Source organism: Oncorhynchus nerka, linkage group LG17, assembly GCF_034236695.1.
Source record: "Oncorhynchus nerka isolate Pitt River linkage group LG17, Oner_Uvic_2.0, whole genome shotgun sequence".
Classification (NCBI taxonomy): Eukaryota; Metazoa; Chordata; class Actinopteri; order Salmoniformes; family Salmonidae; genus Oncorhynchus; species Oncorhynchus nerka.
In genome coordinates this window covers 41668117-41740205 of record NC_088412.1, presented here as the reverse complement: position 1 = coordinate 41740205, position 72089 = coordinate 41668117, and the positions used below count along the sequence as shown (strand labels likewise).

At 43.9% G+C, this 72089-nt stretch overlaps 1 protein-coding gene across 4 annotated transcripts; it reads left to right on the top strand.

Annotated features, from left to right (window-relative positions):
• Positions 1-22929: 22929 nt before the first annotated feature.
• Positions 22930-70312, top strand: LOC115145269 (serine/threonine-protein kinase TAO2-like). Of its 4 annotated transcripts, none has more exons than XM_029686705.2 (20): positions 22930-23082; positions 36834-36974; positions 37117-37188; positions 37622-37723; positions 37803-37848; positions 37976-38072; positions 42528-42641; positions 42811-42902; positions 43384-43477; positions 43654-43735; positions 43831-43998; positions 45617-45823; positions 46100-46228; positions 46595-46831; positions 48980-49108; positions 53433-53636; positions 67553-67792; positions 68298-68519; positions 68865-69047; positions 69245-70312. In XM_029686705.2, the coding sequence occupies exons 2-20, from the start codon at positions 36843-36845 to the stop codon at positions 70154-70156; spliced, it is 3462 nt and encodes a 1153-aa protein (XP_029542565.1). In that variant the 5' UTR covers positions 22930-23082; positions 36834-36842; the 3' UTR covers positions 70157-70312. The 4 variants fall into 4 exon arrangements, with proteins under 4 accessions (XP_029542565.1, XP_029542566.1, XP_029542564.1 ...); XM_029686706.2 differs by having other exon boundaries at positions 22930-23413; positions 68298-68510; XM_029686704.2 differs by having other exon boundaries at positions 22930-23413.
• Positions 70313-72089: the final 1777 nt, after the last annotated feature.

Here is a 72089-nt window from a genome sequence, read left to right as displayed (position 1 = left end):
ATTTAGTCTCACGGGTGGCCAAAAATATCTGAACGCCAGCATTTTTTTGAGTGCAGGGCAAATAACACTTGCATCAATAAATCAGTTGCCAGTTTCCCCACAGTCAAATTAAATCATCCCACTAACCTCTTCATTTTAAAATGTATTTGCCAATGATAGATGGAGGCCTGGTCTTATACATTGTAGAAGAAAATATAACGACTCTTCTTTCCTATGAAGAATTTAATGGGCATCTCCATGAGAAAATTCATTAATTAATTTGTCCATTCATTCATTATTTCCTCCATTGATTATTTATTCATCCATTCACTCATTCATTGCTTAACTAATAATTCACTAATCCGTTATTCATTCATATTTGACTATGTGTCCCCTCCCCCACAGATGTGGCAAACCTGGTCGATGATTCACCTGGTGTCTTCAGTTTGGAGTGGCAGAGCATCATTTCATCTTTAAATACAGTGACATGGATCATGCAGTCAGTGACTCTAAGGCAATCAAGGTTGTGGAACGGTTAAAGAACTCATTCTCATGCAGCTATTAAATCCCCCAAATGAGGATCGCTACATTGGTGTCAGAGCTACCCAGAGACCATTTGGATGTAAACAGTTATTGAAGAAAGGTAATAGTGTAGCATCCTTAGTGCAATATCGGATACTTTATAAGTCAATAAAAAATGTGGAGGGACTACTAGCATTCCATATGGGAAACCCCAAATTACTGAGGGGAACCATGATGGCACCTGTCGGAAAGACATTAGTCCGGAGTGGGAAAACGCAATAAAAGTTGAATAATTTATTGATGTTAATAAATAAATATGATACCAATTGGGAAATCATGGGAACATGATTGAATTATATTTTATAGAGCTGCCAAAAACCTTTAATTAATGCACAGCCTGATATTCAAATACACATTTCATATTCAAATAAATGATTGAATCTGGGCAAGTCACATGCAAAACAAATACAGGTAGTGTATATAGGTACTGTATACTAGTGTAACTATTAAATACGTTTTTATGTTTATTGTCTGTGTCTTGTTTGACACTTAGATAAATTATGTTCTGTCAGCTTAGCCTGTAAATCTCTGACTTGCTTATCTGAATGATCTCTCTCTTTCTTTCTCTCTGCTACCTCTCTCTCTGAATGTGATGCTGAGCGCACATCATTCCTAATATATTTCTTACTTCTATGTATTAACCTCCTCATTTGCTCCAACATGCCAGATGGAAGAGAGGAGAGAGAGAGGAGAGAGAGAGAGAGAGAGAGAGAGAGAGAGAGAGAGAGAGAGAGAGACGTATGTTCATCTAACCCTCTCTGCTCTGGTTTACCCTCCCATCTCTTCTCTTCTCTTCCCTCTCTGTCACTCTCTCTCTCTCCCTCCATCTCTCTCTCTGTCTCTCTTCTTCCGCCTGGCATGTTGCCGGAGGGAGGAATGAGGGGGAGGAGAGTGAAAGAGCGAGAGAGCAGGTGGGTGGAAGAGAAAAAGGCAGAAAGGAGGGAGGGACTCCAGTGGATTTTGAGGGTAATTTGTGAGATGATGCCAAAATAACCTCTAACCTACTCAGCATTTATCTCTCCCTGACACACACACATACATACAGTCAGTATTTACAGTATATTGTTTTTTTCCCCTCATAATTCACTCCCTGCCACTGTTCAGCTCTGATCTGTTTCTCTCTAGCTCCAGACTGAAGGTGCCCCGAAACACAAATATTGGACCAGCTTAGCCTGCTCCTATTATAATATTAACAATGAGAAACACGAATGCCCAAACTGATCTCAGCTCAGCCTTCACAGCCTTTTCCCTACAACACCCAGAAATATGTTGTGTCTCTTGGGACCCAGTGGTCATGCATAACTGGTGGAGATCGATAAATCAATCAGTCCACTACAGTCCTCTTCAAACCCTGCATGCCTGTTTATTGGGCCTTTGATAAATAGTTACAAAAACGCTGGGACGGATGACTCCAAAGTGGGGTCATGGTCCTTGTATAAATTAGATCGCACTTGGTGTCATCTGGCAAAAACACACATGTAGTTGTCTTTCTGAAACACACACCCACATACCAGCACGGTTAGACCAGCATGGTCCGGTTCCCCCAGTAGACCTGGTTCTCTGTCAGGTACATTTTGGAGACCTCCACGATATCTTTGAGTAGCCCTCTCTTAGCTCCTCCAGCCCCAGTCCATGCCCCAGCTTCAGTCCCGGCTTGTCCCCAGTCTGGGATGGCAGCAGGTGAGGGCCCAGAGGGAGCAGGGTGAGGGGCGGGCATACGGAAGCTGTCCCTGTACAAGCTGTTTCCCTCCATAGGGTAAGGGCACGGAGGGGCGGGGCAGCCAAGGGTGGCAGGGCATGGTGGGAGGGGCTTTGTGGCCTGGCAGGTGGTTGTGAGTGGAGCTCTTGTTCAGGCTAAGGTAGGAGGGAGAGGCTTCAAAACCAGAAGAAGGGGCAATCTCTGACCTGAGGAGAGAGAGGTGAGAGGTAGGGGAGAGAGGGATAGGACACACACACACTACCCTCTAGTGGTGAAATAAAGGAAACACACACGTAAACTGACCTTGTGGTGAAGCCACAAACACACACACACCCACTAAATAACTTTTTTGCTCGCTTTGAGGACAATATAGTGCCACTGACACGGCCACAATACAGTGCCACATGCGGACTCTCCTTCACTGCAGCCGAGGTGAGTAAAACATTTAAACGTGTTAACCCTCGCAAGGCTGCAGGCCCAGACGGCATCCCCAGCCGCGCCCTCAGAGCATGCGCAGACCAGCTGGCTGGTGTGTTTACGGCCATATTCAATCAATCCTTATCCCAGTCTGCTGTTCCCACATGCTTCAAGAGGGCCACCATTGTTCCTGTTCCCAAGAAAGCTAAGGTAACTGAGCTAAACGACTACCGCCCCATAGCACTCACTTCCATCATCATGAAGTGCTTTGAGAGACTAGTCAAGGACCATATCACCTCCACCCTACCTGACACCCTAGACCCACTCCAATTTGCTTACCGCCCAAATAGGTCCACAGACGATGCAATCTACACCACACTGCACACTGCCCTAACCCATCTGGACAAGAGGAATGCCTATGTGAGAATGCTGTTCATCGACTACAGCTCAGCATTTAACACCATAGTACCCTCCAAACTCGTCATCAAGCTCAAGACCCTGGGTCTCGACCCCACCCTGTGCAACTGGGTACTGGACTTCCTGACGGGCCGCCCCCAGGTGGTGAGGGTAGGTAACAACATCTCCACCCCGCTGATCCTCAACACTGGGGCCCCACAAGGGTGCGTTCTGAGCCCTCTCCTGTACTCCCTGTTCACCCACGACTGTGTGGCCACGCACGCCTCCAACTCAATCATCAAGTTTGCGGACGACACTACAGTGGTAGGCTTGATTACCAACAACGACGAGACGGCCTACAGGGAGGAGGTGAGGGCCCTCGGAGTGTGGTGTCAGGAAAATATCCTCACACTCAACGTCAACAAAACTAAGGAGATGATTGTGGACTTCAGGAAACAGCAGAGGGAGCACCCCCCTATCCACATCGATGGCACAGTAGTGGAGAGGGTAGTAAGTTTTAAGTTCCTCGGCGTACTGTGGCAAAGAAGGGGGTCGAGTGATAAGTGGCAGATATGTGAGAGCAGAACTAATAAACGGGCTCTGCCCGATCACTAAAATGGCCACCCCTGCCAGAACTACAGATCACAAAATGGCCGACCGCCAAAACTACAAGCCCCAGAAGCAAGGGGAACCCTCAGAAGGTGGAGCCGACCCACAGATAAAGGGTCAAGAAAAACCAGGAAGAAGAAGAGAGAGTGCTGGAAGGAGCAACAATAGAGAAAGAACAATAGAGAAAGAGACTATAGAGATTGGCTGGATTTACCGTGTATGAGCTGGATTGTTTTGGATTTACCTGTTGGCGTTTGGACCTGGACCTACCGAGAACCCGATTCGTGTACCGAACCCTGCTATCCTTGACCTCGCCTACGGCCTGGGTGGACCAGGACGGAGAAACAAACACACAGGTACTGTCCTGTTCGAAAGAACTCTCATTCTTCGGTGATTTGGTGACAGTTTACCACTTAGTTTGTGACAAACGCTCCTAACCTTGAAGAGGTTTGCCACAGTACACATCACAGACAAACTGAATTGGTCCACCCACACAGACAGCATCGTGAAGAAGGCGCAGCAGCGCCTCTTCAACCTCAGGAGGCTGAAGAAATTTGGCTTATCACCAAAAGCACTCACAACCTGATGCACAATCGAGAGCATCCTGTCAGGCTGTATCACCGCCTGGTACGGCGACTGCTCCGCCCACAACCGTAAGGCTCTCCAGAGGGTAGTGAGGTCTGCACAACGCATCACCGGGGGAAAACTACCTGCCCTCCAGGACACCTACACCACCCGATGTGACAGGAAGGCCATAAAGATCATCAAGGACAACAACCACCCGAGCCACTGCCTGTTCACCCCGCTATCATCCAGAAGGCGAGGTCAGTACAGGTGCATCAAAGCTGGGACCGAGAGACTGAAAAACAGCTTCTATCTCAAGGCCATCAGACTGTTAAACAGCCACCACTAACATTGAGTCGCTGCTGCCAACACACTGACTCAACTCCAGCCACTTTAATAATGGGAATTGATGGAAATTGATGTAAAATATATCACTAGCCGCTCTAAACAATGCTACTTAATATAATGTTTACATACCCTACATTATTCATCTCATATGTATATGTATATACTGTACTCTTATCATCTACTGCATCTTTATGTAATACATGTATCACTAGCCACTTTAAACTATGCCACTTTACTCATCTCATATGTATATACTGTACTCGATACCATCTACTGCATCTTGCCTATGCCGTTCTGTACCATCACTCATTCATATATCTTTATGTACATATTCTTTATCCCTTTACACTTGTGTGTATAAGGTAGTAGTTGTGGAATTGTTAGGTTAGATTACTCGTTGGTTATTACTGCATTGTCGGAACTAGAAGCACAAGCATTTCGCTATACTCGCATTAACATCTGCTAACCATGTGTATGTGACAAATACATTTGATTTGATTCACGCACTCACACACCAGAGGAGGCTGGTGGGAGGAGCCGTAGGAGGACGGGCTCATTGTGTAATGGCTGGAATGGAATCAATGGAACGGAGTCAACATGTGATTTATATATGTTTGATGTGTTTGATACCGATCCATGTATTCCATTCCAGCCATTACAATGAGGCTGTGCTCCTGTAGCTCCTCCCACCAGCCCCCACTGCCACACACACACACACACTCCTCTGGTGCAGGGGTACCTGCCAAAGCACCTGTAGTTTGCATGAGCTGTGCTGACATTTTGAAGCAAATATCTTCATACAAAATACCAAAATGGTATTCTAACACACCCCCAAAAAATTTAAAAAAATTTAAATGTATATAAATTTACAAAATATGCCATGTGCCATTACAGTCTCTTTCTGCTGTAAAGCAGAGGGTCACCAAGCATGTGGTGCAGGTGATGGGGGACTTAATTTTGCAAAGAACACAACGACGCCCCCATGCTGTGCCCTTTTGGCCCTGGGGCACATCCATGCCTGCAGAAATACATTTGGGCAGATGAACACCACTTGTGGCAGGAGGGGAAGGGACAGAGGTAGAAGGGCCAGAACGTGGTACAGTGGTGCTGTAGCCAGCAAGCTCCCTGATGAGCAGCTCTCTAAAGGCTAACTGTGAGATGGGGGCTTTCCACGGCTCTTAGCCATTTCCTTGTGTAGGATGAATGCATTCACCACAGCAATGTCGATGAAATGATAGAAGAATGTCTTGTACCATTTCATCGTCTTGTGGAGAACATTGTAATAGCCTATCAGCGCATCTGACAGATCCACACCTCCCATGCTCTTGTTGTAGTCCTTCACAGCAGTTGGAATGGGGACATTTTTGGTGGTCCATGCCCCAGTAGCGTTCTTCACACGCCTGACGACGTGATCGCCACTGAAGGATTTGTGGATTGTTGTGCACATCACCACCTCTCTGCTATCTAGCCACTTCACAAAGAGCAAACCATCTTCACGGATCCATCGTATGGTACCCCGATCAGCCCGCTTAGGCATGTCGTTCACCTTTGTCTTTGGAAAGCCCACCCTGTTGGTACGAATGGTGCCACAAGCCCACACATCCAGCTTCCTAAGGTCTGCAAACAGGGTAGGGTTTGTGTAGAAGTTATCCACAAACAGTTTGTAGCCCTTCCCCAGCAGTTGAAAATCCAATAACTCCATTACAGAGTCATAGCTAAGTCCCTTACCGGTAGCAAAACTGTTCCTCCCCTCATAGACCAAAAAAAATGCAAGTGTAGGCACACACAGAATCAGCCAAAACAAACAGCTTGTAACCCCACTTAGTTGGTTTGTTTCTCATGTATTGTTTGAGGCCAATTCTGGCCTTTGAGGCTACCATCCGCTCATCTATGGACAGGTTCTGGGCTGGCTGAAAATAGGTCTTGCAGGCCTCAACAATGTTGGGGTAGAGATGTTTGATTTTGCAGAGCCTATCAAACGTTGCTGTGCCTCTCTTCTTGTCATTGTCAACTTTTGGGTCACTGATATGAAGCGCCTGTGAGAGAACCAGAAACCTTTTGCATGACATGACAGTGAGGGGGAAAGGCGGTTGGTAGAGAGATGACTTTTTCCAGTAGTACCTCATGGTTTTCTGCTTCACCAGCCCCATGTAGATGACCAGTGAAAGGTAGCAGAAAAGGTCTGACATGGAAATGGGCTTCCATGATACTTTTTTGCCTGCTTGCTTCTTTGCCCCATACTTATTCAGGTTAGACACGAGCGAATCAACAACTGATGGGGTGAAAAACAGCTGAAAAATCTGAAGGGGGCTGTATGTTGCAGTCATGTTCAGCTGAGGTCCTGGCTTCCTTTTCGGCCTAAATGTTGGTTGAGGTGGCTCCTCATCATCTTCTAGGACAGTGTGCCAACGCCCGTCTGTCCCTTTGTTTGCAGGTTGCACACTTCCCCTCCTCCGCTACTTTGTCAGTGCCTTCAAACCTCTAGATGGCCCGGGAGGTGTGGAGCCGGAGACAACAGGGGTCCAGCTGGATGAACCAGCTTCAGTGGGGGATGGACACCTTGACATTGGGGGTATTCCATTCGGAGTCAGTGTCACTGTGAAAGAAAAAAGTTCAGTGAGAATAGTTTCACGTATGAGCCCTGTATCAACAGGTATAATAAACATATATACAGTATATAGAGTACAGGGAACATAATCACTAGGTTGAAGTGCTGTTCCATTTCACTCTGGCCATTGTTATGGACCTGCCCTCCCCTCAACAGCCTCAAATAGGCTATTTCATGTGGGGGTGGGGTGGAGCGGCAGACACACGCATCTCGGCCATGCTCCCTCTATTCCACAATATGTTGATTGAGTGGTGGAAGCATGGTTGCTGTGTTGAGATGTGTGGGTTTGCTGTTACATTCTACTCCATTCCATTTTTATATATATAAAATGTATATACATATACACACACAAACATAGGCTATGGGTCATACACATACAAACAAACATACCCCCACCCACAATGTATAGCCAATGTGTACTTTACACATTTAATTACTGATTACATTTTTATATATTGCAGCAAAAAAAAAATCACGAATAATATTTGATATTATTCATTTCAAACAACGGCATTAGCATGAGAAGAACTTACCAGTCCAAAACGATATCCTCTCCGTGCAAAAAAATAATCTTCCATCTGGGAGTCATAGCTATGCTCGCTAACTGAATCTTCGCCCAGGAGCAAATCTGTCTCACTTTCCCTATCAATTTCTTCTATGATTTTGTGTACTTCTATATATCTAGACTTGGATTTTCTTTCCCTGACTTAGTCGCCATAATGTTTGATATAAAAATAGCTGAAGATGCGCTTTACCGAAATACTGCTGTGCGTAACACGCGTGGCTACTTCCAGTATGAATCTTCAATGATGAATGACCCTCTTTACGCCCAAGTTTACTACGTGGGCTGGTCTTCCAACACATAAACATTACATATTGCCGTTTACCATAGCTCATTGGCTATCTACCAAGCTAGATTTTAAGACGATCAGTGGTCATTTGGTTAAAATACAGTCAATCAATGAAACTGCGGTCATATAATTGGTGCTAAATGAGGTCATTACTTGTTGTCTTCAAATCGTTTTTTTTCGGTCAATACGTCCCGCGAAAAGAACCATCATGTTTGGTCACAACCAGTTGATTGCAATGAAACCAAACATGACTGGATAAACGCACGTTTAGTGTGTGTATTTACATCGAATGTTTAGTCGAAAGTTGAATGAGACGGAATTCACGACACAAAATGTTTCGTGTTAGGCTATAAAAATGGATTTTATCAAACAAAAGACCATTCATTGTGTAACAGTGAGCCTTGGGATTGCAAACAGAGGAAGATCTTCAAAGATTGCTTGCTTTCGCCGTAAAGCCTTTTTGAAATCTGACAACGCAGTTGGATTAACAAGATTCTAGGCTTTTGAACCATGTGAGACACTTGTATTTTCATGAATATTTAATATGACTATTTATGTAGCGCTCTGCCATTTCACCAGATGTTGTCGAATTTAATCCCGCTAACGGGATCTGTGCACTAAAGAAGTTTTTTAAGAAGCATTTTTCATCTAGCTAACGTTAGTTGGTCGTCTACATGTCGCTGGCTATACATTTAGTTATACAGTTGAAGTCAGAAGTTTACATGCTTAGGTTGGAGTCATTAAAACTAGTTTTGAAACCACGCCACAAATTTCTTGTTAACAAACTATAGTTTTGGCAGGTCGGTTCGGACATCTACTGTGTGCATGACACAAGTCATTTTTCAAAAAATTGTTTACAGACATATTAATTCACTGTATCACAATTCCAGTGGGTCAGAAGTTTACATACACTAAGTTGACTGTGACTTTAAACAGCTTGGAAAATTCCCCAAAATGATGTCATGGCTTTAAAAGCTTCTGAAGCTTCTACTTGACATAATTTGAGTCAATTGGAGGTGTACCTGTGGTTGTATTTCAAGGCCTTACCTTCAAACTCAGTGCCTGGCATCATGAGAAAATCAAAAGAAATCAGCCAAGACCTCAGAAAAAGAATGAGACATCCACAAGTCTTGTTCATCCTTGGGAGCAATTTCCAAACGCCTGAAGGTACCACGTTCCTCTGTATAACCAACAGTATGCAAGTATAAACACCATGGGACCACGTAGCAGTCATACCGCCCAGGAAGGAGACGCGTTCTGTGGCCTAGAGATGAACGTACTCTGGTGCGAAAAGTGCAAATCAATCCCAGAACAACAGCAACGGACCATGTGAAGATGCTGGAGGAAACAGGTACAAAAGTCTCTAAATCCACAGTAAAGCGAGTCGTATACCGACATAACCTGAAAGGTCGCTGAGCAAGGAAGAAGCCACTGCTCCAAAACCGCAATAAAAAAAGCCAGACTACGGTGGGCAACTGCACATGAGGACAAAGATCGTACTTTTTGGAGAAATGTCCTCTGGTCTAATGAAACAAAAATAGAACTGTTTGACTATAATGAACATTGAGCCATCATCAACTCAGTGTGTTTTGTCCAACATGTCTCTGGACCTACTCACTGTCACAGTCATACTCTGGACCTAGTTTTGTCCCATGGAATAAATGTTGTGGATCTTAATGTTTTTCATCATAATCCTGGACTATCGGACCACCACGTCAGAGGACAAAAATCAGTTAACCACCTAACTGAGGAACTCAAATTAACCTTGCGCAATACCCTAGTTGCAGTTGCACCCCTAAAACTAAAAACATTTCTCATAATAAACTAGCTCCCTGGTATACAGAAAATACCCGAGCTCTGAAGCAAGCTTCCAGAAAATTGGAACGGAAATGGCGCCACACCAAACTGGAAGTTTCGAAAAGCCCTTACTGCTGCTCGATCATCCTATTTTTCCAAGTTAATTGAGGAAAATAAGAACAATCCGAAATGTCTTTTTGATACTGTCGCAAAGCTAACTAAAAAGCAGCATTCCCCAAGAGAGGGTGGCTTTCACTTCAGCAGTAACAAATTCATGAACTTCTTTGAGGAAAAGTTCATGATCATTAGAAAGCAAATTACGGACTCCTCTTTAAATCTGCGTATTCCTTCAAAGCTCAGTTGTCCTGAGTCTGCACAACTCTGCCAGGACCTAGGATCAAGAGAGACACTCAAGTGGTTTAGTACTATATCTCTTGATACAATGATGAAAATAATCATGGCCTCTAAACCTTCAAGCTGCATACTGGACCCTATTCCAACTAAACTACTGAAAGAGCTGCTTCCTGTGCTTGGCCCTCCTATGTTGAACATAATAAACGTCTCTCTATCCACCGGATGTGTACCAAACTCACTAAAAGTGGCAGTAATAAAGCCTCTCTTGAAAAGCCAAACCTTGACCCAGAAAATATAAAAAACTATTGGCCTATATCGAATCTTCCATTCCTCTCAAAATATTTAGAAAGGGCTGTTGCGCAGCAACTCACTGCCTTTCCTGAAGACAAACAATGTATACGAAATGCTTCAGTCTGGTTTTAGACCCCATCATAGCACTGAGACTGCACTTGTGAAGGTGGTAAATGACCTTTTAATGGCATCAGACCGAGGCTTTGCATCTGTCCTCGTGCTCCTAGACCTTAGTGCTGCTTTTGATACCATCGATCACTACATTCTTTTGGAGAGATTGGAAACCTAAATTGGTCTACACGGACAAGTTCTGGCCTGGTTTAGATCTTATCTGTCGGAAAGATATCAGTTTGTCTCTGTGAATGGTTTGCCCTCTGACAAATCAACTGTACATTTCGGTGTTCCTCAAGGTTCCATTTTAGGAACACTATTGTTTTCACTATATATTTTACCTCTTGGTGATGTCATTCGAAAACATAATGTTAACTTTCACTGCTATGCGGATGACACACAGCTGTACATTTCAATGAATCATGGTGAAGCCCCAAAACTGCCCTCGCTAGAAGCCTGTGTTTCAGACATAAGGAAGTGGATGGCTGCAAACGTTCTACTTTTAAACTCTGACAAAACAGAGATGCTTGTTCTAGGTCCTGAGAAACAAAGAGATCTTCTGTTGAATCTGACAATTAATCTTAATGGTTGTACAGTCGTCTCAAATAAAACTGTGAAGGACCTCTGCGTTACTCTGGACCCCGATCTCTCTTTTGACGAACATATCAAGACTGTTTCAAGGACAGCTTTTTTCCATCGACGTAACATTGCAAAAATCAGAAACTTTCTGTCCAAAAATGATGCAGAAAAATTCATCCATGCTTTTGATACTTCTAGGTTAGACTACTGCAATGCTCTACTTTCCGGCTACCCGGATAAAGTACTAAATAAACATCAGTTAGTGCTAAATACTGATGCTAGAATCCTGACTAGAACCCAAAAAATGTATCATATTACTCCAGTGCTAGCCTCCCTACACTGGCTTCCTGTCAAAGCAAGGGCTGATTTCAAGGTTTTTACTGCTAACCTACAAAGCATTATATGGGCTTGCTCCTACCTATCTCTCTGATTTGGTCCTGCCGTACATACCTACACGTACGCTACGGTCACAAGACGCAGGCCTCCTAATTGTCCCTAGAATTTCTAAGCAAACAGCTGGAGGCAGGGCTTTCTCCTATAGAGCTCCATTTTTATGGAATGGTCTGCCTACCCATGTGAGAGACGCAAACTCGGTCTCCACCTTTAAGTCTTTACTGAAGACTCATCTCTTCAGTGGGTCATGTGATTGAGTGTAGTCTGGCCCAGGAGTGTGAAGGTGAACGGAATGGCTCTGGTGCAACGAACCACCCTTGCTGTCTCTGCCTGGCCGGTTCCCCTCTTTCCACTGGGATTCTCTGCCTCTAACCCTATTACAGGGGCGGAGTCACTGCCTTACTGGTGCTGTTTCATGCCGTCCCTAGGAGGGGAGCGTCACTTGAGTGGGTTGAGTCACTGATGTGATCTTCCTTTCTGGGTTGGCGCCCCCCCTTGGGTTGTGCCGTGGCGGATATCTTTGTGGGCTATACTCGGCCTTGTCTCAGGATGGTAAGTTGGTGGTTGAAGATATCCCTCTAGTGGTGTGGGGGCTGTGCTTTGTCAAAGTGGGTGGGGTTATATCCTTCCTGTTTGGCCCTGTCCGGGGGTATTATCGGATGGGGCCACAGTGTCTCCTGACCCCTCCTGTCTCAGCCTCCAGTATTTATGCTGCAGTAGTTTATGTGTCGGGGGGCTAGGGTCAGTTTGTTATATCTGGAGTACTTCTCCTGTCTTATCCGGTGTCCTGTGTGAATTTAAGTATGCTCTTTCTAATTCTCTCTTTCTCTATTTATTTTCTCTCTCGGAAGACCTGAGCCCTAGGACAATGCCTCAGGACTACCTGCCATGATGACTCCTTGCTGTCCCCAGTCCACACGGCCATGCTGCTGCTCCAGTTTCAACTGTTCTGCTTGTGATTATTATTATTTGACCATACTGGTCATCTATGAACATTTGAATATCTTGGCCATGTTCTGTTATAATCCCCACCTGGCACATCCAGAAGAGGACTGGCCACGCCTCATAGCCTGTTTCCTCTCTAGGTTTCTTCCTAGGTTTTGGCCTTTCTATGGAATTGTTCATAGCCACCGTGCTTCTACACCTGCATTGCTTGCTGTTTGGGGTTTTAGGCAGGGTTTCTGTACAGCACTTTGAGATATCAACTGATGTACGAAGGGCTATATAAATACATTTGAACATTGTTGTGTTTGGAGGAAAAAGGGGAATGCTTGCAAGCCGAAGAACACCATCCCAACCGTGAAGCACGGGTGGCAGCATCATGTTGTGGGGGTGCTTTGCTGCAGGAGGGATTGGTGCACTTCACAAAATAGATGGCATCATGAGGAACGGAAATTATGTGGATATATTGAAGCAACATCTCAAGACATCAGTCAGGAAGTTAAAGCTTGGTCGCAAATGGGTCTTCCAAATGCACAATGACCTCAAGCATACTTCCAAAGTTGTGGCAAAATGGCTTAAGGACAGCAATGTCAAGCTATTGGAGGGGCCATCACAAAGCCCTGACCTCAATCCTATAGAAAATTTGTGGGCAGAACTGAAAACGCGTGTGTGAGCAAGGAGGCCTACAAACCTGACTCAGTTACACCAGCTCTGTCAGGAGGAATGGGCCAAAATTCACCCAACTTATTGTGGGACGCTTGTGGAAGACTAGCCGAAACATTTGACCCAAGTTAAACAATTTAAAGGCAATGCTACCAAATACTAATTTGTGTATGTAAACTTCTGACCCATTCGGAATGTGAATAAATAAATAAAAGCTGAAATAAATGATTATCTCTACTATTATTCTGACATTTCACATTCTTAAAATAAAGTGGTGATGCTAACTGACCTAAGACAGAAAATGTTTACTAGGTTTAAATGTCAGGAGTTTAAATGTATTTGGCTAAGGTGTAAGTAAACTTCCAACTTCAAACTCCCATCCCCATGCCTTGCGGCTTCAGACCCTGGTCTGCAAGGCACAAAGGTCCCAGCCGGACCCTGGAGGGGACCCGGATGAACGTCCCTGATTCGGCCAGGGCCCAGGTCCTGGAATGGGCTCATTTCTCCAGGCTTATCTGTCTACCTGGCTCCCGTTGAACCCTGGCCTTCCTCCGACAAGGCTTCTGGTGGCCCACTATGTTTCATGATGCCCCTGCCTTCGTCAGCGCATGCACGGTATGTGCCCAGTATTTGACTCCGCGGCAAACTCCGTCAGGACTCCTTCACCCACTGCCCGTTCCTCATCGCACCTAGTCCCATATTTCCCTGGATTTTGTCACTGGGCTTCCTCCGTCGGATGGAAACACCGTCATCCTGATGGTAGTGGATTGGTTTTCCAAAGCCGCCCATTTAATTCCTCTCCTCAAACTACCCTCTAACAAAGAGACGGCCCAGCTCATGGTCTCAAGACCAATTCCAGGTATTGTCGACAAGCGCCGGACTCCGGATCCCCGCTATCGTCTTGGGCAGTGTGTATGGCTATCAACACGGGACTCCCGTAAACTTTCCCCCCATTTCATTGGTCCCTTCCCCATCTCCAGAGTCCTTAGTTCCACTGCTGTTTGTCTTCTGTTACCATGTACCCTCCGTATACACCCTACTTTCTCACATGCCTTTGTCTTCTGTTTCTAGCACCCCCCTCCCTGTGTCATCAATGGTCATTCTGCGTACACGGTGAGATGCCTCCTGAGTGTTCGATCGCGGGTCAGGGGTTTCCAGTACCTGGTTGACTGGTAGGGTTACGGCCCGTTGGAGAGGTGCTGGGTCCCCGCTAAGGACATCCTGGACCCGGCTCTCATCGCTGGCACCCCGGTCAACCAGGTACGCGCACATATTGAATGCCAGGTGGTGCCCCTAGGGGGGGGGGTCCTGTCACACCCTGATCTGTTTCACTTGGTGTCACCCAGCTTCCCTATTACCCTCAGTGTATTTATACCTGTGTTCTCTGTTTGCTTGTTGCCAGTTAGTCTTGTCTTGCCAAGTCAACCAGCATTTTTCCAAGCACCTGTTTTTTTCTAGTCCTCCCGGTTCTGACCATTTGCCTCCCCTGACACTGAGCCCGCCTGCCTGACCATTCTGCCTGCCCCTGACCTCGAGCCTGCCTGCCACCCTGTACCGTTTGGACTCTGACCTGGTTATGAACTCTTGCAGGTCCTTGACCTGCCTCCTGCCTGTCCCCCGTTGTTCAATAAATATCAGAGACTCTAACCATCTGCCTCTTTTGTCTGCATCTGGGTCTCACATTGTGTCATTATACTTTGAATACAAGACAGATACATATGCCATATACTTACCAATCAACTTACCAACTTCATAGCCAATGTCTGCAAGAAATTTAAAACAATATTACAACAGGTTATTTACAATAGCATGCAATGTAGTAAAACACCAACCATCTTGAGGTGGGGAGCCGGCCAAGCAGTGAAAACAAGGGAGGGGGAAAAACAGACAAAACAGATAACAGACGACGGACACGATGGAAACAAGACACATGAAAATGCTTGCCGCATCTCCTGCACCAGGCCACATCCTTACAGTACTCTCTCTCACATATTTATGACAGGATACCCGGGCCAGGTTGATTAGAAAGGCCTGCTCGCTGAAGTGTTTTAGGGAGAGTTTGACAGTGATGAGGGGTGGCCATTTGACCGCGGACCCAGTACTCACGCAGGCAATGAGGCAGTGATCGCTGAGTTCCTGGTTGAAGACAGCAGAGGTGTATTTAGAGGGCAGGTTGGTCCGGATGATATCTAAGAGGGTGCAATTGGTTACGGATTTAGGGTTGTACCTGGTAGGTTCCTTGATGATTTGTGTGAGATTGAGGGCATCTAGCTTAGATTGTAGGATGGCCGGGGTGTTAAGCATGTCCCAGTTTAGGTGACCTAACAGTACGAACTCTGAAGGTAGTATGAACTCTGGGGCGGCAGGGTAGCCTAGTGGTTAGAGCGTTGGACTAGTAACCGGAAGGTTGCAAGCTCAAATCCCCGAGCTGACAAGGTACAAATCTGTCGTTCTGCCCCTGAACAGGCAGTTAACCCACTGTTCCTCGTCATTGAAAATAAGAATTTGTTCTTTACTGACTTGCCTAGTTAAATTAAAATAAAAAAGATGGGGGGCGATCAATTCACATATGGTGTCCTGGGGCCAAGGGGGGTCTATAACGAGCGGCAACAGTAAGAGACTTGTTTTTGGAAAGGTGGATTTTTAAAAGTAGAAGCTCGAATTGTTTGGGCACAGACCTGGATAGTATTACAGAACTTTGCAGGCTATCTCTGCAGTAGATTGCAACTCCGGCCCCTTTGGCAGTTCTATCTTGTCGGAAAAAGTTGTAGTTGGGGATGGAAATTTCAGGATTTTTGGTGGCCTTCCTAAACCAGGATTCAGACATGGCTAAGACATCCGGGTTTGCGGAGTGTGCTAAAGCAGTGAATAAAACAAACTTAGGGAGGAGGCTTCTAATGTTAACATGCATGAAACCAAATCTTTTACGGTTACAGAAGTTAACAAATGAGAGCGCCTGGGGAATGGGAGTGATGCTGTGGGCTGCAGGGCCTGGGTTAACATCTACATCACCAGAGGAAAAAAGGAGGAGTAGGACGAGTACGGCTAAAGGCTAAAAGAACTGGTCTTCTAGTGCGTTCGGAACAGAGCATAAAAGGAGCAGGTTTCTGGGCGCGGAAGAATAGATTCAAGGCATAATGTACAGACAAGGGTATGATAGGATGTGAGTACAGTGGAGGTAAGCATGTGTAGCCGAGTGATCACAAGGTCCAGTGAGTAGCTAGGCGAGCTGGAGGCACGGCGATTCAGACCGCTAGCAGGCTGGGGCTTGCAGCAGGCTAGCAGTTGGTCCTCTGGGACATCACAACGGGAGACTCTGTTAAACCCCCTCGGACGATTACGTCAGCAGACCAGTCGTGTTGGATCGGCGGGGCTCCGTGTCGGCAGCAAAGGGTCCAGGCCAATTGGCGGAAGAGGTATAGAAATCAGGAAATTATCCGATGGAATTCTTTGGCTAGCCAAGAGAAGGGCCTAGCTCGAGGCTAGCTCCAGGCTAACTGGTGCTTGCTTTGGGACAGAAACCCCCTCGGACGGTTACTTCTCGTTCCATCCACACCAGTAAAGAATCCCAGCTGGGGCGAATTCCTTTCGATCGCACTTGACAAGTCATTGTGGATTATAGAAACTTTTTTGCCTGAACACACATCTGAACAATGAGTCACTAGTGTCCCCCCACTGGCTCTTACTACAAAAACCATTGAAAACCGGAACTTTCGTGAATAGACATGATTGGCCTTTCTTGATACCAGATAACGTTACTTGAGCCACTATCGCCTGCCTCCATTTATGTTGGTTTAAATGAATGCAGGGCCAGACAGATTACCAGGATTTGTAATCACAGCATTCACTGACCAACTGGCAAGTGTCTTCATTGACATGCTCAAACTCTTCCTGACCGAGTCTGTAATACCCACATGTTTCAAGCAGACCACTATCATCCCATATACTGAAGAATGCCAAGGTAACCTGCACTCTCATCTGTAGCCATGTAGTGCTTGGCCTGAATGCCAAGCATCTCATCTGGAGGAAACCTTGCACCATCCCTACGGTGAAGCATGGGGGTGGCAGCATCATGATGTGGGGATGTTTTTCAGTGGCAGGGACTGGGAGACTAGTCAGGATCGAGGCAAAGATGAATGAGGCAAAGTACAGAGAGATCCTTGATTAAAATCTGATAGAGCTTGCGGGGATCTGCAGAGAAGAATGGGAGAAACTCCCCAAATACAGGTGTGCCAAGTTTTTAGCGTCACACCCAAGAAGACTCGACACTGTAATTAATCACTGCCAAAGATACTTCAACAAAGTACTGAGTAAAGCGTCTGTAAACTTATGTAAATGTGATATTTCCATATTTTTGGAAAAATAAATTACCAACAAATCCTAAAAACCTTGTTTTTGCTTTGTTTTTATGGGGTACTGTGTGTAGATTGATGAAGAAAAAAACAATTTAATACATTTTAGCATAAACAAAAAATGTTAAAAGTCATGGGCTCTGAATCAAGGATGATCAATGGAAACAGGATACACCTGAGCTCAATTTCAAGTCTCATAGCAAAGGTCTGAATACTGAAAATAGGGTATTTTTGTTTATAATTATTTTATAAACTAGCAAAAGAAATGAAAAACCTGTTTTCACTTTTTCATTATGGGGTATTCTGTGTAGATTGCTGAGTTGTTTAAATATTTGTATCAATTTTAGAATAAGGCTGTAACTTAAAAATGTGGAAAAAGTCAAGGGTTCTGAATACTTTCCGTAGGCACTGTATATTTACACTAGATGACTGACTGACTGACGGGGGGGGGGGGGGGACTGTTTTGAAGCCACCTGTCTTGGAACTCCCCCATCATTGTGAAAAATGCTTTGGAAGCTATAGAAATGCATTTATGTCTACATTTTGTTTTTGCAAAGTTTATTCTATTAGACACATTAGTGCATACTTTGAAATTATATGAGCTATAACTAAATCATAAGAAAATATAGAAAAACATTTTCCTTTAAGTATAATTTGGTACTACTGTTAATATCCCCAATACAACAAAGAAATATGCGCTATGCGCTATGGGTAGAAAGTGCAGGGGCATTAGTCATCTCACCCTGCAAGGTATCTGTTGGGAGAGGCATGCAAATGGGAGGAGAGGGAATTGGAGTGAGAACAGTTAGGCCAAGCTATGTGACCCTAAGTATAAGAATGGGGGAAGGAGTTGGGAATGGAAGTGGGGGCTCCTGTCTCTGTGGTGTTTAAAGGCCAATCTGCGGTGGGCCTGGTGTCCCTACTTGCGTATATTCACAGATGGATCAAAGGATCAACACCATAGTACTATCCACACCAAGCTCATCATTAAGCTGGAGGCCCTGGGTCTCAACCCCACCCTGTGCAATTAGGTCCTGAACTTTCTGACGGGCCGCCCCCAGGTGGTGAAGGTAGGAAACAACATCTCCACTTCGCTGACCCTCAACACTGGGGCCCCATAAGGGTGCCTCCTGTATTCCCTGTTCACCCATGACTGCGTGGCCATACACGCCTCCAACTCAATCATCAAGTTTGCAGACGACACAACAGTAATGGGCTTGATTACCAAAAACGACGAGACAGCCTACAGGGAGGAGGTGAGGGCACTCGGAGTGTGGTGTAAGGAAAACAACCTCTCACTCAACGTCAACAAAACAAAGGAGATGATTGTGGACTTCAGGAAACAGCAGTCCCTCTGCACCATCCCCTATCCACATCGAAGGAACAGTAGTGGAGAAGGTGGAAAGTTTTAATTTCCTCGTGTACACATCACAAACAAACTGAAATGGTCCACCCACACAGACAGTGTGGTGAAGAAGACGCAACAGCGCCTCTTCAACCTCAGGAGGCCGAAGAATTTATTACCACCTGGTACGACAACTGCACCGCCCTCAACCGCAAGGCTCTCCAGAGGGTGGTGCGGTATACACAACGCATCACCGAGAGCAAACTACCTGCCCTCCAGGACACCTACAGCACCCGATGTCACAGGAAGGCCAAAAAGATCATCAAGGACAACAACCACCTGAGCCACTGCCTGTTCACCCCACTACCATCCAGAAGGTGAAGTCAGTACAGGTGCATCAAAACTGAGACCAAGAGACTGAAAAACAGCTTCTATCTCAAGGCCATCAGACTGTTAAACAGCCATTAGTAACTCAGAGACTGCTGCCTCCATAGAACATCACTAGTCACTTTAAACAATGCCACTTTAATAATGTTTACATATCTTACATTACTAATCTCATATGTATTTACTGTATCTTATACCATCTATTGCATCTTATCCCATCTACTGCACCTTGCCTACGCTGCTCGGCCATCGCTCATCCATATGTACATATTCTTATTCCATCCCTTTAGATGTGTGTGTATTAGGTAGTTGTTGGGGAATTGTTAAATTACTTGTTAGATATTACTGCACTGTCAGAACTAGAAGCTACAGGACTGTTTTGCTAGCATAGACTGGAATATGTTCCCGAGATTCCTCCAATGGCATTGAAGAGTACACTACATCTGTCATTGGCTTCATCAATAAATGCATTGTTGACATCGGCCCCGCAGTGACCGTATGCACATTTCTCAACCATAAACCATGGATTACAGGCAGCATCCGCACTGAGCTAAAGGCTAGAGCTGCCGCTTTCAAGGAGCGGGACTCTAACCCGGAAGCTTATAAGAAATCCCGCTATGCCCTCCGACGAACCATCAAATAAATAGGCAAAGCGTCAATAAAGGACTAAGATCGAGTCGTACTACACCGGCTCTGATGCTCGTCGGATGTGGCAGGGCCTGCAAACCATTACAGACTACAAAGGGAAGCACAGCCGAGAGCTGCCTAGTGACACGATCCTACCGGACAAGCTAAACTACTTCTATGCTTGCTTCGAGGCAAATAACACTGAAACATGTATGAGAGCACCAGCTGTACCGGAAGACTGTGTGATCACGCTCTCCGCAGCCGATGTGAGTAAGACCTTTAGACAGGTCAACATTCACAAGGCAGCAGGGCCAGACGGATTACATGGACATGTACTGCGAGCATGCACTGCCCAACTAGCAAGTGTCTTCACTGACATTTTCAACCTCTCCCTATCCGCGTCTGTAATACCAACATGTTTTAAGCAGACCACCATAGTGCTTGTGCCCAAGAACACTAAGGTAACCTGCTTAAATGACTACTGACCCGTAGCACTCACGTCTGTAGCCATGAAGTGCTTTGAAAGGCTAGTCATGGCTCACATCAACACCATCATCCCAGAAACCCTAGACCACTCAATTTGCATACCGCCCCAACAGATCCACAGATGATGCAGTCTCTATTGCACTCCACACTTACCCTTTCCCACCTGGACAAAGGGAACACCAATGTGAGAATGCTATTCATTGACTACAGCTCAGCGTTCAACACCATAGTGCCCTCAAAGCTCATCAATAAGCTAAGGACCCTGGGACTAAACACCTCCCTCTGCCACTGGATCCTGGACTTCCTGACGGGCCACCCCCAGGTGGTAAGGGTAGGTAACAACCCATCCGCCACGCTGATCCTCAATACAGGGGCCCCTCAGAGGTGCGAGCTCAGCCCCCTCCTGTACTCCCCGTTCACTCATAATTTCACAGCCAGGCACGACTCCAACACCATCATTACATTTGTCGATGACACATCAGCCTGATCATCGACAACAACGAGACAGCCTATAGGGAGTAGGTCAGAAACCTGGCCGTATGGTGCCAGGATAATAACCTCTCCCTCAATGTGATCAAGACAAAGGAGATGATTGTGGACTACAGGAAAAAGAGGACTGAACACACCCCCAATCTCATCGACGGGGCTGCACTGGAGCAGGTTGAGAGCTTCAAGTTTCTTGGTGTCCACATCACCAACAAACTAACATGGTCCAAGCACACCATGACAGTCATGAAGCGGGCACGACAAAACAGGAGACTGAAAAAGATTTGGGATGGGTCCTCAGATCCTCAAAAATGTCTACAGCTGCACCACCAAGAGCATCCTGACTGGTTGCATCACTGCCTGGTATGGAAACTGCTCGGCCTCCAACCGCAAGGCACTACAGAAGGTAGTGCGAACGGCCCAGTACATCACTGTGGCCAAGCTTCCTGCCCTCCAGGACCTCTATACCAGGCGGAAATTTGTCAAAGACTCCAGCCACCCAAGTCATAGACTGTTCTCTCTGCTACAACACGGCAAGTGGTACCGGAGCACCAAGTCTAGGTCCAAGAGGCTTCTATCCCCAAGCCATAAGAGTCCTGAACATCTAGTCAAATGGCTACCCAGACTATTCACATTGCCCCCCCCCCCTCCCTTCTCCACACCACTGCCACTCTGTTGTCATCTATGCATAGTCACTTTAATAATTTACTCTACCTACATGTACATACTACCTCAACTAACCGGCACTCCCCTGTAAATATTGTTATTTTTTACTGTTCCTCTTTAATTTCTTGTTACTTTTATCTCTTATTCTTATCTGTATTTTTTTGAAAATGCGCTGTCGGTTAGGGTCTCGTAAGTAAACATTTCACTGTAACCTGTTGTATTCGGTGCATGTGACTAATAAAATTTGATTTGATTAGAAGCACAAGCATTTCGCCACACACATTAACATCTGCTAACCATGTGTATGTGACCAATAACATTTGATTTGATTTGAAAGGATCCAGGCAGTGGGACAGCAGGGTTTGGGATGCATGTTCCCCGGTTTCAGATACACCAGGGGAGGCGGCTGTCTGACGGGGCGTCATTCTTCTCTGCTGAGATACAAGCAGTAGAGTGGTCATTGGGATGGGTGGAAGAAGTGGGGTCTAAAAGGGTCATTTTGTGTTGAAACTCTGCTGCTAGTCTGGTTGCGCTGAGAGAAGGGACGTCAAATGCACACCCAGACCTGATAATATAGCTGTTGATGGCTCTTAATAAGGTGGGGCAGAAAGGGTGTACGGTATTCAAATGTATTTATATAGCCCTTCGTACATCAGCTGATATCTCAAAGTGCTGTACAGAAACCCAGCCTAAAACCCCAAACAGCAAGCAATGCAGGTGTAGAAGCACGGTAGGTTTTCTGTTGTTCCCAGCTCATGGTGACGAAGGCTGCTTTGAAGAGTGAGGAGGTAGATGTGATGGTCCCGTTAGGGGGGATGGAATGTAGGAGCATCATATCAGAGCGGTTGACCCAGGAGTGGCAATGTGAGTGGAAGAGAGACGAGGGGGGTAGGCAGTTTTCCTCTATCCAGAGCTATGTGAGGCAGTATGTATCTTGGGAGGGAAAGGAGGAATGGTGTTATTTTGACAAGGCTGGGGCATTGTGGATTGCTAGTGGGGAAAACCCCAGATGGAAAGTGTAAGGAATGTGGGGAGGTAGAGACTGTGAAGCATGCTGTGTTATATTGCAGACAGTATGCTGAGGATAGGAGGATATTTTTTTGGTGAGCTGACTGAGTTGGGTGTAATGTGTAACCACATTTTTCCTTTTAGCTATTTTGTGCACAAATGACAGACAGAGTGAAATAGCAAGTTGTTGGGGTTTCTTTAGTCCACCTGCCTGCACCTACGGGTGTATATTTCACTCTCCAGCCTGAGAAAGGCAGCAATACGCATTACAGCGTCTAGTGCGCCGGAAACGGGCACGAATAAGAAGAAGCCACCCACACAGATAGAACAATGAGATTTAGTTATACAAATATTTGACAACCATGCGCCTTACTTCCGGTTTCCGCTCCCGCCCCACTCACAGCCATCTTGGGTTTTTTTCTGAACAAAAAAAGGGGTTGAGACAAAAAAACACTGACGGGGAGAAGCATATTAGACATTGTAGAGACTTGACGGAAAGACGGATGTAGTGATACAATACGATATGAAAGGAAAGGGAGCAGGTGAGGTGGAAGAAGACCAGCCGCACCCCGTATACAGCTAACGTTAGCTAGTAGTTAGCCAGCTAAGCTAACTGGCTAACCAATTCGGTACGGATTAAGTAGCTAGTCAGACAGCTAGCTAGGCGATATAGCTTATGCTCAGCCCTACCGATTGCCAGCCTAGGACATTGAGAACAAATCAAATTAATCATCGGATGTATGTGAGAAGGAAATCGATGACAATGCATCGTACGTCGATTTGAGATGCTCCATTGAAGAGACCACCACTAACGTTACTAGTATTGGATAATTATTTTTTTTCGTAGCTAGAGCGGGATCATAACAAGCCGTGGTAAGTGTTGCAATTTATTGTCAACAATGATGGCTAGCTCGTTAGCGCTATTTAGCCAGTTTGCGATTCTGGCCTTCGCGTGTATTTAGCATCGGAGTAGGTTACTTATCAATTGACTAACTAGCTAACCAGCTAACGTTAACGGCCTTTGCTGGCAAGGCACAGCTAACAAGCTTGCTAAACTAACGACTATATGGTGTTTGCAGACATCCATCGATAGCTAATTAGCCATCACGCTAAACTTAAGTCAGCTGACAGTGGCATGCTTGAGCCCCAAAATGTATTGAAACGACCCTGGGTTTATAAACGCGGATATCGACCCTGCCGCTTGAGCATGCTTTTGGGGCACAGTCGATTGAGCGCTGGACTTCCGGCTAGAAGGCCGATGGTTCGAGACCTGCACCCTGCCTGTTTCTTTACAATACCATCCTAACTATGACATTGTCTAATGTGGATAACTAGCTAGATAGTTATCTAAATGACCACACTTATTTGAGCATACACTGACTTGTACACGTGTAGTTTAACAAAGTTGAAAGTGAGTGAGACTCATTGTATATTATAATTTCTTCTTAACTGACTTGCCTAGTTAAATAAAAATACAAATTAAATGCATTGCGAGGCCAAGCCAAGGTCCTAGTTGAAAATATATCCCATCTTCAACCTAGGGCGAGACCTGGGTTTGAACCCCATCTGTCACTCAAGACCCATTACATGCCATGATACCATAGAAATAAGTGAAAGACACATTATGGTTTTATTGTAGCCAAGCATTCCATGACTCAATTCCTTTCTTCCAGAATTAGTTCCTCTAGCTACATGGCTAGAGCAGAATTCAATGCATGGTCCCCCATGTTCATTTACCCACAATTTAGCTACTAGCTTCCTACTTTACTATGATTCACATCACTTTGTAAAAACGGTGAATACATACTAGAACAAAATGGGAGGAAATATGGAAAGGAAATTAGTGTAACAATGAATAATTGGATCAATTTCTAACCAAAAATATAGGCCATGAATTCACAACAGCTCAATATCTCCCTAGTGTTTATTACTTGACAACACCTATCGGTGATATGCTCAGTGCAGCCACTGATGACATCGCAGTTTACTAGATCAAGATGTAGTTCTTCTGTGCTAACATGAGTCTCGAATTGAGCACCAATAGACTGTTATTGTGTAACAGGGTGTAGCATATTGAGTATTTTACTCTAAAGCGGTGGGTTTGGTTCATTGGATTTCTATAAAGACCATACAGTCCATATAATGTACAAACATGGCATGTCCTTTCCACACACACCCCACCCCTCTACACACACACACACACACACACACTCTTGCACACTCACAAACACTTGTCTCACACACATTATTTTAAAGGTTTGCTTTAAAGAGAGCATCCCAAGCCCAGTGGGGCGATGTCTTGATGCATTCACTCCAGGCTGAATAACTGGAGCTGGTTATGTTAGCTCTGCTCTTTTCTCTCCAGCGGTCACACACAAAACCAACCAAGACTTAGGCATCAAACTTTCTTTATTCCTTGAAATAGGCTAATCACTGATCTCACATGTCATGTAGGTGGAAGGCCATGGGAGGGAGGAAGGAGGTGGCATTTGAAGAGTGTTTGAATAGGAAAATAGGGACTTGGCTGTTTAACGGGATAGTTCATCAAAATCTCAATTTGTCCGGTATCTGCAGGTCAGATATCAATCTTGAATGAATGGGAAATATAGGTGCCGGGTAAATCCATTTGAATTCAATCACTTTTTGACAGCATCCCTTTTGATTCAAACTTAACTTTCTATACATGTTTGCCTGTGGAATATTTGGTCAGAAAGTTACTTTTTGGACCTGAATGCCAAAACATTCAGGAGATAAAGGTGCTCAAAGTTGACCCATTTTGCATACCCCACCATTTCATGAGACATCCATGTCTTCATCACTGGACAAGATGAACCAGCTGAGTTTTCTGTAATTTTAAAAGCTTACAAACATTTTTGTACAACTATTGTAATATTTGTTTAAAAAATATACAGTACCAGTCAAGTTTACACCTCATTCAATGATTTTTATTTTTACTGTGTTCTACATTGTATAATAATAGTGAAGACATCAAAACTATGAAATAACACATGGAATCATGTAGTAACCAAAAAAGTGTTAAACAAATCAAAATATATTTTAGATTCTTCAAGTAGTCACCCTTTGCCTTGATGACAGCTTCATACACTCTTGACATTCTCTCAACCAGCTTCACCTGGAATGCTTTTCCAACAGTCTTGGAGGAGTTCCCACATATAATGAGGACTTGTTGGCTGCTTTTCCTTCACTCTGCGGTCCAACTCAACCCAGACCATCTCAATTGGGTGGAGGCCGGGTGATCTGATGCAGTACTCCATCACTCTCCTTGGTCAAATAGCCCTTACACAGCCGGGAGGTGTGTTGGGTCATTGTCCTGTTGAGAAACAAATGATTGTCCCAGAAGGGATGGCTTATCGCTGCAGATTTCTAAGTAAATCACTGACATTGTCACCAGCAAAGCACCATGACACCACCACCTCCATGCTTCACAGTGGGAACCACACATGTGGAGATCATCCGTTCACCCACTCCGCGTCTCACAAAGACACAGCGGTTGGAACCAAAAATCTCAGAGGTCAACTGATTAGGATTTTTCAACACAGATACCAATTATTGGAGGACCAAAAAAAGCTGATGCTGATTTATAATGACAACTACAACAATACTGAATGAACACTTTTAACTTAATATAATACATAAAATCTATTTAGTCTCAAATAAATAATGCAACCTGTTCAATTTGGTTTAAATAATGCAAAAACACAGTGTTGGAGAAGAAAGTAAAAGTGCCATATGTGCCATGTAAAAAGGCTAATGTTTAAGTTCCTTGCTCAGAACATGAGAACATATGAAAGCTGGTGGTTCAATATTCCCAGTACTTCAATATTCCCAGTTGAGTTTTAGGTTGTAGTTATTATAGGAATTATGACGCGTCGACTATTTCTTTCTATACCATTTGTATTTTTATATACCTTTGACTGTTGGATGTTCTTATAGGCACTTTAGTATTGCCAGCCTAATCTCGGGAGATGGTAGGCTTGAAGTCATAAACAGCGCTGTGCTGTTAAATATTGCCTGCTAACATTAATTTCTTTTAACTAAATATGCAGGTTTAAAAAAATATATACTTCTGTGTATTGATTTTAAGAAAGGCATTGATGTTTATGGTTAGGTACATTTGCAAAGATTGTGCTTTTTTCGGCAAAGCACTTTTGTTAAATCATCACCCGTTTGGCGAAGTTGAGTAGACTGTGGTTCGATGATAAATTAATAAGCAACGCATTGATTATATGCAACGCAGGACAAGCTAGTTAACTACATGTGGTTGATGATATTACTAGGTTAACTAGTGATTATGTGAAGATTGATTGTTTTTTCTAAGATAAGTTTAATGCTAGCTAGCAATTTACCTTGGCTCCGTGCAGCCACAAGGTCCTTTTGACGCTGCACTCGCATAACAGGTGGTCAGCCTGCCACAGTTTCCTCGTGGATTGCAATGTAATCGGCATCCAAAAAGGCAGATTACCGATTTATTGTGTGAACTTGAAATTGGCCCTAATTAATCGGCCATGCCGATTATGGGTCGACCTCTAGTTTGGACTCATCAGACCAAAGGACAGATTTCCATCGGTCTAATGTCCATTGCTTGTGTTTCTTGGCCCAAGCAAGACTCTTCTTATTATTGGTGTCCTTTAGTAGTGGTTCTTTGCAGCAATTTGAACATGAAGAACTGATTCACGCAGTCTCCTCTGAACAGTTGATGTTGAGATTCCCTTTGTCTATAGTTCTGTGTTTTCAATATGTTTCCTATGGAGGATTGACTGTATCATTTAAAATGACATTACATTTCAAGTCAAAATTCTCAGTGAACCTCCAACCATCTTTGTGGTACCATTTTTTTGAAAGTTGACATTTCAATTCTATTCACATATTAGTACATTTTTGTCATAACATGACACCCACCTTGTATTCAAGAGCACGGTGTGTCTACCGATTGTGGGCACATAACAAAATTCAGATGATTTAAAATAGGGTCTAAGCTACAACATGCGAATATGAAAATCTGAGTTGACACATTTTTAGATAATTGAAGGTTTAACACGGGTGGGGGGAATGATGTAATTTTTATAAAATAAAAATTAAGAAATGATAAAATATACTGAACAATTTAAACGCAATATACAACCATTTCAAAGATTTTACAGTTACAGTTCATAGAAGATCATCAGTCTATTTAAAATAAATTAGGCCCTCATCTATGAATTTCACGTGACTGGGCAGTGGTGCAGCCGTGGGGGGCCTGGAATGGTATAGGCCCACCCACTTGGGAGCCAGGTCCAGCCAATCAGAATGAGTTTTCCCCTACAAGGGCTTTATTATAAATATTCCTCAGTTTCATCAGCTGTCCAGGTTCCTGACCTCAGATGAGACCGCAAGTGAAGAAGCCGGTTGTGGAGGTCCTGGGCTGGTGGGATTACACATGGTCTGCGGTTGTGAGGCCGGTTGGACGTAGGGCTGTTATGGTTACCAGATTACCGGCGGTCATGAAGGCAGTCAAATACTATGTGACCATTTAGTCACAGTAATTAGGCTTCTACTAGCTCTGATCATGCGGCTGGTCATTAGTAGCCTACCAAACTTGCTAACTGCCTGTCACTCAGCACTCTATTGTCCCTCTAATCACTCTGACGTATGCAACTGTATTCAGAAATCTAATCAAATATTTCATGAGAGCTCATGTTGCTCAACATTTCTAACGGCTATGCAATTGCACGAGAAAAGAGTGATGGTCTCGCTAAAAAAGCGGATCCCATCAGCTTTCTATAGGCTAGGCATACTATATTTGTTTCTGAACTTTCCTAATATTAAGCACATTGCTTATCTTTACAACAAAAATTATTTGGAAAAATGATTTGTGTCATGCACGAAGTAGATGTACTAACCGACTTGCCAAAACTATAGTTTGTTAAACAGAAATTTGTGGAGTGGTTGAAAACGAGTTTTATTGACTCAAACCTAAGTGTATGTAAACTTCTGACTGCAACTATTTATTTTTATTTTTTATTATTGTTTAGTATATGTAAAGACATTATTAAATCAACAATAGTCTGATGGGCGACAATATTAGCCTATCACTTTTAAATTATGTATAAATGCCTTTTTTTGTGCGACTTTTTCGAATCATAGTCGCACCCATAGACCTATGTTTTGCTAAGGGTTGTGTCACAACTGAAGTGGCCAATAACTTCTTTAAATTATGCACAATCTCCTTTACAAGGGGTGTAGGGCCTAACTGGCATAAGCAGAGCGTGAGTTTCAAGTTTGGGGTAGATCATTTTCACCTTAAAAATGCACCTTTTATAATCAAAGCATTACATGCATAATCACATTTGTGGTCACTTTTGATTATGTGGTTTTCCAGCTAATATAACATTTGTGCTTATTGCCTATTGCTTATTTTTGATGCTAGTGGTTAGGGTTCCACATTTTGGAATATTCAGAATGGTAACTTTCTGTCGGAATTAACAGGAATTAATGGAAAAATATGCAAAGTAATATTAATGCCATTTAAATGTAATGTTTTTTTTCCATTGGACATGTTTACCATATCATATCGAGACAAACATAAACCTTTTATCTTATAAGTAGACATATTTGCAAATGATTAAATCCTTCAAATAGGGAAAAAAATATATATTTTGCAACCAGTTGGTAGCAGAACTTTAATTAAATGAGTTGACTCATCACATGGGATGATTTCACTGAACAACAAAAGGGAATATTGAATGATCCCCAGTGATCCCATCGCATCTCCCAAATACATTTTCAACATCTGGAAAATGGTAGTCTAGAAACTAAGGCTTTGGTTGTCTTCCTCTCAGGCTTCCATGTTTTCTCCCTTGACCTCCTCAATGTCCACCTCTTGAACATCAGACACTGAGGCCTCATCTTCAGTGTCACTTTCCAACCTTGTTGAGGATGGCTCGTTGTCATGCCCAAAAAGTCTCAAATTTGCCCAGATGGCCACCAATTTTTCAACCCTTGTATTGGTCAGCCTGTTGCGTGCTGTGTGTGTTCCCAAAAAAGGACCAGTTCCGCTCTGAGGCGGCTGGGATTTGGAGGGGGAAAGAGCCTCAGATCCACAAAGTCATTTCCACCAGGTGGCTGATGAGATATGTTGGCACAATTGCAATATTGCATCGCCATCCCAAAGCCCTTGCTTGGAAGTGTACTTCGCTAGACTGCCAAGAACCTTGCACTCATCCAGGCCAAGGTGGCGAGACACGGTAGTGATCACCATAGGCCTTCTCTGCACCAGCCATGATGCTCTTGCCAGCATACCCAAGGTCCAACATGTACACTGCCGTGTCTAGGGCTTCAGGCAGAAGTCTTCACGCTTTTTGATGTATTTCAGAACTGCAGTTTGCTCTGCTTGGAGCAGTAGTGAAGTGGGCAGGGCAGTACGGATTTCTTCTCTTACATCTGCAAGCAGAGTCTGAACTAGAGGTTGACCGATTAATCGGAATGTCCGATTTAATTAGGGCCGATTTCAAGTTTTCATAATGATCGGAAATTGGTATTTTTGGGCGCCGATTTTGCCAATATTTTTTTTGTTCACCTTTATTTAATCTTTATTTAACTAGGCAAGTCAGTTAAGAACACATTCTTATTTTCAATGACGGCCTAGGAACAAGGCAGAACGACAGATTTGTACCTTGTCAGCTCGGGGGATCCAATCTTGCAACCTTACAGTTAACTAGTCCAACGCTCTAACCACCTGCCTCACAAGGAGCCCGCCTGTTACGCGAATGCAGTAAGCCAAGGTAAGTTGCTAGCTAGCATTAAATTTATCTTATAAAAAACAATCAATCAACGACTGTCGCTGCACCAATGTGTACTTTACCATAAACATCAATGCCTTTCTTAAAATCAATAGACAAGTATATATTTTTAAACCTGCATATTTAGCTAAAATAAATCCAGGTTAGCAGGCAATATTAACCAGGTGAGATTGTGTCACTTCTCTTGCGTTCATTGCATGCAGAGTCAGGGTATATGCAGCAGTTTGGGCCGCCTGGCTCTTTGCAAACTAATTTGCCAGACTTTTACGTAATTATGACATAACATTGAAGGTTGTGCAATGTAACAGGGATATTTAGACTCATGGATGCCACACGTTAGATAAAATACTGAACGGAATAAACGTTTTGTTTTCGAGGTGATAGTTTCCGGATTTGACCTAAAGGCTCGTATTTCTGTGTGTTTATTATAGTTAAGTCTATGATTTGATATTTTATAGAGCAGTCTGACTGAGAGGTGGTAGGCAGCAGCAGGCTCGTAATAGTCAAAGGAATATGGTTTAGAGCGAGTCGACGCGTTATAATTCCTGTAATAACTTGTGGCTGAACTTGAAAAGGGTTCCTTCTTTATTTTACCGTCCATGTCTTCCATACAGAATGTCTTGATCTACTTCAAATAAGGTCTGTGTTTCGTGCAGGCTTAAACCGCCTCAGCGTTTTGACACCCGTGTAAATCTCACTAGGATAAAGGTAACGTTTGTCAAAATATTTTCATAAATCCACTCTACAAAAAAATGATCTTCGCTTATATTTAGTCAATATTGATCAGAGTTACCTTGTCCTATGGATATCTACACAGTTATAAAATTGGCAAGGTGGTGTAAGCCTACATGAAACACAGACCTTATTTTAAGTGAATCTAAAAATATCCTATGGAATAAATGATTGAAGGAACCGCTTTTCAGATTTTGCTAGGTGTCATGGGAATCATGACTCTCACTTTGGTAGTCAATTCTTACCATGTCCATTATTAAAATAGGATTTCCTGCATATAGAAATGGCAGTTTTTGTTTTCAACATTCATCACAGGTAACTTAAACTCTATTTTTGTTCAAGCCGTTGAGAGTATTTGACTCCTAAGCAGACTCTTCAGTATCATTGTCACTTCAGAGCTGTGTGTGTTTACAGATGGCAGAGAAAAGCAAGAGCACCAGTGTGGGATTATTACATGGAATTGGCACCAGGGAAAGCAAGGTGTCTTATTTGTGATAAAGATGTAAGCATGGGGTCAGCAACGGCTAAATCAAAAAATACCACCAACCTGTGGAATCACCTTAAGGACACCCATCCAAAAGCCCATATGTATTATATTAAGTTAAAATAAAAGTGTTCATTGTTCATTCAATATTGTTGCAATTGTCATTATTACAAAAATGTGTGTGCGTGTATATATATTTGAAAAATCGGCCGATTTAATCGGTGTCGCCTTTTTTGTCCTCCAATAATCGGTATCGGCGTTGAAAAATCATAATCGGTCGACCTCTAGTCTGAACATCAAACAGGATGTCATTGTTTCCCTCAATCTGGGCAATGGCTACTGCTATAGGTTTCAGGAGTTTCAGGCTGCTTACCACTCTCCCAAAATACATCATCCAGGAGGATCCTCTTGATGTGGCTGTCCATATCGGCAGACTGTGATATGGCCATTTCTTGGAGAGACTGTCAAACATGATAACACCACTCCAACGGGTGTTGCTGGGCAGCTTCAACGTTGTGCTCTTATTCTTCTCACTTTGCTTGGTGAGGTAGATTGCTGCTATAACTTGATGACCCTTCACATACCTAAACATTTCCCTGGCTCTCTTGTAGTGTATCCATGGGTTTCAGTGCCATGATGTCATTGAGGAGCAGATTCAATGCATTAGCATCACAGCCAATGGGTGTGATGTGAGGTTAGGAATCCTCCACTTTAGACCAAGCAAGCATCATGTTCGGCAGCATTGTCTGTCCCCAGTGCAAATACCTTCTGTGGTCTAAGGTCATTGACTGCCTTGAGCTCATCTGCAATGTAAAGACCGGTGTGTCTTTCCCTTGTGTCTGTGCTCTTGTTGAATACTGATTGAGGGTTGGAGATGATGTAGTTAGTTATTCCTTGCCCACGAACATTTAACCACCCGTCAGAGATGATTGCAATAGTCTGCTTTCTCTATGATTTGCTTGACCTTCACTTGAGCTCTGAACTCTGCATCCAGCAAATTAGTAGATAAAGCATGTCTGGTTGGAGGGGTGTATGCTGGGTGAAGAACATTCAGAAATCTCTTCCAATGCACATTGCCTGTGAGCATCAGAGGTGTACCAGTTGCATACACAGCTCGAGCAAGCCCTTCATCAGCATTTCTCTGACTACCTTCCTCCATAGAGTCAAAAAAACTTCTGATCACAGGAGGACCATGAGCTGTTGCTATCGATAAGGTGTCTGATTCATCATTTTCACCTCGAATAGAAGTAGATGGACTTTTGTCAGAGGTTGCTTGTTGTGAGCGCTGAGGGAACTTTATGCACTTGACCAGATGATTCTGCATCTTTTTTGAATTCTTCACATATGATTTGGCACAGTATTTGCACATGTACACAGCTTTTTCTTCTACATTAGCTGCAGTGAAATGTCTCCACACATCATTGGCATTTTCTTGTAAAGATTAGAAAAAGAATGAGTTAAAAAAAAAAAAAATACAATTCCATATACAGATAATTGGTTAAGCAGTTAGATTAAACAACTGCTTTGTAAGATAAATGTTTAAAATGAAACCTGTATGGAAACTGTTTAATTAACACTCCTCAGTTTGCAGGCTCAAGCAAGCTAAAAACCCACATGGTAGCAAAAACTAATTAGCAAAAATTGTTAACTTGTTATAAATGATTTAAACACACTTTTCTATAGGCTACTATTTACTAGTTAACACAAAATCATGTATGTCATATAACATATATTCACCCCACCCAGTATTGTAATCAAAACTTACCAGAAAGCATGTAGTCCTTGTCTGACTAGTAGTGTGGGCTCAATAGCATCTCATTAGTGTGCAAGATCTTGAGAATCAGCTGCACATGTGGTGGAAGAATGCACTGTGCGTGCAGAGGTTTGCAATTCCATTGAATTGGTTGTAGTTTAAACAAAATATGCCACAAGATCTAGAATTGCCTTGTGTATCCCACAAAAAAAGGTTGAATGTAACCTTTCTAGGGTATGTGGGACGCACAGGGCCAACATCCAGTGAGATTGCAGAGCGACAAATTCAAATACAGAAATACTCATTATAAAAGTTCAGAGAAGATACAACTATTTTACATTGGTTTAAAGATTAACTTCTTGTGAATCCAGCCACCGTGTCAGATTTCAAAAATGCTTTACGGCGAAAGCATACCTTAAAATTATTTAAGAACATAGCCCAGCAGACAAATCATTACAAACAGTAACCAGCCAAGTAGAAGAGTTACACAAGTCAGAAATAGAGATAAAATTAATCACTTACATTTGATCTTCATATGTTTGCACTCAGAAGACATTCATTTATTCAATAAATGTTCCTTTTGTTCGATAAAGTCTCTCTTTATATCCGAAAACCTCCGTTTTGTTTGAGTTTTCTTCAGTAATCCACAGGCTCAAACGCAGTCGCAACAGGCAGACAAAAAAATCCAAATTGTATCCGTAAAGTTCATATTCAATCCTCAGGTTGTTTTTAGCCTAAATAATGGATAATATTTCAACCGGACAATAATGTCGTCAATATAAAAGGTAAACAAAGGCACTTTCTCTGGTCGCGCGCATGAAAAAGCTCTGTGACACGGCAGGGTCCACTCATTCAGACTGCTCTTACTCCCTCATTTTTCAGAATACAAGCCTGAAACGATTTCTAAAGACTGTTGACATCTAGTGGAAGGCAATTTCAGTCCTAAGTCAATGGATACTGTAATGGCATTGGATAGAGAACTACAAAACCAAAAAAACTACTTCCTGAATGGATTTTTCTCAGGTTTTTGCCTGCCAAATCAGTTCTGTTATACTCACAGACATTATTTTAACAGTTTTGGAAACTTTAGAGTGTTTTTCTATCCAAATCTACTAATTATGCATATCCTATCTTCTGGGCCTGAGTAGAAGGCAGTTTAATTTGGGCATGCTTTTCATTCAAAATTTCAAATGCTGCCCCCTATCCTAGAGAAGTTAAGCAACATTCCTAAAATTGGGAATTGGGCATCCCACAACTGTGCAAGACTGTTTGCAATATTTTATTTCTTGCACAGCATAGAATAGGTCTTCTTTTGTACTGTGGGGGATAGTAGATTGACATAGTCTAGTGCTTTTGCTGTTCATTAGGCCTTCTCATCTTGTTGGTTGATGAAAAGTAAATGTGGACAGTTCTTCCAATATCTTCAATATGCACCTCGGAACTAGATAAGGACACGCTCAGTTGCGTTTTCAATGGGTCTGTCTTCACTTGTAGCCTATGAGAAAGACCCCATCATGTGATGGAGAGCAATGTGAGTGAGAGGTGCTTCGGAGCGCGCAGCACTCCAGGCCAAGGGCACAACGCAGCACTCCAGGCCAAAGGCACAATGGCCACTGGCCACAAAAGGCATGGATTTTCTTAGGGTGCATTGCAGCCACACAAAGGGGATGCCGCCAGGAAATTTGAAGCATGATCAAGTTCTTGTCAAATTGTGAATGAGACTGAAGTGGGTGTGGGTGTATAGCCTGCGCAAAAACAAAACAAAGCAGAGCTCATGCCTTTCAAGCAACTTTTTTCAAATCATCGTTAGTCGCATCATGCAGCCTTACCATGTATTAAAAATCAAAACGTATAGCCCAACGTTTGTAGAGCAATTAAAGTTAACACATTAATAAATCTAAATTAAGCATATAGGTGTGCTTATTTCTTTGTTTAACTGACGTGTATACCTATATAACGAAGGTACATGACGTAATGATGCTACGTACATTTTGCGCTACACTTGCAATACAGCATTCCTTAACTACCCCACAATGTCTGTGTGGATCGAGCAGTCAACAGGTCAAGCAGTCATTTGAAAGAGTAACAAAATTTCAGCGAGACAACTCAAAGGTGAAATCCATTAATGCCAAGATAATGGAATTCATTGCCCTTGACAATCAACCGTTCTCTGTCGTGGGTGATGTTGGCTTTCGGCGACTGGTCGAGCACCTTATAGTTAACTAGTCCAACGCAATAACGACCTGCCTCTCTCTCGTTGCACTCCACAAGGAGACTGCCTGTTACGCAAATGCAGTAAGCCAAGGTAAGTTGCTAGTTAGCATTAAACTTATCTTATAAAAAAACAATCAATCATAATCACTAGTTAACTACACATGGTTGATGATATTGCTCGATATTATCTAGCGTATCCTGTGTTGCATATAATCGGACTGAGCATACTTGTATCTGACTGAGCGGTGGTAGGCAGAAGCAGGCGCGTAAACATTCATTCAAACAGCACTTTCGTGTGTTTTGCCAGCAGCTCTTTGTTGTGCGTCAAGCATTGTGCTGTTTATGACTTCAAACCTATCAACTCCCGAGATGAGGCTGGTGTAACCGAAGTGAAATGGCTGGCTAGTTAGCGCGCACGCTAATAGCGTTTCAAACTTCACTCGCTCTGAGCCTTGGGGTGGTTGTTTACCTTGCTCTGCATGGGTAACGCTGCTTCGATGTGGTGGCTGTTGTCGTTGTGTTGCTGGTTCGAGCCCAGGGAGGAGCGAGGAGAGGGACGGAAGCTATACTGTTACACTATTCATTGCTTGTTTTCTCACAGAAACTGAAATTGAGCAAGCAGTGTATAATTTTAGCAACAAGGAAATGAGTGCGATTTCCACTAGATAACGCAGCCACAAACAGCATTCCCAGTTTAACAGTGGGAGAAATCAATAGGCGAATATCGCAGCCAATCAAAACACTGGTGTGTAAGTAATACTGTGAAACACTATCATTCCACAATCCCTGCAGATATATTATGGCCATTTTATGAAATTACAATGTAAAAATAAAATCCTATGTGTAGCACCTTAAGTTATGAGTAAACCATGTCTCTGCTCTCACAGCACTTTGATTTACAGTTACAGAGGGACTGTTATGTGTGCGTGCGCACATGCCATGCGGGCTGTAGTGAAAGTTTGTGTATCCCTCACCATAATATGTACGCAAGCACTCTCTGCCGAGGGTTGAGACGAGTTATACATTTTTAATATGGGTTTGTTATTAAGTGCACTTTGTGAGAACTAACCTCCCTCTCTTTCGGTTTCTCTCATCTCTCCGCACTTGTTCTCTGCCTTTCTATCTCTATACCCTTCTTTACTCCTCTTCCTCTCTCTACCTCTTCCTCTATTCCCCTACCCTTCTTCTCTCTCTACCTTGTCTTCCGCATTTTCTCTTCCACTCTCTGTTCTGTCCTTCTCACTTTCTTTTCCCACCATATCTACACCCCCCCCCTCTCTTTAATAATAATTTTCTCTTTCTGTCCACCAGGCCCTGGCTATGCCCTCGAGTGTGCGGGCGGGCAATCTAAAGGACCCGGATGTGGCTGAGCTCTTCTACAGAGATGACCCCGAGAAGCTTTTCGCTGACCTCCGAGAGATCGGCCATGGCAGTTTCGGGGCCGTCTACTTCGTAAGGAGAACTCATATTAGGGGGAGGGGAGAGTTTTGATTAAGAAAGTGTGTGCGTTTGCTCTCCTTATCAAAGTGTGTAACAAGGTGTTTTGAGAGTTTGTATGAAGCGTGTCTGTCCTTCTCGATGCTGTGTCCGACAGGCCCGAGATGTGCGCAACAACGAGGTGGTGGCCATCAAGAAGATGTCCTACACCGGCAAGCAGTCCAACGAGGTGAGCCAACGCGCGCACACACTTAAGTTTAGGAATAGAAACAGATGTGTTAGCGCTTGGCTGGAACAAAAGCCTGCACACTCAGGACCCTTACATTGGCTTAGAATTTGGGGCGGCAGCGTAGCCTAGTGGTTAGAGCGTTGGACTAGTAACCGGAAGGTTGCGAGTTCAAACCCCCGAGCTGACAAGGTACAAATCTGTCGTTCTGCCCCTGAACAGGCAGTTAACCCACTGTTCCCAGGCCGTCATTGAAAATAAGAATGTGTTCTTAACTGACTTGCCTGGTTAAAGAAAGGTAAAATTAAAAAAATTAAAATTAAAAATTGTCCCTAAACATCCTTGAAAAGCCAATCTACTTTTTTGTCTATTTTCCATGATTCCCTGTGACATGATGTTTGGTATTAACCCCTGCTCTCTCTCTCGTTCTCCTCAGAAATGGCAGGATATCATCAAGGAGGTGAAGTTCCTCCAGAAGCTCCGTCATCCCAACACCATCGAGTACAGAGGATGCTACCTCAGAGAACACACAGCATGGGTCGGTATTAGCAGTGTGTGTGCTCCCAGTACACTATTTGAGTGTCTACTAATAATCTGTCCCCCCTCCCCTCCCTCAGCTGGTGATGGAGTACTGTTTAGGCTCCGCCTCCGATCTTCTAGAAGGTTAGTACACCAGAGACCAACTGCAGGGATTATTTTGAGTCATGTTTAAGGGCGTTTAGCATGTTTTTTAAGCTTTGTATATAACTAGACTCTCCCTCTTTCTTACTGTCTCTGTGTGCGTCTGTAGTTCACAAGAAGCCATTACAGGAGGTGGAAATAGCTGCTATTACCCATGGTGCACTACTGGGCTTGGCCTATCTTCACTCTCACAACATGATCCATAGGTAATATTATAAAAATATATGCCATTTTAGCAGATGCTTTTATCCAAAGCGACTTAGTCAAACAACTACTACAACCTCTTGGTCCATGTTACTGTGTTTGTCCATATGCTGTCACTGTGCAGTGTCTTAGAGCAATTCTGGCCGTTCGATTCCAGTTCTGTTTTCAATGTTATGTCTTTCAGTCTAGTCTGTCATCAGGGATTTTACTCAGTGTCGTTTCAATAATCATTCCGTTGTGGCCTTAATAGCCTGGACTCATTTTCCCGATGTCGATGGAATTTAGGCTTACAAGTGTTTTAACTATGGATCTTTCTGACAACGGCCGAAGATGTAACATGAGTTTTTCCAAAACACCACTACAAGTGCATCGTTGGAGCATGTGTCGTCACTAATAGGATCGAAAGAAAAGGAGCGCTGCTCTCGGAACCGCTTTCTCCATTCAAATATTTCCTTAACTTTCAAATTATTTCACAATACTGACGCAGAGAAAGAGAGATTACCACCTACGGCTGCAAATATTGAGGCAGTTTACTCCAATGCTTACCCAATAAAAATGCAAAAAATCACAGATTTGGCACATAATATATTGAGACAAGTTATACACTGTAGCCTACAAGTAGCAAAATAAAACTCAATTGATTGAACATGAAATGTATTTTGATATGATTGAAATAGGCCTAGAGCTTACTGTTTATATTTTTGAGCATTCAACTCTGTTTTCACTCTAATCATATTTTTATACGTTGCTTGTTTGTATTAATTGCAAAGACATTGGCAACGTATTTGTAGTCAACTTTGTTCTGAAGTTTTCGCAGTCACAGAGAGGCGGATAAACCACGTGATTCTGTTTTTAGCTGAGATCTGTGTATAAAGTGATTCGGGAGGGCAAAAAAAGCATGTAATGGCACAATTAGCTGTTCTACAAGTGGTCTGAGGTAGGCGTTAGATTACGAGCATTTTCAAGTACAACGTTAATAACAATTACTTAGCGATTTAAACATTCCCCTATGAAGGTTCTAACGATGAACTTAACCTTAAGATGCTTTTGGGAAACCGGGCCCTGTCTTCTTCTATACCATATACAGTGGGGCAAAAAATATTTAGTCAGCCACCAATTGTGCAAGTTCTCCCACTTAAAAAGATGAGAGGCCTGTAATTTTCATCAGTTCAACTATGACAGACAAAATTAGGAAAAAACATCCAGAAAATCACATTGTAGGTTTTTTAATTAATTTATTTGCAAATTATGGTGGAAAATAAGTATTTGGTCACCTACAAACAAGCAAGATTTCTGGTTCTCACAGACCTGTAACTTCTTCTTTACGAGGCTCCTCTGTCCTCCACTCGTTACCTGTATTAACGGCACCTGTTTGAACTTGTTATCAGTATAAAAGACACCTGTCCACAACCTCAAACAGTCACACTCCAAACTCCACTATGGCCAAGACCAAAGAGCTGTCAAAGGACACCAGAAACAAAATTGTAGACCTGCACCAGGCTGGGAAGACGGAATCTGCAATAGGTAAGCAGCTTGGTTTGAAGAAATCAACTGTGGGAGCAATTATTAGGAAATGGAAGACATACAAGACCACTGATAATCTCCCTCTATCTGGGGCTCCACGCAAGATCTCACCCCGTAGGGTCAAAATGACCACAAGAACGGTGAGCAAAAATCCCAGAACCACACGGGGGGACCTAGTGAATGACCTGCAGATTGCTGGGACCAAAGTAACAAAGCATACCATCAGTAACACACTACGCCGCCAGGGACTCAAATCCTGCAGTGCCAGATGTGTCCCCCTGCTTAAGCCAGTACATGTCCAGGCCCGTCTGAAGTTTGCTAGAGAGCATTTGGATGAACCAGAAGAAGATTGGGAGAATGCCATATGGTCAGATGAAATCAAAATATAACTTTTTGGTAAAAACTCAACTCGTTGTGTTTGGAGGACAAAGAATGCTGAGTTGCATCCAAAGAACACCATATCAACTGTGAAGCATGGGGGTGGAAACATCATACTTTGGGGCTGTTTTTCTGCAAAGGGACCAGGACGACTGATCCGTGTAAAGGAAAGAATGAATGGGGCCATGTATCGTGAGATTTTGAGTGAAAACCTCCTTCCGTCAGCAAGGGCATTGAAGATGAAACGTGGCTGGGTCTTTCAGCATGACAATGATCCCAAACACACCGCCCGGGCAACGAAGGAGTGGCTTCGTAGGAAGCATTTCAAGGTCCTGGAGTGGCCTAGCCAGTCTCCAGATCTCAACCCCATAGAAAATCTTTGGAGGGAGTTGAAAGTCCGTGTTGCCCAGCAACAGCCCCAAAACAGATCTGCATGGAGGAATGGGACAAAATACCAGCAACTGTGCTTTGCTGTGAAAACCTTGTGAAGACTTACAGAAAACGTTTGACCTCTGTCATTGCCAACAAAGGGTATATAACAAAGTATTGAGATCAAGTTTTGTTATTGACCAAATACTTATTTTCCACCATAATTTGCAAATTAATTAATAAAAAATCCTACAATGGGATTTTCTGGATTTTTTTCCCCCTCATTTTGTCTGTCATAGTTGAAGTGTACATATGATGAAAATTACAGGCCTCTCATCTTTTTAAGTGGGAGAACTTGCACAATTGGTGGCTGACTAAATACTTTTTTGCCCCATTGTATGCTATATAGGGTATGTCACTATTGCAAAAGAGGTTTCTAGCCTTAACCTTTCTAGGGTTGGCGTTACGCTAGCGGAACCCCTCGACAACATTCAGCTGAAAAAACAGTGCGCTAAATTTAAAAATATTTTTTTAGAAATATGTAACTTTCACACATTAACAAGTCCAATACAGCAAATGAAAGAAACTTCTTGTTAATCTACCCATCGTGTCCGATTTCAAAAATGCTTTACAGCATTACCATGTCAAGAAAACACAGCCATTTTTCTAGCCAAAGATAGGAGTCACAAAAAGCAGAAATATAGATCAAATTAATCACTAACCTTTGATGATCTTCATCAGATGACACTCATAGGACATCATGTTACACAATACATGTATGTTTTGTTCAATAATGTGCATATTTATATTAAAAAAATCTCAGTTTACATTGGCGCGTTACGTGCAGTAGCGTTTTGATTCCAAAACATCTGGTGATTTTGCAGAAATACTCATAATAAACATTGATAAAAGATACAACTGTTATTCACAGAATTAAAGATAGACTTCTCCTTAATGCAACCGCTGTATCAGATTTCAAAAAAACTTTACAGAGAAAGCATAATCTGAGAACAGCGCTCAGAGCCCAATCCAGCCAGAGAAATATCTGCCATTTTGGAGTCAACAGAAGTTAGAAATAACACCATAAATATTCACTTACCTTTGATGATCTTCATCAGAAGTCACTCCCAGGAATCCCAGTTCGACAAATGACTGATTTGTTCCATAAAGTCCATCATTTATGTCTAAATAGCCACTTGTTGTTAGCGTGTTCAGCCCAGTAATCCATCTTCATGAGGCGCAAGCACTATGTCCAGACAAAAACTTAAAGTTCCGTTACAGGTCGTAGAAACAAGTCAAACGATGTATGGAATCAATCTTTAGGATGTTTTTAACATAAAACATCAATAATGTTCCACCCGTAGAATTCCTATGTCTGAAGAAAAGCACTGGAACGAGAGGTAACTCTGTCGGGAGCGTGCGTCATGAGACCAAGGCACTCTGCAAGACCACTCACTCAGAGGTCTCATGAGCCCCTCATTTATAGTAGAATCCTCATTCAAGTTTCTAAAGACGGTTGACATCTAGTGGAAGCCGTAGGAAGTGCAACTTTATCCATATCCCACTGTGTATTCTGTAGGACAAGCTTAGAAAAACTACAAACCTCAGATTTCCCACTTCCTGGTTGGATTTTTCTCAGGTTTTCGCCTGCCATAGGAGTTCTGTTATACTCACAGACATCATTCAAACAGTTTTAGAAACTTCAGTGTTTTCTATCCAATACTACTAATAATATGCATATATTAGCATCTGGGACAGAGTAGGAGGCAGTTCACTCTGAGCACGCTATTCATCCAAAAGTGAAAATGCTGACCCCTATCCCAAAATAGTTTTACGGGTCTTTCCTGGTTAAGGGTTAAATCAGGGGTATATATTACTATTTTTTATTTTTTTTAGGGGGTGGAAATTGTCATTGGTTAAGGAAACACTCCAGGCCGCTCTTGAGTGTCTACAATTGTATAGAAAGTATGCAGAAATTATAATGGGCCTATATACTGTGGACTATATATACATTATTTATTTATTTTCAAATAACTGCCCCTTTTCTGTCCTGCAAATTAATTTTGACCTCGAGCCAAAACGTTAGCCCACCCCTGGTTTAAATGAATATGTTCAACGTTGTTATCTCTGCGCTGTGTCAACATTGTTTTTGTCACATTGTGTTAACAGTGCTCCTCTCCTCTCAGGGATGTGAAGGCAGGGAACATCCTCCTGACAGAGCCTGGCCAGGTGAAGCTGGGAGACTTTGGCTCTGCCTCCATTGTTGCCCCTGCCAACTCGTTTGTAGGAACCCCCTACTGGTGAGGAGCTAGAACTGTGGACTGTGGACTATTCAATTCCTTGTGGGCCAAATTGCTGCTGGTTTTCTCCTGTGAATCTCCAAATCCTCCCCTTGCCCTACACACAAGGGATGGTACACTCTTTTTAACCAGTGGCTGATTATAAAGGGATGGTTCACTCTTTTTCCAGGATGGCTCCGGAGGTGATCCTAGCGATGGACGAGGGTCAGTACGACGGCAAGGTGGACGTCTGGTCTCTGGGCATCACCTGTATAGAGCTGGGTAGGCATCGCCAGGGCAAGAAACCACTCTAGGATCTTCATGGCAACAAACTATTCACAATCTCTATGGTACTGTAGAGAGGGAATGCCGCCCTTGGACACCACATCAAGAAAGAGATCTAACAATGTAGTATAATATAGAAAATATGAAGGTGTCTTGGCAAATGGCTCCACAGTGAACTTTGACCCCAGGCCCTCAGTGTGACCCCTGTCTGAGTGGTCTGGCCAAATCCCTAACCCCTGGGAGTTGGTAATAGTCTATGTTGTGTATGTTTGTCCCGGCATTGTTACTGGGATTTAAGAGACTCAGTGCTAAGCTCCTTTGGCTGTTAGCTAACATGTCCTCTCTCTCTCACACTTGTTACTTTCTCTCCATCTCCCTTTACTTCTCTCGATTGATCTCTCTTCTTTTTATACCCTCTCTCCCTCTCTTCCTCCCTCCCTCCCTTGTCTCCCTCCCTCCCTCCCTTGTCTCCCTTTAGCGGAGAGGAAGCCTCCTCTGTTCAATATGAATGCTATGAGTGCCTTATACCACATCGCCCAGAACGAGAGCCCCATCCTAGCGTCCAATCACTGGTGAGCGTCACTCTCCCTCATGTACATTTCTCCACTCACTTATCGGTCTTGATCTCTCCTTTACATCACTGTCTCGTTGTCTCTTAACGCTCTTTCGCTCACTCACCAGCTCTCTCACGCATCAGCTCTCTTTCTGTCTTCTCTCTGACTGAACTCTGTTCTCTCTCGTGCCGTAGGTCTGATTATTTCCGTAACTTTGTGGACTCCTGTCTACAGAAGATTCCACAAGACAGGCCTATCTCCGATGTGTTGCTGAATGTAAGAGTGCAGCACACACCTTTTTCTTGTTCCTCCTCTCTTCCTCAATTTCTCTCTCTAACTCTTTGCACTCCCCCCTCCCCCCCTGTCTGTAGCACCGGTTTCTGTGTCGTGAGCGTCCCCTAACGGCGGTGATGGACCTCATAGCGAGGACCAAGGACGCAGTGCGGGAGCTGGACAACCTTCAGTACAGGAAGATGAAGAAGATCCTCTTCCATGAAGCCCACAACGGACCCACCCCAGAGGGAGGCGAGGAGGAGGAGGTAGACTTATTCCATGTTTTGTTGTTTCAACCTAAATTCAAAATATATTTTTTCTCCACTATCTACACACAATAGCCCATAATGACAGTGAAAACATGTTTTTATAAATGTTAGCTGATTTATTGAAAATAAAATACAGATATCTAATTTACATAAGTATTCACACCCCTGAGTTGATTCATGTTAGAATCACCTTTGGCAGCGATTACAACTGTGAGTCTTTCTGGGTAAGTCTCTTAAGAGCTTTGCACACCTGGATTACTTATGTGCACATTTATTATTTAAACAAATAATTCAAGCTCTGTCAAGTTGGTTGTTGATCATTACTAGACAGCCATTTTCAAGTCTTGCCATAGATTTTCAGGCCTATTTATGTCAACTAACTAGGCCGCTCAGGAACATTCACTGTCATCTTGGTAAGCAAGTCCAGTGTGTATTTGGCCTTGTTTGAAGTTATTGTCCTGCTGAAAGGTCAATTTGTCTCCCAGTGTCTGTTGGAATACAGACTGAACAAGGCATTCCTCTAGGATTATGCCTGTGCTTAGCTCTATTCTGTTTCTTTGTATCATAAAAAAACTCCTTAGTCTTTGCCAATGACAAGCATACCCATGACACGATGCAGCCACCACCATGCTTGAAAATATGAAGTGAACTTGGATTTGCCCCAAACATAACTTTGTCCTGAATACAAAGTGTTATGTTTCTTTGCCACATTTTTTTGCAGTTTTACTTTAGTGCCTTATTGCAAACAGGATGTATGTCTTTCAATATTTTATTCTGTACAGGCTTCCTTCTTTTCACTCTGTCATTTAGGTTAGTGTTGTGGATTAACTACAATGTTGATCCATCCTCCGTTTTCTCCTGTCACAGCCATGTAACTCAAACTGTTTTAATGTTACCATTGGCCTCATGGTGAAATCCCTGAGCGGTTTTCTTCCTCTCCGGCAACTGAGTTAGGAAAGATGCCTGTATCTTTGTAGCGACTGGGTGTATTGATGCATCCAAAGTGTAATTAATAACTTCAGCATGCTCAAAGGGATATTCAATGTCTTTTTTTATTTTTGCCTATCTACCAATTGGTTCCTTCTTTGCAAAGCATTGGAAAATCGCCATGGTCTTTGTGCTTGAATCTGTGTTTGAAATTCACTGCTTGGCTGAGGGGCCTTCAGTAATTATGTGTGTACAGAGATGAGGTAGTCATTCAAAAATAATGTGAAACACTATTATCGCGCATAGTGAATCCATGCAACGTATGACTTGTTAAGCACATTTGTTCTCCTGAACTTATTTAGGCTTGCCGTAAGAGGTTGAATACTTATTGACTAGACTTTTGATATTTTCATTTTTAATTTGTAAAAATGTCTAAACAAATCCACTTTGAAACTATTGGGTATTGTCTGTAGGCCAGTGAGACAATCTCAACGTAATCCATTTTAAATGCAGGCTGTAACACAACATTTGGGAAAAGTCTAGGGGTGTGAATATTTTCTGAAGGCACTGTATCTTATGTTAACTTTCTGCCTCTGCCTGCCTGTGTCTGTCTCTGCATGTTTCTGACAGGCAGGCAGATACAGTCTGTCTATAACGTCTCTATTTTTCCTCACCCCCCCTCACCCAGGAGGTGGAGCAGTACCTGCTGCGTACGGGCACTGTGGGCAGCATGGAGAGTTCCCAGTCTGTGCCCAGTATGTCCATCTCCGCCAGCTCCCAGAGCTCCTCTGTCAACAGCCTTGCGGACGGCTCTGACGACAGCAACGAGATGGCTATGATGACCGAGGGAGAGCACACGGTCACCTCCAACTCCTCCATTATACACCGCCCTACCGTAAGTCTGAGAGAGGTGTGTATGTGTGTGTGAATGGGGTTTGGGTGAGGTGGGGGTGTGTCTGCGGTGGGGGCAATGATGACTGAGGGAGAGAAGTCTCCTCCATTATACACCGCCCTACTGTAAGTCTGAGAGAGGTGGTGTGCGTGCTAGAGGGAGAGAATATTGTGGTGTGTGTATGTGGTAAATATGTCAGGTGTGTGCAATTGTTTGTGGACATTAATTAAACATCCCTCTCCTGAATTCTCTTTCTCTCGCCTTGTCCCCCTCCCCCAGGGTCAGGATAATATCTATGATGACCCATACCAGCCAGAGATGGACCAGCAGCAGCCCTCGTCAGCCGCCCGCCGCAGGGCCTACTACCGCAACCGGGACCACTTCGCCACCATCCGCACGGCCTCCCTGGTGAGCACATCCCCAAACCCCTCTCTCTGACCCAACCACTAACCACTCTCTCTGACATGACCGCAAAGGCTAACCCCTAAACCTCTCTTTCTCCGATACGACTGCTAACACAACCCCCTGACCCCTCTCTCATACTACTATGAATGCTTGTTTGCTATGAACTACTTTGCCTAAGCTTGATTGAGTTTGCCTGTGATCCAATGGAACAGTCCCACAACTGGAAACCCCACCCACCTGTCTCTCCAGGCAGGCTCAATAGAAAACTCAAAGATGTCAGATACTATTGAAACACATTCCCTCTCTCCTTCCCTTTCTCTCTCTTTTCCTCCCCTTTCTATTTCTCCACTCTCTCTCCCCTCTCTCCAGGTCACTCGTCAGATCCAGGAGCACGAGCAGGGCTCAGCGCTGAGGGAGCAGATGTCTGGCTATAAGAGGATGAGGAGGCAGCACCAGAAACAGTTGATGGGCCTGGAGAACAAGCTGAAGGCTGAGATGGATGAGCACCAGCTGAGACTAGACAAAGAGCTGGAGAACCAGAGGAACAGCTTCGGAGGAGAGGGGGACAAACTGGGCAAGAAACACCAGGCCATCCTGGAGAAGGAGGTGAGGGATGACAGGACTGGAGGAAAGGAGGGGTGGAGAACCAGCGCTTTGGAGGAGAGGGGGTCAAACCGGGCAAGAAACAGATGAACAGAATGTAGTATTTTTCTCCCTTCATCCCAATATTGGGGCTATATCCAGGAAGGCCAAAGTTCCAGGAGCTGGCCCTAAAATATTGTATTAGAGATCATACAAAATATTTTGCTGTGAGACTTGTGAGCATGAAAAAAAGTATATTTTTTGGTCTTATGTGATTAATAAGGAGCATCCAGACGCTGCACTTGATACATTTATGAAATTGCTTCTTCCAATTATTGATAAACATGGACCTGTTAAGAAACTGACTATTAGAACTTTTATATACCCCTTTTTTTTCTCCCCAATTTCGTCTTATCCAATTGGTAGTAGTTAGTCTTGTCTCATAGCTGCAACTCCCGTACGGATTCGACGGTCGAGAGCGTCCTCCGAAACACAACCCAACCTAGCCCCACTGCTTCTTGACCCAACGCACATCCAACCCGGAAGCCAGCCGCACCAATGTGTACACCTGGCGACCTGGTCAGCATGCACTGCGCCTGGCCCGCCACAGGAGTCGCTAGTGCGCAAGGATATCCCTGCCTGCCAAACCCTCCCTAAACCGGACGACGCTGGGCCAATTGTGCGTCGCCCCACGGACCTCCCGGTCGCGGCCGGCTGCGACAGAGCCTGGGCTCGAACCCAGAGTCACAAATGCCATTCTTAAACATGCAATACGGCTTTCCTCAGTACGACATCCTCATCGACCCACTGTGCTGTCAGACTCCGCATGCTCATGGGGCTGACATCGCTGGTCCAAATGTCAGTCGTGAAGCTAGTAGCAGTGACGCCCATAGCAAGTAGCTCATGGTTGTGCGTTTCAACAATACTGTGTAATTCCGGTAGGGCAACATCTGAAAAATAGCGCCTACTTGGTAGTGTATACATTACATTTACATTTAAGTCATTTAGCAGACGCTCTTATCCAGAGCGACTTACAAATTGGGGCTCGAGGTGCTCGACCAGTCGGCAAAAGCCAACATCATCCACGACAGAGAACGGTTGATTATCAAGGGCAATGAACTCCATTATCTTGCCGTTAATGGATTTCGCCTTTGCATGTCTCGCTGATATTTTCTTACTCTTTCAAATGACTGTTTGACTTGGAACTTATTTAGTTGTTGAAAGTGTGCACTTAGTTGCATATGACCTTTTTGTTTTCTTCCTTTGAAACTTCTAAATAAATCCACACGACAGACATCGTGGGCTAGGTTCGGAATGCTGTGTAGCAAGTGTAGTGCTGTATTTTTTCTGTGGCGTCATTACGTCATCTACCTACGTTTATATAGGTATGCACGTCGGCTTTGACATCGGTTTTGCACATCGGTGTTAAACTAGACGTCGAACCGATGTTGGCATCTTTAGCCGATATCGTCCGATTCCGATATGCTTAACGATATATCGTGCGTCCCTAGTCAAAACATATAGATTTCAATGGTTGTAATGATGGGGAGCGGTCTGTCCGTAATAAAGAGATGCTCTGCTTTTTTTGACACCACATTCCAAAAAGCAAGTCCTGTAGGCACTAGTTTAGTGTTATATTGACTATTGTCCAGTCTTGTGGTGAAGTGCTGCAAGGAAAGACCTAGTTAAGCTGCAGCTGGCTCAGAACAGAGCGGAACGTCTTGTTCTTCATTGTAATCAGAGGGCTGATATAAGTGCTATGCATGCCAGTCTCTTGGCTAAGAGTTGAGGAGAGACTGATTGCATCACTTCTTTTTATAAGAAATGTGTTGAAAATCCCAAATTGTTTGCATAGGCAACTTACACACAGCTCTGACCTCACCAGGGGTCTTTTCATTCCCCAAATCCAGAACAAAATCAAGAAAGCGTACAGTATTATATAGAGCCAATTTTTTCATGTAACTACGTTCCATCTCATTTCTCAAGTGAACAGCAAACTTGGTTTCTTCCCTATTTGACCTAGATAATTTGTATATGTATTGATATGTAAGCTTTAAAAAAAAAGCTGTTGTTCTGTATTATGTTTTGTGAGGACCCCGGGAAGAGTAGCTGCTGCTTTTGCAACAGTTAATGGGGATCCTAATAAAATACCAAATGCCTCTCTCTCCCCAGACCAAGGCAGCCCTAGCTGAGGAGAAGAAGTTCCAGCAGCATATCCTGAGCCAGCAGAAAAAGGAGCTGACCAGTCTACTGGAGTCTCAGAAACGCCAGTACCGTCAGCGCAAGGACCAGCTCAAAGAGGTACAACCTTATTCCATCCACATGTTCCAACCATACAGGACAACCATACAATTGTGGTCACATGGGGCTGACCCAGGAGTGGCTGTCACCCTCTAACCCATCCCAGAGTGTTGTTTTGATTGGCTGGTGTCACATTCTAACCCAGAGTTCCCCAACTGGTGGCGCACAGGCCAAATTTTTATTTGGGCCCCCTACTTTTTCTGAGCAAAATATAAAACAAATGTATTTTTTCTTGTTTCACATAAGACTGTAAAAACACCCAGGAAATCAGCTCCAGGTTTGACATTTTTTTAAATTTAGAAATATTTTCCCAAGTATTCCAACGCACAATAGAAAAACAAATCAGTCATATACAAATGTAAGCAAAATTATAAATTGTTACGTTTTAACCAAACATTGTATCTGTTTGGGCTTCTCGCGGTTAATTTGCAGTCTATAATTGATTTGTAATTATGCCCCCCGACCATCCGTTCAAGAAATGATCGGCCCATGGCTGACTAGTTGATGATCTTTACTCTAACCCATCCCCATGTGTTGTTTTTACTAGGGACTGAATGAGAACTAGTCGACCCCTAAAAGGGAGAAGCAAGGGTGGCTGGTGTCAGTCTTTAACTTGGGGAGTGGTCGTCTAAATGAAATTGGGATCCTTAACGTTAAGAAAGAAATCCTAAGGGGAAAAACCTTTTTGTCCCCCCCCCCCCACAAATGTTTAATCACAGTGCAGCTGACTCGTCTGCTCTTTTGTCTTCACTAATGATGCAAGTGTGTGTTCGGTCTGTTCCCCTAGCCCAGGGGTGGGCAAACTTTTTGACTCGCGGGCCACAATGGGTTCTAAAATTTGACAGAGGGGCCGGGCCAGGAGCATTTGGAGGGAGTGTTTGGGCCGGATATACTAAAGCATTAAATGTAGTGTGTGCAAACCTCATAGCACAGTAAGAACACTACAACCCAATTTATTAACTGTCTTTCAAATATGCAAGATATGGCATTTACATACTATTTCGCAGATACTGGGAGGAGGAAATGTAAATAGATTAAAATAACATACGCACTGTGATTTATCAAGATTGCGTCTGTTTTTAATAAGTTTCAATCGAAGGTGCAAAGTTAAAGAAATCAACATTTATTGAAAAATGGAATCACTTTCAACATTCAAAACATATTATTACACAACGAAATACTCAAGCTCAATAATATCTACTTGTGTTAAACTCCGCAAAATCATGGATGGATTGTCCTGACTGCGCGCTCTACAAACTCGCCACGGACGCCCTCGCCTTCACGCGCAAACAGTACACGTGTATCGTTGCCAAGCACACAGACATAGGCTGTATTAAATATCCTACCTGCAGCTGAAAATTTAAATTTTAAATTAAGAGAGATGTGCGGCGTGTTAATTAAGCTACTGTACCGCTGCTGTGCGTAAATGCGCATTGCTCTTAATTAAAAGACGCACTTCCAAACTTTCCATATGCATTTTTTCATAACACAGCAGAAAAACTCACCATTTCAGTGGGAACAGTGTTGTTGGTCTCCCTTTTTTGCCAGTGCATCAAAGTCTGGAGTTAGTTTTGTTGTGGCAATTCTCAGGACAGATCTGAGGTGTTGGTCAGTTAACTTGGATCTGTGATGGGCTTTGTTGATTTTCATGACGCTAAACGTCTGCTCACACACGTAGGTCGAGCCAAACAACACCAGCATCTTCTGCGCCGTCCTCCGGAGGTTTGGAAACGCGGTCTCGTTAAGTGAAGCGTAAAAGTCATTCAGTTTAAGAGACTTGAACTTCTCCTTTGAGACGGAGTCAGACTGAAGATCGATCAGTTCCAATTGCAGCTCCTGCGGTGCTGATTCGGGGTCTTGTGACAGGGGACAGGACACCAGTTGAAGTGACTTGTCAATTTTTTCAAAATCACAGAACCGACGGCAAAATTCTCTGTGCAGATCGTCCAGTGATTTGCAGTATTTCTTCGCATTTCGGGCGGCCTCTTTCTGCACGGCTAGTGTGGGGAAATGTGCGAAAGATTTGTTTGACATTTGCCTGGAGAATAAAACCAGCTTGGATTTGAAGGCTCTCACATTTGTGTACATGTCGTGCGCAAACTGATCTTTCCCCTGTAGCTTCACGTTCAGCTCATTCATGTGTGAAAATATGTCCACAGCAAACGCAAAGTCACAAAGCCAGTTTGTGTCGCTCAGCTCGGGGAATTCTTCGGATTTCCCCATTAAATTAAAAAATGAGCGAATCTCGTCTTTGAGCTCCCAGACTCGTTGAAACACTTTCCCCAAACTTAACCAGCGGACGCGAGAGTGGTAAATTAGGTCCTGGTGATCCGCATTAGTTTCTTCCAGGAACGTAATGAACTGACGATGATTAAGTCCCCTTGCTCGTATGAAGTTAACAAGTTTTACAACTGGATCCACGGCGTGATTAAGCTGCAATACAGACTTACACAGAGACTCCTGATGAATGATGCAGTGAAGTAAAATAACATCCTGGTCAGGGTTTTCTTCTTTCACTTTATCCTGGATTCTTTTCAGCAGCCCGATGTTTTTTTCCAGTTAAATTTGGCGATCCATCCGTGGTGACATTGGCAAGTTTACTCCAAGGTAGCTTCATTCTCTCGATGACAGCAGACACCTGTTCATATAAGTCCTCTCCTCGCGTTTTCCCTTTCAGTGATTCCATGCTCAAAAGCTCCTCCGTTATCTCAAAACTGTCGTTAATCCCTCGGATAAAAATTAGGAGCTGAGCAGTGTCTTTTATGTCGTTACTTTCATCCAGTGCTAGTGAATATAACTTAAAGGACTCCGCCTTTTTGTTTAACTCGCTGACTATATCTTCGTCAATCAGTTCCACGCGGCGAGTCACTGTCCTGCGTGCTAAACTGATTTTTTCAAACTTGGCTTTGCTCTCCGGACACAAGAGACCTGCTGTCTCTACCATGCACTCTTTCAAAAACTCGCCTTCGGAGAAAGGCTTGCTAGCCTTTGCTAATTTGAATGCCAGCAAATAACTTGCCTTGGTACTTGACTCTTGAATTGCAGTTTGTCGGTGAAAAAGTTCTGTTGACTCTGTAAATTAGCTGCCAACCTCTGAGCAGTAGCCGCCCGTTCTTGTGTTGACTGCTTGCTAGCATAGTTTGCATGCTTCGTGGCAAAGTGACGGCTGATATTGTACTCTTTGAAAACCGCAACAGCTTCTTGGCATATCAGACATACAGCCGTTGATCGGACTTCAGTGAAGAAGTATTTTGTTGTCCACTCCTTATTAAACACTCGGCATTCGCTGTCCACTTTCCTTCTCTTTGGTCCGCTCATTTTCACAGAAGGGCTTAATGGTGACGTGAAACGAAGTGAAAATTAAAGTGAAATAAAGAGAAATACGCGCCACTCCAACAACGGTCAATGTGTTTTGAGTGCGCCATCTATTGGGGAAACGTGGGCATTGCAGGGAAAGGGGGAAAAAGGAGGTTTTTACTATAATTTGGACAAGTTCGGCGGGCCGGATTAAAAAGCCTAACGGGCCGTATGTGGCCCGCGGGCTGTAGTTTGCCCATGTCTGCCCTAGCCTATTCATTGGTAGGTCCTGCTTTACTGAAGTTGATTTAGTGCATTGCGAGATACAGCTTTTGATTGCGGATAGATAGGCCTAGTGCACGGTTCTGACTCCGACCTGCCTATACTGTGCCCCCTTTTTTATTTTTTTTAACCTTTATTTAACCAGGCAGTTAAGAACAAATTCTTATTTTCAAAGATGGCCTAGGAACAGTGGGTTAACTGCCTGTTCAGGGGCAGAACGACAGATTTGTACCTTGTCAGCTCGGGGGTTTGAACTTGCAACCTTCCGGTTACTAGTCCAACGCTCTAACCACTAGGCTACCCTGCCGCCCCTAGCTTGCTATGGAAGATGCAGGCAACTTGAGATCAGTTGATTGACCGTTCTGATCACCAAGTGATGGACGTTAGTTTCCGCTACAATAGCAGCATTCCTTTACAGACAAGTAAAATGCCTTTTCAGTGACCCCTCGAAACGATCTCCAGAGAAGGTTTTACATCTGCATTTTTAAAAAGCCTCAGGGTACCCTTACAGACAAACAAACATGCAATAGCTGTGGCACTTTCAAGGGTATATGACTGCGGTACATGTAACTTAATTGCCCGGCCTTTGTGTTCATACATGCGTATTAGGACTGTTACTCTGCATTGTGAATTGATGTGGAATTTTGAGCCATTTGTCACGTCCCTACCGTTTTAACCCTTCCCCCCTGTGTTGTAATGAGTCGATGGTGTCACACTCCAACCCTTCCCCCTGTGTTTCAACTAGGAACTGAATGAGAACCAGTCGACCCCTAAGCGGGAGAAGCAGGAATGGCTGGTGCGTCAGAAGGAGTGTCTGCAGCAGCTGCAGGCAGAGGAGGAGGCGGGGCTGCTGAGGAGACAGAGGCAGTACTACGAGCTGCAGTGTCGCCAGTACAAGAGGAAGATGCTGCTGGCCCGACACAACCTGGAACAAGACCTACTCAGAGAGGTATAGCAGGCCTATTGTAGTAGGTATATTACTGGGGGAGATTGACCCGCTCAGATGTCTAGTCTCGTCCACCAGCCGGCTCTCTCTCGCTCTCTCTCTCTCTCTGTCAAACCATCTGGTTTCACAGCCCCTCAGAACCGAACTTAAATCTAGTTGACTGGACGCTTATGGCAGGAGCGGCGAAAACAGCCGCCGGTTTTAATTGGCAGATCTGTCCATCACCATATAGCATATCCCTTAGAATCTCCCCCCAACATTATCAACTTCAAGCATAAGTTATTTAAACATAGTGACTTTGGGAAAATCTGAAAGTTTGCATCTTAAAAATGTTTTTTACATTAACTTTATATGCCTCAAATCAGAATCAATTGGGCTTCCCAAAACTAATATGGCTAATGTGATAACATTTATTTTGATAGGCAATTTTGCCATTTTTCAAAGTCACATCTAATTCAACTGTTGCCTCAATTTAGAGCCACACGTCATAGTCGTGTGATTCGCTCAGAATATGAATTGATTAGGTTTGGGCGCTATATATATTTTCATATTGTCATTCCATCCTTCTCTCATCCCAGGATTTACGGTATTACTGCCTGAGTACACAAGGGGGTGCCAAAAAACACAAAGCCCATTGGGTGTCTATTACTAGAATGCTAACAAAATTTGTACAAGTAATAGCACATTTCCATAGAGGCTGCTTGCTAAATATGTTAACGAGCGCAAATGTTAAATTAATTTCAAGATGGGGAAATCCAGGTCATAAAGTTATACATGAATAGGTATGAGCTACAGAATGCCATTTTTGGTGAGGTTGGACATTTTACAAGGGAATATGAATGATAAACATTAGAAATAGGATGGCCAGTATCGTTCTTGCAAAAATTACCTTTTTCATTGTAAGCTCATTTACTTCTATGGCTGCTACTGATGACAATTAAGCTATTTTCTGCATAATGTGTTGCACTAATGTATTTTCTGTAAAGGAAAACTATAGTTGAATTTGAGACATATGTGGCTTTGTGTTGTGTGACACCACATTTTAGTGGCCTTTTATTGTCCCCAGCACAAGGTGCACCTGTTCAATCAGCTTCTTGATATGCCACACCTGTCAGGCAGATAGATTATCTTGGCAAAGGAGGAATGCTCACTAACAGGGATGTTAACAAGTTTGTGCACAAAATTGTAGAGAAATAAGCGTTTTGTGCGTCTGAAATATTTCTGGGATCTTTTATTTCATCATGGAACCAACTCTTCGTTCATATGTTTGTTCAGTGTAGCTACAAATATTTAAAAAAATGTATTGAAATAGTTAAGTTTTGACAGCCACAGGATGGTTTTTCCAATACTCTCATCAAATACCCCGATATACGGTATTACCGCCCAAGCCTAATTAGCATGTCATTCAGTAAATCCACACCCCCTGAATTCCAAACAGTCCCACACAGTTACCAAATCATTATTTATATAGCCCTTCTTACATCAGCTGATATCTCAAAGTGCTGTACAGAAACCCAGCCTAAAACACCAAACAGCAAGCAATGCAGGTGTGGAAGCATGGTGGCTAGGAAAAACTCCCTAGAAAGGCCGAAACCTAGAGAGGAACCAGGCTATGAGGGGTGGCCAGTCCTCTTCTGGCTGTGCCGGGTGGAGATTAACACAACATGGCCAAGATGTTCAAATGTTCATAAATGACCAGCAGGGTCAAATAATAATAATCGCAGTAGTTGTCGATGGTGCAACAAGTCAGCACCTCAGGAGTAAATATCAGTTGGCTTTTCATAGCCGATCATTGAGAGTATCTCTACCACTCCTGCTGTCTCTAGAGAGTTGAAAACAGCAGGTCTGGGACAGGTAGCACGTCCGGTGAACAGGTCAGGGTTCCATAGCCGCAGGCAGAACAGCAGCACGGCCAGGTGGACTGGGGACAGCAAGGAGTCATCATGCCAGGTAGTCCTGAGGCATGGTCCTAGAGCTCAGGTCCTCCGAGAGAGATAAAGAAAGAAAGAGAGAATTAGAGGGAGCATACTTAAATTCACACAGGACACCGGATAAGACAGACGAAGTACTCCAAGTATAACAGACTGACCCTAGCCCCCTGACACATAAACTACTGCAGCATAAATACTGGAGGCTGAGACAGGAGGGGTCAGGAGTCACTGTGGCCCCATCCGATGATACCCCTGGACAGGGCCAAACAGGCAGGATATAACCCCACCCACTTTGCCAAAGCGCAGCCCCCACACCACTAGAGGGTTATCTTCAACCACCAACTTACCATCCTGAGACAAGGCCGAGTATAGCCCACAAAGATCTGCACCACGGCACAACCCAAGGGGGGGCGCCAACCCAGACAGGAAAATCACGTCAGTGACTTAACCCACTCAAGTGACGCACCCCTCCTAGGGACGGCATGGAAGAGCACCAGTAAGGCAGTGACTCAGCCCCCGTAATAGGGTTAGAGGCAGAGAATCCCAGTGGAGAAAGGGGAACCGGCCAGGCAGAGACAGCAAGGGCGGTTCGTTGCTCCAGCGCCTTTCCGTTCACCTTCACACTCCTGGGCCAGACTACACTCAATCATATGACCCACTGAAGAGATGAGTATTCGGTAAAGACTTAAAGGTTGAGACAGAGCCTGCGTCTCTCACATGGGTAGGCAGACAATTCCATAAAAATTGAGCTCTATAGGAGAAAGCTCTGCTTCTAGCTGTTTGCTTAGATATTCTAAGGACAATTAGGAGGCGTCTTGTGACTGTAGCGTACGTGTAGGTATGTACGGCAGGACCAAATTCGGAAAGATAGGTAGGAGCAAGCCCATGTAATGCTTTGTAGGTTAACAGTAAAACCTTGAAATCAGCCCTTGCCTTAACAGGAAGCCCTTGCCTTAACAAGAAGCCCTTGCCTTAACAGGAAGCCCTTGCCTTAACCTCTTCAGTCGACCCTCTACTTTTTTGAACATTTTGTTAAAAATCGCGCAACATTTCAGCGCCCTGCTACTCATGCCAGGAATATAGTACGTTCATATGGTTAGAATGTGTGGATAGGAAACACTCGGACGTTTTTAAAACTGGTTAAATCACGACTGTGGCTATTACATAACGTGCGTTACATCGGAAAGCGCAGGAAAACCTGATCACAGAAAATGGAAATAAATATCCTTGCGCCACTTCCAGCAATTGTTAACAGTGAGCCGAATTAGATAAGACCGAGCATTCAACTCCCACAGCATCCCCATGTTGTCTAGAGTCTTGTGAATTTAATCATCTTTGATTCTTGGTTGAACCGAAAGAGGGGCACCGCTTACCTCCGGTCTCCGCCCAGATCATTCCGGAAGAGCTCTCTCCTGAAATTTTTTCCAAGACGACAGCTAATGATATTTACATCGCCTACGGATGATTTTTATCGCTTATTAACGTTTACTAATACCTAAAGTAGCATTACAAACGTATTTCGAAGTGTTTTGTGAAAGTTTATCGTCTACTTTTTGAATTTTAAAAAATGACGTTACGTTGTGAAATCGCTGTTTTTTTCGTTTATCACACAGTCTACATATAACGATATCTTGGCTTTATATGGCCCGATTTAATCGAAATAAAGACCCAATAGTGTTTATGGGACATCTAGGAGTGCCAACAAAGAAGATGGTGAAAGGTAATGACTGTTTTCTATTTTATTGTGCGGTTTGTGTAACGCCGAAATGCTAATTATTTTGTTTACGTCCCCTGCTGTGCTTTTCTGTTGTAGTGTATTGGTGCATGCTATCAGATAATAGCTTCTCATGCTATCGCCGAAAAGCATTTTAAAAATCGGACTTGTTGCCTGGATTCACAACGAGTGTAGCTTTAATTTGATACCCTGCATGTGTATTTTAATGAACTTTTGAGTTTTAACTAATACTATTAGCATTTAGCGTAGCGCATTTGCATTTCCAGAGCTCTAGTTGGGACGCAAGCGTCCCAAGTAGAGGCAACAGGTTAACAGGAAGCCCTTGCCTTAACAGGAAGCCCTTGCCTTAACAGGAAGCCCTTGCCTTAACAGGAAGCCCTTGCCTTAACAGGATTCCCTTGCCTTAACAGGAAGCCCTTGCCTTAACAGGAAGCCCTCGCCTTAACAGGAAGCCCTCGCCTTAACAGGAAGCCCTCGCCTTAACAGGAAGCCCTCGCCTTAACAGGAAGCCCTCGCCTTAACAGGAAGCCCTCGCCTTAACAGGAAGCCCTCGCCTTAACAGGAAGCGCTCGCCTTAACAGGAAGCGCTCGCCTTAACAGGAAGCGCTCGCCTTAACAGGAAGCGCTCGCCTTAACAGGAAGCCCTCGCCTTAACAGGAAGCCCTCGCCTTAACAGGCTTTATGCGACAGCAATTTGAGCCTGGGGACGAGGTTAAGCCTCGCCCAATCCATCTCTGCACCTTACACCCGAGACACTTGTTCTATTTCCTGTGTGTGTGTGTTGTTATGTTACAGCCTTGTTCAAAAATGTATTAAATTGTTTGAGAAAAACAATCTACACACAATACCCCATAATGACAAATCAAAAACAGTTTTTTAGATTTGTTTGCTAAAAACTTAAATATCATATTTACATAATTATTCCGACCCTTTACTCAGTACTTTGTTGAAGAACCTTTGGCAGTGATTACAGCCTTGAGTTTTCTTGGGTATGACACTACAAGCTTGGCACACCTACAGTGGGGCAAAAAAGTATTTTCAGCCACCAATTGTGCATGTTTTCCCACATAAAAATATGAGAGGCCTGTAATTTTCATCATAGGTACACTTCAACTATGACAGACAGAATGACAAAAAAAATCCAGAAAATCACATTGTAGGATTTTTAATGAATTAATTTGCAAATTATGGTGGAAAATAAGTATTTGGTCAATAACAAAAGTTTATCTCAATACTTTGTTATATACCCTTTGTTGGCAATGACAGAGATCAAACGTTTTCTGTAAGTCTTCACAAGGTTTTCACTCACTGTTGCTTGTATTTTGACCCATTCCTCCATGCAGATCTCCTCTAGAGCAGTGATGTTTTGGGGCTGTTGCTGGGCAACACGGACTTTCAACTCCCTCCAAAGATTTTCTATGGGGTTGAGATCTGGAGACTGGCTAGGCCACTCCAGGACCTTGAAATGCTTCTTACGAAGCCACTCCTTCGTTGCCCGGGCGGTGTGTTTGGGATCATTGGCATGCTGAAAGACCCAGCCACGTTTCCTCTTCAATGCCCTTGCTGATGGAAGGAGGTTTTCACTCAAAATCTCACGATACATGGCCCCATTCATTCTTTCCTTTACACGGATCAGTCGTCCTGGTCCCTTTGCAGAAAAACAGCCCCAAAGCATGATGTTTCCACCCCCATGCTTCAGAGTAGGTATGGTGTACTTTGGATGCAACTCAGCATTCTTTGTCCTCCAAACACAACGAGTTGAGTTTTTACCAAAAAGTTATATTTTGATTTCATCTGACCATATGGCATTCTCCCAATCTTCCTCTGGATCATCCAAATGCTCTATAGCAAACTTCAGACGGGCCTGGACATGTACTGGCTTAAGCAGGGGGACACGTCTGGCACTGCAGGATTTGAGTCCCTGGCGGCGTAGTGTGTTACTGATGGTAGGCTTTGTTACTTTGGTCCCAGCTCTCTGCAGGTCATTCGCTAGATCCCCCCGTGTGGTTCTGGGATTTTTTCTCACCGTTCTTGTGATCATTTTGACCCCACGGGGTGAGATCTTGCGTGGAGCCCAGATCGAGGGAGATTATCAGTGGTCTTGTATGTCTTCCATTTCCTAATAATTGCTCCCACAGTTGATTTCTTCAAACCAAGCTGCTTATCTATTGCAGATTCAGTCTTCCCAGCCTGGTGCAGGTCTACAATTTTGTTTCTGGTGTCCTTTGACAGCTCTTTGGTCTTGGCCATAGTGGAGTTTGGAGTGTGACTGTTTGAGGTTGTGGACAGGTGTCTTTTATACTGATAACAAGTTCAAACAGGAGCCATTAATACAGGTAACGAGTGGAGGACCGAGGAGCCTCTTAAAGAAGAAGTTGCAGGTCTGTGAGAGCCAGAAATCTTGCTTGTTTTTAGGTGACCAAATGCTTATTTTCCACCATAATTTGCAAATAAATTCTTTTTTTTCTTTTTTTGTCTGTCATAGTTGAAGTGTACCTATGATGAAAATTACAGGCCTCTCGTCTTTTTAAGTGGGAGAACTTGCACAATTGGTGGCTGACTAAATACTTTTTTGCCCCATTGTATATTTGGGGAGTTTCTCCCATTATCCTCTCGAGTTCAGTCAGGTTGTATGGGGAGAGTCACCGCTATTTTCAGGTCTCTCCAAAGATGTTAGATCGGGTTCAAGTCCGGGCTCTGGCTGGGCCTCTCAAGGACATTGAGACTTGTCCCGAAGCCACCCCTGCGTTGTTTTGGCTGTGTGCTTAGGGTTGTTGTCCCGTTAGAATGTGAACCTTCGCCCCAGACTTGAGGTCCTGAGTAGGTTTTCATCATGGATCTCTCTGTACTTTGCTTTGTTCACCTTTGCCTCAATTCTGACTCGTCTCCTAGTCACTACAGCTGAAAACCATCACCACAGCATGATGCTGCCACCACCATGCTTCACTTTAGCGATGGTGCCAGGTTTCCTCCAGACATGACGCTTGGCATTCAGGCCAAAGAGTTCAATCTTGGTTTCATCAGACCAGAGAATCTTGTTTCTCATGGTCTGAGTCTTTAGGTACCTTTTGGCAAACTCCCAAGTTGGCTGTCATGTGCCTTTTTTATTGAGGCGTGGCTTCCGTCTGGCCACTCTACCATAAAGGCCTGATTGGTGGAGTGCTGCAAAGATGGTTGCCCTTCTGGAAGGTTCTCCCATCTCCACAGAGGAACACTAGGGCTCTTCCATTTTAAGATTGATGGAGGCCGCTATGTTTTGGGGGATTTTAAATGCTGCAGAAATATTTCGGTACACTTCCCCAGATCTGTGCCTCGACACAATCCTGTCTCAGAGCTCTACGGACAATTCCTTTGACCTCCTGGCTTTTTTGCTCTGACATGCACTGTCAATTGTGGGACCTTTTATATATGTGTCTTTCCAAATCATGTCCAATCAATTGAATTTTCCACTGGTGGACTCTAACCAAGTTGTAGAAACATCTCAAGGATGATCAATGGAAACAGGATGCACCTCAGCTAAATTTCAAGTCTCATAGCAAAGGGTCTGAATATTTATGTAAATAAGGTATTTCTGTTTTTTTGTGTGGTTTTTTTACATTTTGAAACCTGTATTCGCTTTGCCATTATGGGGTATTGTGTGTAGATTGCTGAGGAAACTATTTCCATTTTAGAATAAAGCTCTAACATAACAAAATGTGGAAAGAGTCAAGGGGTCTGAATACTTTCCGAAGGCAACAGAATGTAATATATTTTCAATAACTACAAATATATTTTCACCTGTTTGAAATAAGTGTACAAAATCGAAAGTAAAAGACGCAAAAACAAAACTTAATAACGGAAGCATAGAAATGGCACACAGATCTACCGCTTCTAGAACATGCTTTCAATTAGAATGATATTTGGTCAGGGATCTTTTGGTCAGGCACCCAAGAAGTTACATATTGCAACTTTAAGTAAAACCAGAGCGAGGCAAACTTTAGGCTGCTAGGTATATTCAATGTCTGCTTTTTTTTTTACCATCTACTAATAGGTGCCCTTCTTTGCGAGGCACTGGAAAAACTCTGGTTGAATCTGTGTTTGAAATGTACTGCTCGACCGATGGACCTTACAGGTGTTTGTTTGTGTGGGGTACAGAGATGAGGTAGTCATTCAAAAATCATGTTAACCACTATTATTGCACACAGTGAGTGCATGTGACTTATTTTTTACCCCTGAGCTTGTTTAGGCTTGCCATAACAATGGGGTTAAATACAAAAAGCATGATCAGTGTTCTAACCCCTCTCCCGCAGTACTTAACTTCATTGCTCCAGACAAGGCAAGAGGGAGTTAGAGCACTGATTTTGGGTCCTACTGTGTGTCTGACAGTGAATGGGTGACATAAACTTAAATAGAAATGGATAATTGTGCACAGCTTCAGTATTACTTGCTAAAAGTGTTATTGGCCTTTAGGTTTTTCTTTTCTTTTGGACCGCCACACTGGGTACCACAGAGCAACACTTTAAGGGGGTGTTGCACTAATACTGGTGCTGACTAGGGAAACGTCCCCGCTGTCGATGCATTTCTTAGTGAGGTTGGCTGCATCACAACCGACCATGATTGGTTGGAATTTCAGTTTAATTGACCAGAAAAGACAAAACAAGTAATAAAACAAAAAGTATTATTATTATGTATCACATACGACTGTGATTGGGAGTCCCATAGGGCGGCACACAATCGGCCCAGCGTTTCTCTCCCTCTAAAAACAGAAATCAATGTTTTGGCCTTTACAAATATTATTTTGGCCTTTTATTCAGATTACAATCGCTCACTTTCGTTTTTTTGAAAACGAAATAACCTCAAATATCGTTATATATTATCAAGTTAGTGGCACCTACATAAAGCTGAGTGACTCACTCATTCATGGCTTTGGATGAAAAGTACCAACATTCTTTCTGTCTTTAATAAAGAAATGTTTTGGTTATCCTGACCTGGACAATATACCTTTACCAACACCTCTCTGTATTTTGATACTTTGTGGATGGGGCCTCCCCAGTGGCACAGCTGTCTGTAAAATGCGTTGCTACAGATAACCGTGCCAGCTGCCACTGGGAGACCCATGAGGCGGCTTTTGCTTTTCATTTAGAGTTCTCCAATCCTCTATACAGTTGAAGTTGGACGTTTACATACAATTAGGTTGGAGTCATTAACACTCGTTTTTCAACCACTCCACACATTTCTTGTTAACAAATTGTAGTTTTGGCAAGTCGTTTAGGACATCTACTTGTGCATGACACAAGTCATTTTTCCAACAATTGTTTACAGACAGATCATTTCACTTATAATTCACCATATCACAATTTCAGTGGGTTAGAAGTTTACATACACTAAATTGACTGTGCCTTTAAACAGCTTGGAAAATTCCAGAAAATGATGTCATGGCTTTAGAAGCTTCTGACAGGATAATTGACATAATTTGAGTCAATTGGAGGTGTACCTGTGGATGTATTTCAAGACCTGCCTTCAGACTCAGTGCCTCTTTGCTTGACATCATGGGAAAATCAAAAGAAATCAGCCAAGACCTCAGAAAAAGAATGGTAGATCTCCACAAGTCTGGTTCATCCTTGGCAGCAATTTCCAAACGACTGAAGGCGTCAGGTTCATCTGTATAAACAATAGTACGTAAGTATAAACACCATGGGACCACGCAGCCATCATACCGCTCAGGAAGGAGACACATTCAGTCTTCTAGAGATTAATGTACTTGTGCAAATCAATCCCAGTAAAACAGCAAAGGACCTTGTGAAGATGCTGGAGGAAACGGGTACACAAGCATCTATATCCACAGTAAAACAAGTCGTATATCGACATAACCTGAAAGGCCGCTTAGCAAGGAAGAAGCCACTACTCCAAAACCGCCATAAAAAAGCCAGACTACGGTTTGCAACTGCACATGAGGACAAAGATTGTACCTTTTGGAGAAATGTCCTCTGGTGTGATGACACAAATGGCCATAATGGCCATCGTCATGTTTGAAGGAAAAAGGGGAAGGCTTGCAAGCCGAAGAACACCATCCCAACAGCGAAGCAAGTGGGTTGCAGCGTGTTGTGGGGTTGCAGCATCATGCTGTCAGGGTGCTTTGCTGCAGGAGGGACTGGTGCACTTCACAAAATAGATGGCAACATGAGGTAGGAAAATTATGTGGATATATTGAAGCAACATCGCAAGACATCAGTGAGGAAATTGAAGCTTGGTCGCAAATGGGTCTTCCAAATGGACAATGACCCCAAGCATACTTCCAAAGTTGTGGCAAAATGGCTTAACGACAACAAAGTCAAGGAATTGAAGTGGCCATCACAAAGCCCTGACCTCAATCCTATAGAAAATATGTGGGCAGAACTGAAAATGCATGTGCGAGCAAGGAGGCCTACAAACCTGACTCAGTTACACCAGCTCTGTCAGGAGGAATGGACCAAAATTCACCCAACTTATTGTGAGGCTTGCGGAAGACTACTCGAAACATTTGACCCAAGTTAAACAATTTAAAGGCAATGTTACCAAATACTAATTGAGTGTATGTAAACTTCTGACCCACTGGGAATGTGATGAAAGAAATAAAAGCTGAAATAAATCATTCTCTCTACTATTATTCGGACATTTCACATTCTTAAAATAAAATGGTGATCCTAACTGACCTAAGACTGTGAATACTTAGTTGGAGTAAATGTCAGGAAGAGTTTTTAAAGGTCTAAGTAAACTTCCAACTTCAACCAGATGTAATTTTTGGCGGAGAGTCAGATCATATTTTTCTATATACTCTAGGCCTGCCGTAGGTGACATGAGTCTCATTAGTGTTGAGTATTGTACTGTTACAGGTGAATGTCTTATTTTTTTAATGGGCATATTGAAGTTAGAAGAAACAGGATTTGAAGCAAATGCCTACAGCTATTTTAGTTTTGCGCTGCTCTGAGACAAACAAGGGGACTGGTCTTGATAAATCAATTCGATTTTTATTTTCATGTTCTCCGTTTGGGTATTGATTAGACTAGAATTAAAAAATATGGGTGCAGAAATGTTATGCTCTTTATTTAACTAGGTAAGTCGGTTAAGAACAAATTCTTATTTGCAAGCCTACTCCTTCCTCCCCGTCGGGGAAAGTGAACCCCGGTCTCCCACGTGCCCGCACGACACAGGGATTCTTTATCTAAATAGCCAGGTACTGTAGCCTACTCCAACCGTCACATTGTACAGCGCCATATTTTCCGTTCCATCCTAATGTAACCGAGGGTTAATGAAACGAATTACATTAAAATGTATTAAAATCAGTCCCATATACTATGTTCTTACAAAAAAAAACATTTGTTTTCTTGTACAGACATTATTGACGACTATAAAATCAATCAATCAAATGTATTTACAAAGCCCTTCTTAAATCAGCTGATGTCACAAAGTCCTTTACAGAAACCCAGCCTAAAACCCCAAACAGCAAGCAATGCAGGTGTAGAATCACGGTGGCTAGGACAAACTCCCTAGAAAGGCCAGAACCTAGGAACAAACCTAGAGGAACCAGGCTATGAGGGGTGGCCTGTCTTCTGGCTGTGCCGGGTGGAGATTATAACACAACATGGCCAAGATGTTCAAATGTTCATAGATGACCAGCAGGGTCAAGTAATAATAATCACAGTAGTTGTAGAGGGTGCAACAGGTCAGCACCTCAGGAGTAAATGTCAGTTGGCTTTTCATAGCCGATCATTCAGAGTATCTACCGCTCCTACTGTCTCTAGAGAGATGCTACCTGTCCCAGACCTGCTGTTTTCAAGTCTGGTGAACAGGTCAGGGTTCCATAGCCGCAAGCCGAACAGTTGAAACTGGAGCAGCAGCGCGACCAGGTGGACTGGGGACAGCAAGGAGTCATCAGGCCAGGTAGTCCTGAGGCATGGTCCTAGGGCTCAGGTTCTCAGAGAGAGAGAGAATTAAAGATGCCCTCTGGTGGTAAATAGTACCACTAATAGTACCAGTGGTTGCCATAGAATTATGTGCTGCAGTACGCTGCAACTTTTAAAGGATGAACCACTGTACACAATCTGTCTCAAGGCAATTGTCTAAATACGTATCTGCGTGCATGCATCCATGCACACCACACACACTAATGTTCAAACGTTTGGGGTCACTTAGAAATGTCCTTGTTTTTGAAAGAAAAGCAAAAAAAAAGTGTCCCTTTTAAAATAACATCAAATTGATCAGAAATACTGTGTAGACATTGTTAATGTTGTAAATGACTATTGTAGCTGGAAATGGCAGATTTTTTAAATGGAATATCTACATAGGCATACAGAGGCCCATTATCAGCAACCATCACTACTGTGTTCCAATGGCACATTGTGTTAGCTAATCCAAGTTTATTCTTTTAAAAGGCTAATTGATCATTAGAAACCATTTTGCAATTATGTTAGCACAGCTGAAAACTGTTGTTCTGATTAAATAAGCAATTCAACTGGCCCTCTTTAGACTAGTTAAGTGACTGGATTTTTCAGCATTTTTTGGTTCGATTACAGGCTCAAAATGGCCAGAAACGAGTAACTTCTGAAACTCGTCAGTCTATTCTTGTTCTGAGAAATAAAGACGTCCATGCTAGAAATATCCAAGAAACTGAAGATCTCGTACAACACTGTGTACAACTCCTTTCACAGAACTGGGCAAACTGTCCCTAACCAGAATGGAAAGAGGAGTGAGAGGCCCCGGTGCACAACTGAGCAAGAGGACAAGTACATTTGAGTGTCTAGTTTGAGAAACCGATGCCTCACAAGTCCTCAACTGGCAGCTTACTTAAATAGTACCAGCAAAACACCAGTCTCAACGTCAACAGTGAAGAGGAGACTCCGGGATGCTGGCCTTCTAGGCAGAGTTGCAAAGAAAAGCCATATTTCAGACTGGCCAATAAAATATTAAGATGGGCAAAAGAACAGACACTGGACAGAGGAACTCTGCCTAGAAGGTTAGCATCTGAGTCGCCTCTTCACGGTTGCTTTCGAGACTTGTGTCATTGGAACACAGGAGTGATGGTTGCTTATAATGGAATTAATTTGTGGAATTCCTTTCCTTAATGCGTTTGAGCCAATCCCTATTTGGTAAAATACCAAGTCCATATTATGCAAAGACAAACTACAGTCATTACTTTAAGACATGAAGGTCAATCAATCCGGAAAATGTCAAGAACTTTGATCGTTTTTTCAAGTGCAGTCGCAAAACCATCAAACGCTATGATGAAACCAGCTCTCACGAGGACCGCCACAGGAAAGGAAGAACCAGAGTAACCTCTGCTGCAGAGGATAAGTTAGTGTTACCACCCTAAGAAATTGCAGTCCACATAAATGCTTCAGATTTCAAGTAACAGATCCATCTCAACATCATCTGTTCAGAGGAGACTACGTGAATCAAGCCTTCATGGTTGAATTGCTGCAAAGAAACAACTACTAAAGGACACGAATAAGAGACTTGCTTTTGCCAAGAAACACGAGCAATGGACATTAGACCGGTGGAAATCTGTCCTTTGGTCTGATGAGTCCAAATTTGAGATTTTTGGTTCCAACCGCTGTGTCTTTGTGAGACGCAAAGTAGGTGAACAGATCTCCGCAATTGTGGTTCCCACCGTGAAGCATGGATAAGGAGGTTATGGTGTGCTTTGATGGTGACAGTCAGTGATTTATTTAGAATTCAAGGCACACTTAACCAGCATGGCTGCAGCAATACGCCATCTCATCTGGTTTTGGCTTAGACCCACTATCATTTGTTTCTCAACAGGACAATGAATCAACACATCTCCAGGCTTGTGTAAGTCCCATCTGACCAAGAAGGAGAGTGATGGAGTGCTGCATCTGATGGCCTGGCCTCCACAATCACCCAACCTCAACCCAATTGAGATGGTTTGGGATGAGTTGGACCGCAGAGTAAAGAAAAAGCAGCCTATAAGTGCTCAACTTATGTGGGAACTCCTTCAAGATTGTTGGTTGAGAGAATGCCAAGTGTGCTAAAACACTTTTGGTCACTACATGATTCCATGTGTTCATAATTTTGATGTCTTCACTATTATTCTACAATGTAGAAAATAGTAAAAATGAAGAAAATAACTTGAATGAGTAGGTGTCAACTTTTTTGACGTGTGGGTTTGTTACACAGACAACCTACTTAATTGTATTGTGATCACTTATTTGACACATTTCCCACCTTCTCTCACTCCCTCTCCATCTTTCTTCCTATACCTGTTTTTTTTTCTCCAGGACCTGAACAAGAAGCAGACCCAGAGGGACCTGGAGTGTGCCATGCTGCTGAGGCACCACGAGTCCACCCAGGAGCTGGAGTTTCGTCAGCTGGGTGCGGTGCAGCGTACGCGGGCCGACCTGATCCGCACGCAGCACCAGACGGAGCTCACCAACCAGATGGAGTACAACAAGCGGAGGGAGCAGGAGCTCCGGCAGAAACACACCGTGGAGGTCCGCCAGCAGCCCAAGAGCCTCAAGGTAAGGCTCTTCTTCCCTCACTCCCCCCCTCTCTCCTTTCTTCCCTCACTCCCCCCTCTCTCCTTTCTTCCCTCACTCCCTCTCACCCCCCCTCTCTCCTTTCTTCCCTCACTCCCCCTCTCTCCTTTCTTCCCTCACTCCCCCCTCTCTCCTTTCTTCCCTCACTCCCCCTCTCTCCTTTCTTCCCTCACTCCCCCTCTCTCCTTTCTTCCCTCACTCCCCCTCTCTCCTTTCTTCCCTCACTCCCCCTCTCTCCTTTCTTCCCTCACTCCCCCTCTCTCCTTTCTTTCCCTCACTCCCCCTCTCTCCTTTCTTCCCTCACTCCCCCTCTCTCCTTTCTTCCCTCACTCCCCCTCTCTCCTTTCTTCCCTCACTCCCCCTCTCTCCTTTCTTCCCTCACTCCCCCTCTCTCCTTTCTTCCCTCACTCCCCCTCTCTCCTTTCTTCCCTCACTCCCCCTCTCTCCTTTCTTCCCTCCTTCCCTCACTCCTCTCACTTCTTCCCAGTCCAAGGAGCTCCAGATCAAGCGTCAGTTCCAGGACACTTGTAAGATCCAGACACGTCAGTACAAGGCCCTGAGGAACCACCTGTTGGAGAGCACTCCCAAGGCCGACCACAAGGCGGTGCTCAAGAGGCTGAAGGAGGAGCAGACCAGGAAACTGGCCATCCTGGCCGAGCAGTACGACCACTCCATCAACGATATGCTGTCCACACAGGCTGTGAGTAAGGCAAGGACCCTACCGTGCACCTCTCCTACACCTGACAACTACGAAGACGTTATACTACAGAACAACTACACACACACGCGGCGAGACAACCCACACAAAGACACACTGCAGATCACACCCACTATCAACTGCATACCTACATATTAAACCAGCTACACCAAAAATGTATACCAACATGTTTCAGTTCAACAAACACCTACTACGTCCATGCTAAATTCTAGAACTACTCAAATTACAAATTAGGACTACGAATACCACATTTTGAGTGGTAGACTTCCCCAAACTGTCCATTTAGACCAGGATGTGCTCTACTGACGTCCAGCCCTCTCCCTCTTCCTCCTCTAGTTGCGATTGGACGAGACCCAGGAAGCAGAGTACCAGGTGCTGCGGATGCAGCTGCAGCAGGAATTGGAGCTGCTGAACGCTTACCAGAGCAAGATCAAGATCCACACAGACTCCCAGCACGAGAGAGAGGCCAATGACCTGGAGCAAAGGGTGTCTATCCGCAGGGCCCTGCTGGAACAGCGGGTGAGAGTGAGACGGAGAGTTGGGTGGAGGGGTGTCTGAAGGGATTGTGTGTGTTGTTGAAGGGATTGTGTGTGTTGGGGGGGGGGGGGTGCGCAAGAGAATATGTACAATATACATAACACCAAAAAGGATAGGCCACTTAAAAGATTATTGGGACACAACCAGTTTGTAGTCTTATTGCATCCCCCCTCTCTTAGATTGAGGAAGAGATGCTGTCTCTGCAGAACGAGCGTTCAGAGCGTATCCGTACTCTACTGGAGCGCCAGGCCCGGGAGATCGAGGCTTTTGACTCGGAGAGCATGCGTCTTGGCTTCAGCAACATGGCGCTGACTGGCATCCCCGCCGAGGCCTTCAACCAGGGCTACCCCAACCCCAGCCCCTCCTCTGGCCCAGGGGGCTGGCCCTCCCGCCCTGTCCCTCGCTCCGGGAGCCACTGGAGCCACGGTGTGCAGAACTCGGTGGCGCCCCCTTCGTGGCGTAGCCAGAACAGCTGCAGCGGTGGAGGGTTCAGCCGTGCTGAGTCGATCACGTCGTCTCACGGCCTGGGGAGGGATAGTGAGATGAACATGAGTGGTAGAGGCCACTCCTCCAACTCCTCATCTTCCTCCTCGTCCTCCCACCATCATCATCACCAGCAGCAGCAACAACACTACCTCCCCCAGCACCACCACCACCAGAGCACGCCACACCTGTACAGAGAGAGCCGCGAGCGCGAGGACCGTGAGAGGGACAGGGAGAGAGAGTGGGGAGGTGGGGGGGGACACCACCACCACCAGCACGGAGGAGGAGGAGTTCATCACCACCACCTCTCCCAACACGCCTCAGCCCAGTCCCTGGCTCTCCTGCCACCTCCGCCTCCCCCACCACCCATCTCCCTCTACTCTTCCTCCCCGCCCTCCTCCTCCTCCTCCTCGTCTTCCCAGGGAGGGGGATACGGGGGTCTGGTGGCCAGGGGCCCCAGCCTGATGGCCCTAAGGAACAGCCCCCAGCCCCTGAGGAGGACGGCCTCAGGGGGGCCCGGCGGGGCAGGGGGGGGCGAGGGGGGTCTGAGCCGGAGCACCTCGGTCACCTCACACATCTCCAACGGCTCCCACCTTTCCTACTCTTAAAGGGGAAGGGTAACGATAGGCTCCACCCCACAGTCTTAAAGGGGCGTGGTAAGAGAACAAACCAAGCCTGCCCCTTCTTTGAGGCTGCGTCTATAACAACACCCTAACCCTCGTATGGGGAATATGGTGTAGTTTGAGATATGCAGTGAGTAGTGTGGGGGGTTTGAATGTCCCTGCTCTCTCTTCTGCAAGAGTGTTTGTTCATGGAGGGGGTGGTGCTAACAGGTTTACCACCACAAAGGGTGGAGCCAAAGCAAGTCCACCGTTCCTATTGTTCAAGGGGATTCTTTTTATTGGAAGAGGTCATCTCTCACAAATTCAAGGGAAGGGTTTAGATGGGGGGGGGGCTATTAACAATCAGGTCAGACTGGCCTGGCCACCAGTAGGGGTCAGTTGAGCAGACTAGCTGCTTTCGAGTAGACAAACAACTTAGAGTATTATGTCTGCACAGACAGACGGAAGGGATACAAGTGGGAGAAAAGGGGAGTTTTAACAGCAATAGGTTTCTCTGATGACATCAAACTGAGAGAAATTAATGGATGTGGCGATACTGCTCTATTTGAGAGGGTGCTTTAAAATACAATGTAAACTATGTAAATAATGCAGAAACTAACACGTGAAGCGTACTAGTTAATGATGAGTCATATACTGTCCATTTGTGGTGAAGCAAGGAGCTGAACCTCGATAGGCAACTACAGAAACAGTTTTTCTTTTTTTTCTTTTTTGGTAATAGGATTTTCAAATTGATGACAAATGTAACACTGCCATCCGGTGGCTCGGCTGACCCAAGACGACTCTGCCACTGCCGAGCAATAATTTCCCTGTGAACATTCTGAAAGTGGGGTGTGTGTGTACAGCGCGGAATGCTCTCTTAGTTTTTTTTCACGCTTGACCCATTCCTGGACACACAGCCTGGTAGGTGTGTGTAATGTACAGTTATTGTAATGCAGTTATTACAGTTCAATGCATGAAAGTGCTGTACAGAAAGCATTTGTATTCATACATGTTTATAGAAATACATATAAGTATATAATACCTGTCAGAAGTTTGACAGTAAAATTGAAGATGGTTCACTGTTCAACATCTTTGTCCTACATTGTACTTAGTGTACATAAAAGCACTAACTCTGAAACGCTGGTAGAGTAATGATAATTTTGCCATGTGAATAGAAATTGGAAAATAGTTTTGAGGGAAAATAGGTATGTTTGCTATTATTATTATTATTATTGTTATTATTATTACTACAAGAGCAGTTGTAATGTTTGTTGTACACACTAATTTTGTTGAAAGAAAATGTTTTTAAAAAAAAAGTTTTAATTGCCAATTTTGACCACTAGGTGGGGAGTAAGAGCAATGTTACTGTTATGGATCGCTATGAGGGGGGGGGGGGGGTTCATTGTTTTTATTATTTTTTAAAGAGAAGGAAAAAACACTACCTTTCCCCAAGCATTCCCTCTGGTCTCAGGGTCGGAGTCTACTGGGCAGTGTATTACCACAAAGGTTGTAGTGTTATAGAACCAGTATTAAATGTGGACGGGGCCGTTCATGTTGTTAGCTGTATGTGTCAATATATTGAATTCTAGATCTACCATACAGTGTCTCCTAAAGTCAGCCTCTGTAATCCAGCACGTTTTGTGCCATTATTGTACCTCTCTTCTTGTGGTTCATGTTGATACGGACCAGCCAAGCTTGTTGATTTGTACACTACTACACCCCACCAAAAATACTCTGAATTTGTTTGTTTAATTTATTTGGTCTTTTAAAAATATATAAACAGCCAAAAACAAGGAAGTGCATACATTATAAATAACTTGGAATATTAATATTGTCGTTTTCCTTTCTGGAAGTTATTTCTGGATAGAACAGGATTGGATTGAGGCAAAGTGTCGCCACTGTTATGCTTTCACCTTAACACTCATCAGTAGTCAAGTAA

Coding starts and splice junctions, on each gene's coding strand:
- LOC115145269 (XM_029686705.2), top strand. CDS start 36,843: ATGCCCTCGAGTGTGCGGGCGGGCAATCTAAAGGACCCGGATGTGGCT. Junction 37,189..37,621: donor CCGGCAAGCAGTCCAACGAG/GTGAGCCAACGC, acceptor CGTTCTCCTCAG/AAATGGCAGGATATCATCAA. Junction 37,849..37,975: donor CGCCTCCGATCTTCTAGAAG/GTTAGTACACCA, acceptor GTGCGTCTGTAG/TTCACAAGAAGCCATTACAG.